The sequence below is a fragment of the Quercus lobata genome, chromosome 2 (genome assembly GCF_001633185.2).
Source record: "Quercus lobata isolate SW786 chromosome 2, ValleyOak3.0 Primary Assembly, whole genome shotgun sequence".
Lineage (NCBI taxonomy): Eukaryota > Viridiplantae > Streptophyta > Magnoliopsida > Fagales > Fagaceae > Quercus > Quercus lobata.
In genome coordinates this window covers 40,249,042-40,321,130 of record NC_044905.1, presented here as the reverse complement: position 1 = coordinate 40,321,130, position 72,089 = coordinate 40,249,042, and the positions used below count along the sequence as shown (strand labels likewise).

Below are 72,089 nucleotides of genomic sequence, written 5' to 3'. Positions count from 1 at the left end.
ATGTAGTTGCCTCTACATGCTACATGTTCAGCCCTGACCTCTATTTTCTCTATATTATTTCACAAACTGACCTAGAGGTTTTTATACAAGAGAAGTCACTTCTAATACAAGTTGGATTAGCCTCTTTTTTATTGCTTTGTTTTGCTCCTTTATAATCCATCACATGCAATTGACCTAAAGGTTTATTATTAAAATCCCAATGTGGCCCAAAAGTAAGAACTCTCAGGTATGTGTTTTAGTGAAGAAATAATGAGGCCCACGTTAAACATGCAATCAAGCCCATTGTACATGTCTTACCAAAGAAAACTTCTATATTATCATCATTTTACGTGTGCGTTTGGGTTATGATTAAAAATGAAAATTATTTCATTATTTAGCTTATTTTTGTTACTATTCATGGGCCCTACTACACTTTTTGGCACTATTCAGGAGCCCCACTGTACTATTTCAACTAACTTTTAGCTTTATCTACAGTACTTTTAGCAATAATTTTTCAGTTTCAACAAAATAAGCGATATCCAAACACACCCATTTTTTTTTTTTTTTTTTTTTTTTATCTTTTACTCTCCCACGCCTCTTAGGTTCCTTCTTGCCTCTTTTATTTTTCTCTTTCTTTTCTTTGCTTTTCATTTCCCTTTTACTTCATGCCTTCCAGGTTTCTTCAAGCTGGCTTAGCAATTGACATAGCCCCATTTTGCATATAAAGCCTTTATTACCTATGACACAAAGATAATATATAATCAATGACAAAATAGCATAAAAGTAAAGTTAAATATGTAGATATGAGAGCACTTTATTGTCTATATTTCATGCACATCACAAAGCATGTTAGTCTACTAACCCTAGACCTAAACATGTGAAACCTAAACTAAGCAGATGTTAAATATGTGATTAAAAACTAAGTAAAATAAATGAAACATAAAGAACCCTAAATCTGGGTTTCTAGACACTAGCATGTGTGCGCATACACAGTAACATGGGGTATGCATGCGCATCCCATGTGTATGCATATGCACACTGTGAGTATTCCTACGCATGCATGAAATATGTGCACGCATACACTCCCAGAAACACAAACCCAGAAATAGTAAACAGATAGCAAACAAAAAAAGACTCTAGTGTTGGGTTAAAATGAATTGACCCCTTATTAATTAATTTATAACCCAAGTTAATTAATTAAGTTCAATTACACGCAATAGCGTGGTAGCACAAACAAATCACCAACTAAACTAAATGCAATGGAAATTAAATTGACATGGTGATTTGTTTATGAATGGGGGTGAAAACCTCCAAGGAAAAAACTCCACTGGGTGATTTTCAGGTCACCACTCTCAAGAATCCACTATTATCAATCACAAGCGGTTACAAGTATAAGAAATCTTACCAAACCCTTTGGCCTATCCCGAAATACCAACTTATAGTTGAACCCTTACCCAATACCCAATTGGACTTGTATTGTAGTGACAATCTTCCAGTTCAATGCACGGATCCCAATATTTGACTAACCAATGATGCATAGATCTAAGTACGTGACTGACACTAGTAACTTGAAGAAGATGTTGGCTGCAAAGTTTTTCAGTTCATCAACGATGAAGATCAGAAAGCTCCTTGGTTACAAAACCCTATGGCGCAAAGACACAGTCGCTTCTTTTTAAGAGAACAAGGCACTAGGTTACTTTTTGCCTGTGCGATGACTTTTAAAATAAGTCTTATATATGTCTAGGGTTGTGAGAACAGAAACCCTATATAAATATACAAGCATGGGCTGAAAATTAGATCTGGAATTTTTGATTTTGTAAGTCTCGATAAAAACAGCTTGTGTCGAGCTTTAACTTGAAATCTCAATAGAAATCTTTTTGTCGAGATTGCTGTCGAGCTTTAATGAACAACTCTTCTTCACTTGTTTCTTAGTTAGATCTTCATGGCTTTAACACTTGACTTGAACAATATGTTTCTTGAAGTCTTAAACCCATCCTAGATCTACCCAATTACAAGTAAAGTGCATTTTGTCAACGGATTAGCCAATTACATAAACTATGTCCCTAACAATCTCCCTCTTTGGCAATCTGTGACAAAACCACAACAAAACAAATAATCATGAGAGAAGTCTTAAATCACTAAACTCATAACCACTTGTTTTATTACAAAATAAATCCTATGCCCACTACAAACTCTTGAAAAACTTTGCAAGAAAAGAGTTCACGGCATGATAGACTTTCACAACTTGTCTTTCTGAAACACTTAAACAAAACTCATCAAGGCATCATGTGTGAAACAAAAATAAGGAACATAAAGAAACATGTGTACAAAGATAGAAAAGAAACAACACATGTAGAGGTAGGTGAAGAAAAACATACATCATCATCATATATGAAAATAAAGCACAATGTATGTAAATAAATGGTCACAAGACCGAGGGTACAGGAGGCTAATGTAACTAAAAGAAGAAAAAGTACACATAAACCTCACTACATCCTTCAATGCTATATACACTCTCCTCTTAAGTACAAGACTACTCTAAAAAACCCAACACTTCCCCTTTTGTTCACAAATGACAAAGGGCCAGTCACTGAGAGGTCGTCATTACCGGAAGAGTCAGCATCATCCTCATCATCAAGAGAGGCCTTTGGAGAAGGAGAGGGAGAAGGAGCAAGACCAGCCATGTAAGTCTGTCAACGAGCAATGTGTCCTACTCTAGTGTTCACTTGACACATCTCATCAGTGAGAGTTTCCAAACGACCACCAAAGTTAGCATGCATCCGCTAAAGTTGCTCCATGATGGCCTCGAGGGTCTCACCACCAACTGCGGAGGAAGAAGGAGCGGAAGAGGATGGAGTAGAAGAGGGTGAAGCTGCAAGAGTCGCAGGAGTCGCAAGATTGGTCATCTCTACTTGTGGCTACTTCGACTGAAGCTGAGCCTTACTTCGCTGGACAGAACCAACGCTGATGGCACCTATAATAGTGAAGAGAGAAGAGAGAGGAATGGGAATGGAGAAGTGCTGAAGGATTTGCGTGATAGCCAAAGGAAAGATGAGCTTATCACTGGTAGTAGTGTCCTGATACACAACTATGATAGATGTGTTGAAGTGAGAAGGAAAGTTGATGGTAAGATCCTCCAACAAAGAAAGAAGAAAACGAGCATAAGGCTCAGTGATGGAGTTATAGTGAGACAGTGGTGTGAGAGTGAATGTCATCACCATGTTAAGGAATCTCGGACCTTTTGCAAAACCCGAGCTTGGAGTGTTTAGCCTACCACCCCATATGGAAGGAGTCCCACAGATGGGAGATGAGTTCGTCTCTAGACACAGTCCGGAGATGGTCACAGGCTCACAGCCAGGGTAGTTAGGATGCACTACACTAGGGACTCGCAGTACCTTGGCAACAAGATCCAGGGAAACTACTATACGTGTACCTTTAAATCGCATAGTGAATTGAGGCACAGAGGTATCAATGCTGCGTATGTTGGAGTAGAACTCCTGTATGGGACAATGCACGAGTCTCTCACATAGAGATTCCCATCCCCGAGTCCGAATGACATCAAGTAGCGTAGTGTTGGAGAAATCCGACAGAATGACCTGGAGTTCCAACGCCAAGGGCCTGGAAGTTCTCAAAGAAGTCCATCTAGGCCTTCACATCATGGAGCTGAATATAAGAGGGTATGGGAGGAATAGAAGAAGAAGATGACTCGAAACCATGAGGATTCCGAGCTAGACTAGATTTGCGCTGTTTGGATGCCATGACATAGTCTATCCGAGAGCGACAAAGAGAAATAACAAAATGTAAATGCACGTTCAGTATAAAGAAAAGAACGTATGCATGAAGGATGCATGTACATGTGACATGTTAAAATAAAGTCATTATGGGGAACACCCAATCCAAACCTAACAGCACTCAACAATAGTATTAAATCACACACATCTAGAAAATGCATGAAACATTGTTATAATGCATTTAGAGTGCAATGCGTGAGCATGTGATAGCAAAACCTTCAACCCAAACCCACAATTTCACAAATAAACTCAAAACCCAAAAAAATTTAACAAAAACCCCAAACCTAGGTCTAAATGCATGTAATGCATGAGAGAGGAAGGATTTGAAGATCATATCACAAGATTGAAGCTTTATTGGGCTGAAAACTTGATTGGAGTGGAGATTTGAGTGAGAGTGAGAAGTTTGGGTTAAGAGAGAAAGACATCTATCGACAGAGATGAGAGCATGATAAAAATAAAATTGTGCCTTAACCTAAAATAGAAAACGCAGCTCGATGGATTGAAGTTTCTATCGAGAATCTATCGAGCTTTAAATCTCAACAGAAATGAATTTGTCGAGGTGCTATCGAGGATCTGTTGACGGCAAAAAGATTGTCTTGATGGATCGAGAATCTGTCGAGAATCTATCGAGTAGACAGAGAGCATAGAAATTTGTCTTGATGGATCAAAGAAGCTGTCGACATTGTGTCGAGCAAGAACCTAGAAATCTCGATGGATCAAGAAGCTGTCAAGGTTTTATCAAGAAGAAACCCAGAAATCTCGATGGATCGAAAAGTTGTCTAGAAGGTGGAGAGCATAGGAAAATTCCTCGATGGATCGAGAATCTGTCGAGGATTTATTGAGAAATAAGAAAGAAAAGCTCGATAGAAAGGAATCTGTTGAGGATTTGTCAAGGAGCTGTCAAGCTTGAAGAAAAAGAGGTTTTTAAGAAACACATAGAGATGAATGCAACAAACAAACTACTCAAACAAACATCCAAGCCACATATTAAGCTCTCAAATCTTATCTCAAACAAGACGCAAAGCATTCATAGATCCAAAAATACACACATTCATTAAACAAGTCTAACCTATTTTATATTTCAAAAACAAGTCAAGATAGTTTAGTGAGCATATATCAACATATGTATTCCTTGTGATGGCCAGATCACATTGTACCTGCACATGTATCAAAAATAGCAAAGAATTTGCTTGTTGTGTGTGAAACATAGCAAGATTGCATAAGTGTCTTAGGTTATGATGATTTGAGACTAGAGAAAAAACAAATACACTCACACACAATCATAACTGCTTGATGGAGACTATCACCTTCAAAGTACATCTTATAACTCCCACATCTCCTGGAAACACGCTTGCAACCATTTCAAAAGCATTTTAATTCTTTTTGCTTTTATTTTCTTTGCATATTCTTCTTTTGAGCATAGCATGCATGGGCATATAAAAGAGAGAAAAGAATATACCCATTTATGTAAGCTTAAACATCCTAATTTTGCTGTGCCTAAGCACACAGATGTGATACATGATTGGTGGGTTTTAGTGGTGAGGTGGTTATTTATGCATTTCTTTTAGAATTTTCTAGTCCTTCTTGTCAAAAAGAGTGATATGAGCATGAGATATAAGAGATCATCTTAATCGTACTCATCACAAACACGAGCCACAAAGCTCACTTGTTTAGTTGTGCATTGAGATGCTCATCTAAGCTACAAGAGATACAAAGTTAAGATATTTTGTTTCAAAGGCCATTCAAGGTACACAAGTACCAATATACACAAACACACACTGTTTTTGTATTTTTTAGATTTTTCAATTTTTTTTTTAAATTTTATATAAAATAAAATAAAACAAAACTGAAAACAAACAAACAAAAACATGTTAAACAAAACACACAAAGCATAAAGACTAGATTGACTCAAAAACAACTAGAAAGCAAAACAAACAAGTTATGCAAGACCATAAAGGGAGAGAGAGAGAAAAAGTGATTGAATCACTTTAAGCCTTTTTCTTTCCAAACTTTGGTTTTGAAGGAAGATCCTTTCCTATAGTTGAACCTTTGTTCTAGAGGTGAGGGAGAAGGATTGAAACCGTTTAAGTTCGAAAGGAACATGAGGGCCTTGAGAAGATCTCCAAGAGGACCTAAAGATGGTGGAATCTGACCTTGACCACCAGATGATAACACACTATTACTCTGTTGAGTGGCTAACCACTTATAGAAATTTGGACAAGTGTGTCCTGAAGCTCCATAGTGATGACAGAAATGCGGCTTCTTTGGTTGAGACTTCTTATTTTTAGCCTTATTGCCCTTAAGGTTTCTAGTCTCTTTCTTCTCTATCTTAAAAGGTGCTCCTAGAATAGATTTGTCTTTGTCTAGATTGTTCTCACTAGCTATCTTAGTTTTAGTTTCATTTTTCTCAAGATTTTCATTATTAGCAGGTGAGATAAAAACAGTCTTACTAGAAGAGGCAATATGAGAAGAGTTAGAGAGTTCATACCCTAAGTCAGTTATGTCAGAAGCTAATTTTTGGAGGTTTAGCATTTCATCTAGCTTTGCATTGGAAGTCCTCTCCAACTGAGCTTGAACTTGGAACAATTCTACTTCAAGCTTCTTGGTTCTTTCAGCCAAGAAGTTGTTCTTGAACCTTAGTGCTCCAATGGTTTGATTGGCTTCATCAACCTTTGTGGATAGCTCCTCTCGTTCTAGCTCCAATTCAGCAAGCTTCTTAGTAGACAGCCTATACAACTTCTCATGCTTTTTAGATACCTTGTATAACTTTGCATAGGCTGTATGGATGTCATCCTATTCATCCATCTTTTTGAACTTGGATATCACCAAGTCCTCTTCTTCATCCATTGCTTCAACAATCCCCTTAGTAGGATCCACTATGGCAGTGAAAGCACTCAAGATTCCCTTGTCATCACTATCATTTGATTCAGTCTAAGGCTCGGTATCACTCAAGGTAGTAGCAAGAGCCTTACTTTTCCCAATCGACTTGAGATATGTTGGACATTCTTGTTTCTTGTGTCCAAAACCTTGACATCCGAAGCACTTTGGTCCAAAGGGAATAGTATACTGACCGCCATCCTTAGCATCTTTCTTCCCTCTATCTTGACTTTTGAATTGAGAAGAACTAGATTGCTTACGGTCCTTGTCAAAACCTTTCACATTGGCATTCTTTATGAACTTCTTGAACCGCCTAGTGATGTAGGACTTCATCTTGGAATCTTCATCATCTAAAGACTTATCAGTCTAATTACTTTTGGCCTTCAGTGCCATATTCTTACTTTTGGTTCCTTTCCGAAGTCTAGTTAAACCCAATTCATAGGTTTGCAAGTTGCCAATCAGCTCTATTAAAGGAATGGTGTCAATGTCCTTTGATTCTTCAATCACTGTTATCTTGGCATGAAATCTCTCAGGGAGAGATCTAAGCACCTTTCTTACAATCTTAGGCATGGGAATATGATCACCAAGATTGAATGCTGAGTTCACTATGTCCTTTAGCTTGGCATAAAATTCATCCTCCTCCATCTTTATCTCTTCAAAGCTATTCATGAGCCTTTGGAGCTTTGAATCCTTGATAGCCTTAGTCCCTTCATAGGTTGTTTAGAGGATGGTCTTTGTTTCCTTTGTAGTTTTAGTTGAGGATATTTTCTTGAACTCCTCATTGGTCACCGCACTGAATAGGGCATTCAATGCTCTGCTGTTGAAGTTTGCCACTTTGATCTTGGCCTCATTTCAATCAGCTGGTGCTTCCTTTGGCTTTACCTAGCCAATTTCCACAGCTTGCCAGACCTTCTTATCTAAAGACTACAAGAAAGCTCTCATGCGTATTTTCTAGTATGCATAGTTAATGCCATCAAATAAAGGAGGTATAATAAGAGACTGTCCTCCATCCACGACAAACAGGGGTTAATGAATCACACAGCAAAGATTAAAACCTAATCAGAGTTTGCCCACTCTAATACCACTTGTTGGGTTAAAATGAATTGACCCCTTATTAATTAATTAATAACCCAAGTTAATTAATTAAGTTCAATTACATGCAATAGCGTGGTAGCACAAAAAAATCACCAAATAAAATAAATGCAGTGGAAATTAAATTAACACAGTGATTTGTTTACGAACGGGGAAAACCTTTGAGGCAAAAACCTCACCGGGTGAGTTTCAAGTTACCATTCCCAAGAATCCACTATTATCAATCACAAGTGGTTAAAGTATAAGGAATCTTACCAAACCCTTTGGCCTATCCCAAAATACCAACCTTCAATTGAACCTTTACCCATTACCTAATTGGACTTATATTGTAGTGGTAATCTTCCAATTCAATGCACGAATCCCAGTACGTGACTAACTAATGATGCATGGATCCAAGTACGTGACTGACACCAACAACTTGAAGAAAATGTTGGCTATAAAGTTATTCAGTTCATCAACGATGAAGATCAAGAAGCTTCTTGGTTACAAAACCTTATGGCACAAAGATGTAGTCGCTTCTTTTCGAAAGAATAAGGCATTATGTCACTTTTTGCGTCTACGACGGCCTTTAAAATAAGCCCTTATATAAGTCTAGGGTTGTAAGAAAAGAAACCCTATACAAATATACAAGCATTGGCTGAAAAATCAGATCTGGAATTTCTAATTTCGTAAGTCTCGACAGAAACAGCTTGTGTCGAGCTTGTGTCAAGCTTCGACTTTAAATCTCGATAGAAATCTTTCTATCGAGATTGTTGTCAAGCTTTACATATGTCTACCAAAGGTAATTAAAGTGTTCATAATAGTTTGGAAGTAATCACAACTCAAAGTGCTCAAATCGCTTTGAAAATGATGTTGAAAAATGATCTTTGCTCACTGTTTTGGCCTTAACTTTTGATTCACAAAGAATATTTGAGTGAAGTTTGTTTCATTTGAAATTAGACATCTTGGGTTTTAATTTGAATATAAATTTTGCATGATTGAGATTTATATTGAGTGAGTTATGATCATTTGAAGTTGGGCCATTAGAGTTGTCAGGAATATGGGTTTGGGAAGCATGTGTATGCATGGGATTAAGGATGCGTATGCACCCTAGGCCCTACATACGCACCTTCATTCCCAAACCTCTAGTACTTCAGTTTTAGGGGCCCAAAAATTCAGTTTCAAAAACAATATTTAAGTATGAGTATCCACCCCAAACCCAAATTAAGGCAAAATCTTGTTTTTATTTAATTTAGTTATTTTTCAGATATTATTTGATTATGTTTGGCCCTGTTTAGGTTAATTATTTGTGTTTAATTTTTTTCCATGTTTATTTTGGTATTTTTGCCATGTTTGGTTTATTTGATATTCTTTCCTTGGATGTTTTAATTAATTGTTATCTTTTTCTTTTTAATATAATTTGTTTGGTTGAGTTTTATTTGTTTACTTTTTATATTTTTATATGATCTTTAACACGTTGTGTGCATCCTTTTTATAACTTCTTTATTAAATATGGCCTAGTAACACATAATGGAGGCTGACCCACAAGTCAGGTGGTCTTGGGTACCTAACACCTTCCCGAGCCATACCTAAACTCCAGACCCATAATTTGGAATGCATACCTATGCATGTAAGTAAGTGGCTCAAAATGCCCAATTTGGTTCTTGGACCTAAACCAGGTGGCGACTCCATTTTCACCCTCTGCCTGGTCCACTCTAGGCCGAGGCGTACTTCCCACGAGGAAACCACTCATTGTAGGTGCTTGCACCCATAATATCAAAGCAATAGAATGTAAAGAAAAAAAAAAAGAACAAACAAGAATGAAAGAAACAAAGTTCAAACATTAACCTTAAACACTAGCTTATCAAAAAAAATCTCAAACACTAGAACTCCTTAGAGTTTTGATTTGACCGTTCCCCTTCGTTATTCTAATCAAGGACAAAACCAAGAAGGTTAGTAAACTTTAAACTCAAAGGTCAAGACCAAAATAGGTCCCAACCAAGTAAACTTTAACTTGTGGATGTTTTAGAATAAAAACTCCCTCTTTGATTCACTATTTTCTAGAGAATTCGGCATTTTTTTTTTTGTAAAAGAGCATTTAAGGTCTTTTATAGTGATCATAGAGGGGTGTAGGGCAGCTCCTAGCCGATGTGGGATTCGCTCTACATGATTTTCTACCAAAAAAAATTTCTTTATAGAATTCTAAAACCCTACATATATGCGCATACACAGAGTATGCTTATGCATGCTTTCAGTATGCGTGTGCATGGACCAAACATGCATGTGCATGGATGAAACATGCATATGCATATTGTAGGTTTTGCTTCACCGAAACATCCTTCAAGCTAAATATTCACAATATTGGGTCCTATATCAATTCTGGGCCTCCGAGTGATGTTGTCATTAGGGAATGAGGGCTCAAGTCATAAAAAGTACAAAATGAGGTGTCTATAGTTGCCCCTCTTTTGATTTGTGAGCTTCACTAATGAAATCAAAAGAAAAAGAGACAAAATATTTTGTTTTGATGTACAACTCAAGCCCAACCCAAGCATATGGCAAACAACATGCATACATGGGGTGGGTTGCAACTCCGAAAAGCTGTGTAGGATTCGTATGTCCAAAGTCCCACAGGTGTTACTCAGGAAACAAGTAATAACAGACTCACTATCCAAGAGCCTGGTTTGCCAAGGTAAGTGACTCATTATCCTAGAGTCACTTAGAAGAAAAACAAACATTGCCAACGGCCTCAAACATCAATTAAGCAAACAAGGTACTCTTTCGAGCTAGAAAGGGAACGTATCTCTAGTGTCCATCTGTGGCTTTTGCCTTAAGCTTCTTTGGGTGGCTTTCTCCTTTTAGTGGCTTCTGCCTTTGTCTCAATCTCCTCTGTTCTCATATTTAAGGTCTTTGAGGACTTGTGCCTGCATGTTCAATTCCCTAAGGATATGTGCACAAAGTTTGATGTCCTGTCATGGTTATGGTAATTTCTCTATAATCTGGGTGAAAAACTCACTCAAGGGATTTCGAAACATTCTAGGGCTTTCTTGTGAATTCTAATCTTCAAGTGGCGTTCCTGTGTAAACCTCAGCTCACTAGGGATTACTTTGTAATTTCTAGCTTTCTTCAGGAGTTCTATGTAAATTCTGTCCTTCTTGACTTACTGGGTTGTTTTTTGAAAGTTCATTGACTCATTAAGGAGTAATCTTGGCATTCCCAATGTTTGGGGGCAATTTTGTAATGCCTTTTGATACATTGGGGAAGGTTCAAGATTTTTCTGATTTTTTTTCTTCACTTGGGGGTCTACTACGGATTCCTTTTGATTTTCTAGACTTCTAGGAGTTTTCTATAAATTCTAAGGTTTTTGGATTTATTTTTGGCGACTAAACTACACATAGTTTAGCCACCGGGTTTCTTTCCCACCTCTTCATTTTTCTAAAGGTAACCAACCTTAAGGTGGCTCGCTCCCTTAAGGCGGCTCAGAGCTTGAGTGCTGTGAAAATAAGGGTGAAGAACCTCTGGTTTATGTGACTGAATGGGGTAAATTTTAATCAAGTTACCAAAAGTAAGTGAAGTCATTACCAATCATTGGGTTTTTCTAAGGTGTGATTGGTCACCTGATTCTATTTGATTTTATTACCAATCCTAGGTTAAGATAAAAAATCATTTTTCCTAATCTAGTATGAATGGATAAAAAATCTTGATTCTTGAGTTCGAAAGTCTGGTTATGTGTAGGGAAAGTGTTAGGAATCCCACAACGCCTATCCATAGATAGTCCTTCATTTTGGTAAAATCTTAATTTTCATACATTGGCAATTAAAAAAGAGCTATTGGCTTTAGCTTATAGGGCATTAACGAAATTGGGCTTTGAGTTTTGGATTCGGAAAGGGTATGGTCTTAATCAATGCTTCACTAGTATATTTTGGAAAAGTCACCAAATTTTCATGAAGAAAATTTGGTAGCATTTCGCCTTATTTTCGTGATGGAAATCTGGCAGCGCTTCACCTTAGGTGCATCATAGCGCACAAAACACTATTCTCACCAAGCTTTCGCTGTGAGAATACGGCAACAAAGGTGCCTAATTTTAATGGCTAAAATCCGGCAAAGTTTCACGTTTAGTATGAAAATTGATGCTCTCCTAACCATGAGAGTCCATCATACAAAGTGCATGATCACCCACAAACAAGCACACACACACGCGCGCGCGCGCGCACACACACACACACATACACACATCATGCATAGTGCTAGCACACAGAGCAGGAAAAGTAAAGCTGAGGTCACCGACATCCCAAAGGTATGGCCTAACAAGGTATAGGAAGCATAAAACAGACATATGCCATACCCTAGGAATGTGGCCCAAGCGAGGTACAAGGAAAAAGCACCCTTAATACATGGTTCTAGAGAGAGAGAGAGAGAGAGAACCACTCAAAGAGGCTAGGCCTTCTAATCTACTGAACATTGCCCTTTTTGAGCTTACGCCTTCTTGCTTGCATCCTTGCCCTTTTTGCTCGTGCCTAGGAAGTCACACCCTCGCTCCAAGCGTGCACATATTATGACAAAGGAAACACAAAATCAGTAGACAAGTAAAAAAACAACTAGAAAGAAAGCAAGTGAAAGGACAAACTAACAAAGAGAGTCAAATGGGGACAAACAAGCATACTATCAAACAAAAGGGATGTCCTTAAAGGACAAAATATAGGTTTGGATTTGGTGTCCATAGTTCCATGAGATCGGAGTATGGACGACACATGTACCATCAAGCAAATTTCCTAAAAGGAACTCAGGGTCTCATGTAACAAGGACGGGTGTAAACCCGCACAAGATCATAGGAACCAGGCTTGATGATGCAAACAAAGCACACACAACGATACATGCATGAACATATAGGCAAACGTGAAAAGATACAAAGAAACAAAGAGAGCCAAATGGAATGACACAAAGCAAGCAAGGCAAGAATATCATCACACGGAGTGGATAAGGTTATGCATTGAGCAAACCAAAATCATGGAGATGTGTTCTCACAAATGGTTACATCCAAACAAGACACAAGAGAGACGGATGCAACCAAACAAGCAGGTGGCCCTAAAGACCAACAAGCACAAACCCACAGAGGGAACAAAGCATGCAAGAGCCTAGATCTAGTCAAACAAATATGGATCTAAAGTATAAAAGCAAGCAAGCATACACATGCATAAAGGAAAGGATCCAAACCCTTTGTTGTAGGCCTAGGTTTATGGATGTAGGCCTAGACCCCAAGATCTAGATCTATACCTTACCTAAGAGCCAAAGCACAAGAAAGCGGTGTAACAAGAGACATAGAAACAAAGCCAAACACCAGACATAGCATCCAACATGTACATCTAAACACATAAACATGGCAAGGAGCACATAAACATATAGATCCAAACACAAGCATGAACAAAAGCATGGAAACAAGGTATAAAGTACCTAAACATGTAGATCTAAGCACAAATAAGGTATTTGGACATATCCTAGCCTAAGAGGGCTAGGCCAACATCATCAAAGTGATAAAACATGTTAGAAAGTAAGGAGACATGCTAGAATAGCTATAAGGCATGCTAGGAAGCAAGATAAAAGAAGAGATATACTATGGAAAGCAATAAAGCATGTTATAAAGTAAAATAAATAGGTGTAGATAGTAGTTAAAGAACTACATCTACACCCCTAAAACCTCAAATCTAAGGTGCAAAGACCAAGGAGAGGAAAAAGAGTGCAAGAACACTACCTCTTGATTGTTGGGAAAAGGGAGAAATTAAAGGTTTATTGATGTGTTTGGGAGAGAATTTAGAAAGGAAAAGAGAGAGAATTTTCCCAAAAAAATGCTCCAAATTCCAAATTTTCATTTTTTTTTTTCTTTTCTTGGGGGTTTGGGGGTATTTATAGTAAAAAAATGACTCTTTAACTTCCAATGCCCCTTTAAGGTGCATCGGGTTGGGTATGGTGACATCAGCAATTCATTTTTTCCCACCCGACTTCAATTGCATATTTGAAGGTCTTCCCGGACTTCAATTGAGCTAATTTTGGTGTTCTTGGAAAGTTATTGATGTCTAGTTTCCAAAACACTCGACAAAACGAGAATGAGACGGTTGGATCAAAAGTTATGGCCTCGGGAAGCATGTTGATGTGCCCTGCGCGGTTTTCAAGATATCTTAACCATTTTAACTCCGATTTCGACCTATGAATAGTCATTGGAAAGGGAATCCAATAATCTTTGCAATAACGCTAGCCTCAACCCATTTTGATGGTTAGATCAAATTAGGATTTTTGGTACCCTCGGGAGTCAACCTTAGGTCAAACTTGATGAAATTCTATGTTTTTTGCATTCATATCATATGTTTTTCCTCCTTGAAAAACCATTTTCTATTTTCCCGATAATAGTTCGATAGAAGCTTAACACCTTTTTGACATCTCTTCACACAAGCCTTTTCTATTGAAGTTTTCTGGGTTTTCCTCGATACCTCTTAATACATAGCCCGATCCATCAAGCCATATTTCTGAAATCTCTATTTGCTTAATAGAAGCTCGATACCTTCCTCGATACATCAAAGTTTTTGGCTGTCAACACCTCCTTGATGCCTCTCAATCTATCGAGATTTTGTTCTCAACACCTCTTGATACCTTTTTGATCTATTAAGATGCTTGGATCTATATATACTTAAGGTTTGACCCGGTTCATTACTTACTCAAATATTTTGATCTCTCTCTCTTTTCTCTCGATCCAATCCCTTGTTCTTCACTAAAATCCTTCTTCTATCTTTTTTTTCGACCTCTTGCAAGCTTAAATCCTTTGGTAAGTGGTCTCTATCTCTTCTTTTCTTCTTCTTTCATGCATTTAGACCTAGGTTTTCTAATTTCTTTGGGAAAATTGTCATTTTTGTGAAAATTTTTGGGTCGGGTTTTGTTGTTATGTAATCATATGATCATGCATTGCATTCTCTAGCATTTTATTCACATGTTCATGCATTCTAGGATTGTGTGACTATTTATAAATTGTGAGTTCTGTAGTTTGGATTGGGTTTTGCCCATGATGCTTTTATTTTTGCATGTTACATGCTCATGCATTACCATGCATTGTTATTTTCTTCTTTATCTTTGTTGAGCATTGTTTCCTGCTATATCTTCTATTTGCTCTTTCCCTTAGTTTTCGACTATGGCACCTAAGAAATCCATTCCTTCGAAGAACCCGATATCTCGTTGTGGTTCTTTATCTTCTTCTTCTCTTCCTTCTAGAGATAGGTTCCGTGATTCGAAATCCCAAAATGATTTTGAGGAGAACTTTTGTGACCAAGCGATTCTTTTGGAACTCTGAGTCATTCTATCTGATTTTCCAGACACACCTCTTCCCGGTGCATTTAGCTCTTGGGGTTGGGAATTTCTTTGCAAGAAACCCTTTAGGTGTCCTAGTGTGTTTATACAGGAGTTCTTCTCCAACATACATGCTATCGATACTTCTATTCCTAGTTTACTATGGTATTTCAAGGAACATGTATTGTAGTTACTTTGGAGCTCATTTTTGAGGTACTACAGGTCCCTAGGGTAGCTCATCCGGACTATCCTAGTCATACTCGTCTCCATTTCATCTCTCGAGACTAGTTGGCCTCATTCTGTGAGAAAGCCATAGTATGGGGTGATCTTCTTAATTTCACCACACATGACTTTGCTAAGGGTCCAAGGATCCTTAATATGGTGAGACCTTTATTCTCACTCTACGGTCTCATTTTAACACTATCACTAAGCCTCGTGCTCATTTTCTTTCCTCTTTTTTGGAAGGTCTTTCTATAGACTTTCCTTCTCACATGATAGTATTTATGATAGATATCTATCAAGACACTACTACACTTGATAAGCTTATCTTCCCTTTAGCTATCACACGCATTCTCACACACATACACGTTCCTATTCCTTCTGGCCCTCTCTTCTCTATCATGGGTGCCATTAGTTAGAAATCTATGCGAAGAAGTGCTACTCAGCTGGCTTCTAAGGCCAAGCGGCCTTGTGAGGAGTCTACTCTCGCTTAGCAGGAGGAGGCTAGCATTCGAGTTGCCGAGGATTCTACCTATACCTCTCAACCTTCTTTTACATCTGTTCCATCTTCTTCTTCCGAGTAGCAACATCTCTCGTTGCCATTATGGATTAGATTCAAATCATGTGTGCTAATTTTGGTAGTTGTCTTGACCATCTTTCGATGAGATGTGTTAGATGAACACTAGGATTGGTTGTGTCACTCGTTGATAGTCCCGTCTTGGTGGTTTTGCTCCTTCTCCCTCGTCTGATCCTCTGATAGTGGAGATAATGATAATTATGATGCTTCTAGCTCTGCATATGATGATGAGATGACTGTCTCTTAGTGATTCAACCTTTGTCACTCGTGATAAAAAATGGGGAGTAGTTTTGGTTATGAGAGAGTAGTCTTGTTGTTAGGGGGAGAGTTAGACTAGTGATAGGAGGAGAATGCTTTTGAGATATGTTGTGAGGTTTTTGATATACAGTTCTCATTACATGCACCTTGGTCTTTTGACCACTTTACATACATTTTATTCTTTTGATATATATGATAATGTATGTTTCTCACCTTTATCTCATATGTGTTATTTCTTTTCTATCTTTATACACATATTTCTTAGTTTATATAACTTGTCTATATTTCACATTTGATGCCTTGATGGATCTTGTTTGAGTGTTTCAGCTAAGATAGGTTGCAAGTCTTTCATGCCATGATCTCTCTTCTTGCAAAGTTCTTTAAGAGTTTATTGTATTAGTTAGACTTATGTACTTTTTATGTGATAGTTATGGAGATTGTTGTTTTATACTTCTCTCATAATTATGCTTGTGGTTTTGTCATAGATTGCCAAAGGGGGAGATTGTTAGGGTCATATTTTCTATGTAATTGGCCAATCCTTTGACAAAACACACTTTAATTGTAAGTGGGTAGATCTAAGTTGGGTTTATTGTATCAAGGAGTATGTTGTTCAAACATAGCAAGTGATATCATTAAAGACATGAAGGTTCATCCAAGAAACAAGTGAAGAAAGACTGTTTCATTAAGCCTCGACACAAGCTTGACAAATGCTGCTATCGAAGTTTAATAGAGAAGCTCAACACAAGCTCAAATATGAAGATCTATGATTTTAGAAATCTCAAATCTGAAATTCGGCCTATGATGACTTGAATGATTAGGGTTTCTCTTCTTACAACCCTAGTCATATATAAGCTTATTTTAAAAGACATTATACATGAAAACAAAGACCTAGAACTCATACACTCAGCGAGAAGCCACCGCATTTGTGCGCCTTAGGGTTTTGTAACCAAGTGCTTCCTAATCTTCATCGTTTATGAAATGAAGAACTTTGCAGCCAACAACAATTAATCAAATTACTGGAGTTAGTCATATACTGGGATTCGTGCAAAGGAGTTAGTCACAAATTAGAGATTTGTGCAACAAAGGAAAGAAGTTTGCTACAGGATCAAGTCCAAGTGGGTATTGGAGCAAAGGTTCAATTGTAGGTTGGTATATTGGGATAGGCCAGGATAATGGTAAGATTCCTCACACTTGTAACCGCTTGATTATTGATTAGTGCATTCTTGGGAGTGGTGACCTTAAATTCACCCGGTGGAGGTTTTTGCCTTGGGAGAGATTTTCCCCATTTGTCAACAAATCACCGTGTCAATTTAATTTCTACTGCATTTAATTTATTTGTTGATTTTGGTGCCTCTACGATTTGCATGTAATTTGACATAATTAATCAATCTCGGTAATTGAATTAATTAACTAGGGTTAATCTATCTTAACCCAACAAGGTAGTTTTAGGATTGGGCTAGGGCCTAACCAAAGGAACTCTTTAGTTGAAAGATGTTTTTGGAAGAGAAAAACCTTATAGAAACCCTAAGCATGCGTACATAGCCTTGTTCATTCATACGCATACTTAAACCATGCGTACGCAACCACGAGCATGCATACCCTCTAGGGTTTTAGAAAAGCTATGTAAGGCGAGTTTTTAATGGAAAATGCAGTAGAGCTAATCCCACATAGCATAAGAAGAGCCTTGCCCTTTCTCTTTGAACACTATAAAAAGGCCACATGGCCATTTTCCCAAAAACATACAGAATTAATTCCAAAAATGTGATTCAAGAGAAGTTTTTTTTTTTTTTTTTTTTTTTTTTTTTTTTTTTGTTTACTTTGAAAAGAATCCTAAAAATAAATTTTCATGGCTAAGACCTATTCTGGTCTATAGCCTTTTAGTTAAACTTGCTAACCCTCTAGGTTTTTTGTTTTGTAGATTGACTTAGGGGAAAGATAAAAATCAAGCTCTAGAAGATTTTGTGTGAGGTATTTGTTCTTATCTTTTATTTCATTTTCTTTTGTTTTTATTATTGTTTTATTGCTTTGATAATATCTTGTGTATTTTAGGTTTATTGCTTTGATAGTTAGAAAGCATGCTATGTTGATTAGAAGTAGTTTTATTCAAGTGTTGCCTACTTTATTTTTGGGTAGGGATGCATACACAGGCTTGTGCATGCATATGCATCTCCATGACCCTGCGTACACATGCTTATGCATGCATACACATAGTTAACCCAAAAACCTAGATTTGTTTACTTTTAGATTTAATCCTACTTTTCTAGTTTGAATGCATGTTTTAACTTCTATTTGAGTTAGATTTTATATGAATAGGCCTTAGGTCAGTAGAATAACTTGTTTTATATTCTTGGTTTAATAGATTGATAATTAAGGTTTAAGGTTTGTGCAAATAACATGAATATGCATAGGTGTTGTGGTGTAGTAAAGCAAGTAAGATGAGTTCATGCATATGAATGTGAACATGCATCTCTTGACATAATGATTGTTTCCTTTGAACCTTGAATGCCATAACACAAGCTTGGAATGGTTGAACATGCTTGATTATTACCATGATTGTGATTTGTTGCCTTCTTAATGCTACTGCCTTATGTGTGTTGTTGCCCTCAGTTATGAAAAGCATGAATTGATTAGATGGGTGATAGGGATATGTCATGTTGTGTGTTAGATGCATGTTAGGATCGGCTTAGTGTGTGTGTGTAGAATAACCTATTAGAAGCCCTTTGATGGGATTAGAATTTGGAACACAATAAGTAGGAGCCGACCTATAGGTTGGGTGGGGTTGGGTGCCTAACACCTTTCCTTCACCATACCTAAACTCTGGATACGTGCTTTGGTAAGATCAGTCCTTCATATAAGGGCGCTATATATATATTTCCTATACCTAATCTAGTTGGCAATTCCATTTTTACCCTTCGCCCAGTCCACTCGGCCAAGGCGTACTTCCCAAACAGATGTGAGAAGCAAATCGTTACAGGCGCTTGCACCCATAAAGGGGAAGAAGTAATAGTCTCCATGTCTAAGCCAACCTTGAAAGTAGTCCTAAATGGGCATACATTCCGTTTGGACCTATTGTCAACAAGCACAATCGAGACCTTAGCACCCATGCACTCAATAGTAATCTACAAAGACCTTGTATGAGTGATTCCTTCTGGAGTGAGCTCTTCATTGGAAAAAGTGAGAGAAAGGTGAGATACGGCCTCCACTCCGATTATGGCCAAACTTCTTGAGGCGTTGTCTCTATATGTACCCTTTTTCCAAACAATGCATCTAGTATTGCAGCTCAGTCTTTTTAAGAGGCCATTAGCAATACCTAAATGGACACGTGAGCTTGAATCCTCTTCATTTGGGCTAAAACCCTGTCTTCCTTTTTTTCTTCATTCCCATTGTGTCCAATGGGTTTCATTCCTTCTCCTAAGTTCCTATCGGGATGGTCCTTCTCTAAGGAAAATTGGCTTGTAGTGCCTCAACTCCTAGTAACATTTTCTACTCTCTCTTCTTGAATCTTCTTCTTCAAGTAAGACATCCCTTTGGGATGATTCCCCACATGGCTATAGCACTCAAAAGTTTCTCATCATCTTCATCCCAAATCCCTTAGACTTCAACCATGTTTACCTCCATAACTTCTATCAACTTAAAACAGTCCCAATCAACTTCTCCAACCTCAATGAAATTCTAGTACAGGGAAGGAACTTGGTGATAATCAGGCAAATGATTCTTTCTAATGTTAGGCTTCGTAATGATGTTTAGGTTTGGGAGAGTTCCATTTTCTATCAAGTCTTGTATCTCATGTAAGGTGGAAGCAATTGTTGATCTTATGGCCAGATATCTGATGGATGTGACAATATTCATTAAGGTTCCAAGTAGGAGGCATGAGATTAGGCATAGGTGTAGGATCTAGAGCCTTAAGGTATTCTTTGGAGGTCAAATTCTCATATGCTTAGGCAAGGGTCAGCCCTAGGTCGAAAAATTCTAGGCTGGCCTTCTTTGTGAAACTTTGGTAGGCCATGGGTTGTTGGGGTATGATGGCACTCATACTCACAGGGTTAGGTGTTTTGGCATTGGATGATCCTCCCTCATATGTCTTCTCAATAGGAGGCTTGCTCTCTCCTTTCTCCAATTGTCCAGTGTTGATAACATCTTCAATTTTAGTCCCACAATCACATAATTCTCCAAAAGAACCAATAGGCGATGATAGAAGCCTAGCGTTCTATGTCGAAAGCAAGTTCTTGATAATCATTTTGATTTTGTCCTTCTCATTTGGCCTATTAACCATCTTGGAAGCCTTCCCCTTCCATATTATCATGTACTTGGAAAAAGTCTTTCCAACCCCTTGCTTGGTAGTCTCTAAAACTCTCAAAGTCACATTGATCATAGTGTTGAAGATGAATTGATCCACAAATTTATCTACCAACTCATTCCACACTTTAGTCTTGCTTGGGTCCAAATTGTAGTACCATATTGAGGCACCTCCTGTTAGTGATAAGAGCATACAATGTTTACTTATCATCTAAACCTTTCATCTCAATTATACTTATGTACCTCCTAATGTGTTGTTTTGGATCCCCAGTTTTGTCAAAATTTTCCGCATTAGAGATTTTGAACTTAAAAGGTAATGGAATAGGAGCTTTGGAACCCAAGCTACCCACATTGTAAAGACAATCGTCCATTCCTTGGGCCATGCGAAAAGCCAATTGCATCTTCTCCATTTTCTCTTACATGGCAAGGGTATTTGTGGTAAGCTTCTCAAACTTCTTATTTGTCTCATATTCAGTTCTATTCTTTTCATCCCAACCTTCAATCTCTTCTTTCTCTTCCTCTCCTATTTGTCTGTTGAACCTACTTTCCTCTATTTGAGTGAGGTGAGCCCCCATTTTCTCTAGCATCTTATTTTGATCATCCATCTTTTGGGCTATGTTCTCAACGAGTGCAATATCGGTTGATGTGGACATTTCTTCTTAAGGTGTGATGTCAACCTTGGTTAAGCGTCTTCCTTTACTACCAACTTGTTGGACCCAAATTGAAGTAGGGATGTGCTTACTTTGTCTTAGTGGTGCAATTGTGCCTATTTATGCATGCCATGAGTATGCATACACATGCGTGAAGCATGCGTACACATACATGCCTAGAAACACAGTTTTAAAATAGCAAGAAAAATAGCAATCAAACGCAACCTAGCATGCTTCTAAATATAAAAGCCATAAAACCTAACTAAAGGTAGAGATATTAAGCAATAAACAAAGAAATAAACAACCAAAAATGAAAGAGACAAGGATAGACCCTTACCTTAAACACAAGAATTCCTTTGAGCTTTAATTTTATTGTTCCCCCCAGTCAATCTAATCTAGACAAAACTAGAAAGATAGTAGGCTTAAAACTCGAAGGTTAAGACTATATGTCCTAACCAAGTAAACTTTAACTTGAGCATGTTTTAGAATAAAAACTCCCTCTTTGATTCACTATTTTTAGTGAATTTGGCTTGTTTTGGGAAAAGAGCCTTTGGGGCCTTTTATAGTGATTAGAGAGGGGTGCAAGGAGGCCCCTAGCCAACGTGGGATTAGCTCCACACGATTTTACATCAAAAACTTTTTATAAAGGTGTTCTAAAACCTTGCATGTGCGCTCATACTCAAAGTATGCGTATGCATGCTTAAAGCATGCGCGCTCATACTCAAAGTATGCGTATGCATGCTTAAAACATACGCACACATACTTAGGGTTTCTGTATGCTTTTCTTTTACCAAAACATCGTCCAAGCTAAAGACTTACAAGATTGGGCCCTAAACTAGCCCTAGGCCTCCGAATGATATTGTCATTGGGGAATGAAAGTTCTAGTTGTAAGGGATACAAAATGAGGTTTCTAACACACTGGCAAATGATATTTTTATGAATAAGATGTAATTTAAAGACTAAAATGTAAATTCCACCCTCATGGACTAAAATTCATTTCGTTCCTTTACCTTTACTTTCATTCAATTGAGTTCTTTAAGTTTTAACTTTATTCAATTTAAACCTTCTATCCCATTTCATTAAAAAAATTACCATTAATTTTTTTTTTTCACACATAGAAAAAACATCAATAAAATTAATAGAAATATTTTATAGATTTTTTATCTTAGAAGTTTTTTTTAAGAAAAAAAAAATCATTACTTAATTTCATACGAAACAACTTTTTTTTAAAACCTAATTGGACAAAAGACCTAAATTAAAATAAATATTTAATTTAGAGGACTCAATTGAATGAAAGTAAAGTTAGAGGACTGAAATTTATTTCGGTCAAACTTAGAGTCTAGAGAGTGTAATTTGATTTTTAGCCTAATTTAAAAAGAGATGCAAAGCGCATTATTTCATAGGTGCAATAATTCATATTGACTATGAAAGCAACCAAAATTTCCGAGATTAAGATGTATTGTTACATTAATGTGATAATACATTGACGTATGGATGCTGATAACAAATAGAAGGGAATCTGTATCTCCTATGAACCATTACGAAGATGATATTCTAAAAACAATTATACACGCGCACACGAGAGAGAGAGAGAGAGTCATATAAGGGTTTTGTCATGACGGAGATTCTTCAACTCTGGATTGGCTAGGCCAATGCAACTTTCGTGACCACTGACCAGTCAGAAGAAAACAAATTTTGCTGACTACAGCTTTCACATTCATGAACATTTCACCAAAGAAATAAAAAAGCAACTTTAGGATTACAAAATTTCTTGATGTAATAGAGTGTGAGTGGTGGAAAAGAAAAATGTATATATAAAAGTGAGAGGCAATTAATCACAATTTAACTTGTAAGATTGTTGTGGTAAAAGTTATACCTTTTTATGATGTACAAGAATTACTCAAATACAACAATCTCTCTTAATACAACAAATAACTAGGAGCCGGTGACCATGTTTTCGAAAACAATGTGGGAAACGGTAAACCCACATGGCTTATCCTTTATGTACTAATTGCATAATCCCATGTTCATTACTTTAAAATTTCACTTACATTGACCATTTCCACAAAATACTACCCTACAAATTAAAGCATCCAATAGCTACTTTCCCATCTTACTTTTTTGGATTTTCTATAATGGTCGGTTTGTAACATTGTGATAGGTTAATGTTCAGGACTTTTAGCTAGCCATCAAGTAATCTAGGGAGAGTCAACTAAACAAGAATGGGGTAACTTCTCTAGTATATCTTCCTGAAACACAAAGCCATCTAACAAATCATCATCATGGCACTCAAACTGAAAATCCATGAGAAGTCCATCATCGTTAACGCCTCCATTGCAGGACAACAAGCTGTAATTGTTCTCCAAAGCCAAAGTAGAAGAAGGTGAAAGACCTGCAACGTCCTGAGATGATGTTGTTATAGTGCTGTAACTCTCACTTCCACTTGTGCGAAAATCTGGAACTTGCATAGGCTTTGAAACATGAAACTGACTTGGGTCCAAAATTATACAATCTGGATCACAATTTTCCATGTTATTGGCTTCCGCTAGTGGAGTCCGCATTAGTGTATTGGAATTTGTATAGAAACAAGATGAACTCCCATAATCATAGGTTTCAGCTTTTGAAATTGAAGCTGAAATCTGTGCCAAGTTCAGATGACTAATACTGTTGCTAGTCTCATGGGGGCTTCTGTTAGTTGTACTCTTGGGACAAGCATTTCCAGCTGCCAATAGCTTTTTCTTCAACTTGGTGTTCCAATAGTTCTTGATATCATTATCTGTTCTCCCTGGCAGTTGGGAAGCTATTACAGACCACCTAATTCCAATTACATAAATAATTTAAAATATTAAATTTAAAATATACATAAAGATGATTAAAAAAAAGAAAAATAGAACCTAAGTTCACAAAACCAAAAAAGAACACAATTACACAAAGAAGTACGTCTATAAATTAGTTGACTTGCCTACTTCCAAGTCTACCATAGAGAGTGCAAATAATGCTGTCTTCCTTCTCTGTGAAACCTCCACGCTTGATATCCGGCCTGAGATAATTCAGCCATCTCAGCCTACAACTCTTGCCGCAACGTTTAAGGCCTAAAACATAGAAGAATCATTGACAAGGCCAAAAGGGATTTTGAGAAAACGTGCAAAGAACAAGAAATGGGGTATAACAGTTTTTCAAAAGCAAGAAACAATATAATGTTGGGAAAGAGACCTGCTTTGTGAGGTAAGGCAATCCAATTCCCACCAGTGCCATGTTGCTCAAGGTATCTCTTTAGAGTGGCATCTTCTTCAGGTGACCATGGCCCTTTTTTCACGTTAGCTTTGTCACAACATGGAGCTCTTCCCATGGCCAACTGAAATATTTTAACAACAGCAAAAGCAAAAGCTTGATCAGCGGCTAGAGAGAGAGAAAGAGAGCTTATTATAGCATAATAACAAAGTGAGCATACGGTATGGTTTTAGAGATGGATAAAAAGAACATGGCTTTTGAAAGCTTGACTTAGTCTGACTGACTATTTTTTATAATATTTGTTCTTTAAAATTTCTCCAACCAATTTGTTAGCTTTCTTGTGGGTTAAGAGAGATCTGGGCCCAGTCAATGCCGGTACTAGAGGAAGCACGCAGATTTCATGTTTTTACTGTCAAATAGGAGCCTCCTGCCAATGCTGACTTATATGCGATTCAATTCAACAAATGTAAATGTACTTTTACATCTGTAATTTAAACGCATTTACCGTGATTGCAATGAAACTTATTGCATTCTTTCGTGACATGAATTGACTACTCAAATATATATGTCAATACAAGAAAAAAAAATCTCTTTTGATACAAAGCTATTGCAACAAAAAGATACTAATTGCTAATTTGTGCGATGCACAGGAAAATTATTACATATGAAGATTTAAACAATTCCTTGTTTCTTACTCTTTGATTATACATTAGGATTCTAGTCTCATAAATTCCTATGCTTGATATGATTTTAAATTACCAAATGAAAAATATAAATCAAACTTAAATTAAAATTAAAATTAAGATTTCAATCCTTAACATCCTCAATTATCCAATAAATGTATGAAAGACAAATTTAAAGAACAAATTAATTAATATTTCTAGTAAATTGAAAGAAAAATTTAAAGTATTCTCTATATCTTCTTCATTTGCTGCTTTGTAGTAGTCAGTGAATAACTCCATTTGTTTTCTTTGATTGCATATGTTAGTGTAAGTTGTACTTTGCTTTCAACGTCAATTTTTTGAAACTTTGTAGAATCGCCATCTTGTTCACTTGATAAGTTGCTCTTCCGTTCATTTAAAGTATCACTGATGTAAGTGTGGGCGCAAGCGCTCATGACGAGTTAGAAGAGTTTTTCCAATCATGGGAAGTATGCCTTGGCCTAGGGTGGATCGTGGCAGAGGGTGTGAATGGAGTCGCCACCTAGATTAGGTCTAGGAACCATAAATATAGCGCCTTTGTGGAAGGACTGGTCTTTACTAGAGCACATGTCTGGGGTTTAGGTATAGGACTAGGAAGGTGTTAGGCACCCAACCCCACCCGACCTATGAGTCGACCTCTACTAATTATGTTCCAAATCCTAATCTCATTAAAAGGTTTTCTAACATGTTATTCTAGACTCACACGCACTCTAACATGCATCTAAAGCAATCAACATGACATATCATCTCCAAACCTAGCATTCATTTATCATAGCATTAAACACAAATCACCTAAGGTAGCAACATCACAAGGTAGATTAAACGAGCACACCTAAGCATTCAAGCATTAAACCAAAACTCATGGCATTCAACCAAGCATATTAAGCAACTTATGCTCAAACACTTAAATACAAGTTCATGTGATTTATGTATGACTTACCTCACTTACCTCATTGCATCACATCACCTATGCATCAATGCATGTTCATGACATTTAACCAACAAAACCCTAATCATATTCCTAAATTAAAAAAAAAAAAAAAAAATGCTAAAGCATTAACTCAGAACTTAAACATATGAGAAATAGGATAAGCAGAGACTAAACATGAAAGTGAATCTGGGTTTCTGGGCACGATTGTACATGTGCATCCCAGTTTTATGCGTATGCACACTTCAAGAATACGTTTCATGCATACTCACGCATATACGCCTAGAAACTCAAAACCAGCAACCAGAATAGAAAACAAAGCAAAACAAGAAGTTTAACAACCTATCATGCTTCTAATATGAACACAACACAAACCTAAACTAACATAAACATATCAAAGCAATAAAGCATATAAATAAAAAAAAAATCAAAGAAAGTGAAGAGCCAAAATTTGAACCTTTACCTTAACACAAGAACTCTCTAGAGCTTGATTTGATCGTTCCCCTCAATCAATCTAATCAACAACAAAACCAGAAGGTTAGTAAGCTTTAGAACTCAAAGGCTAAGACCAAAATAGATCCCAACCAAGTAAAACTTGACTTGAGGGTGTTTTGTGTGAAAAAATCCTTCTTTGATTCACAATTTTCTAGTGAATCTTGTATATTTCGTCCTTTTTTTGAAAAGTTCCTTTTATGACTTTTTATAGTGGTAAAATAGGGGTGTGGGACAGCTCCCAGACTATGTGGAATTTGCTCTACATGAATTTATGTCCAAAAAGCTTTTCTTTCATAGTTTCTGGAACCTTAAATGCATGTGCATACCCTAAGTATGCATATGCACGCTTCAAGTGTGCGTGCGCATACAAGTGTATACGTATGCACATTTAGACTCATATGCACATGCACACTTAGGGTTTTTTGAGGCTTTTCTTTTCCAAAAATAAGTTTATTCTTCCATAAATAATTCCTCAAATCAAGATTTCACGAGATTAGGCACTAAATCAACCCTAAGCCTCAAAGTAATGTTGTCATTGGGAAATGGGGTTCAAGTCGTAAGGGGTACAAAATGAGGTGTCAAAGTTACCCCTCTGTTGATTTGTGAGATTTGCTAATGAAATCAAAAGAAAAAGACACAAAATATTTTTTCAATGTAAGTCTTGGGCCCAATCCATGCACACAGCAAACAACATGCATACATGGGGCGGGGTGCAACTCTAAAGAGTTGTGTGGGATTTGTATGTTCAAAGTCCCACGGGTGTTACTTAGGAAACGAGTGATGATAGGTTCACTATCCAAGAACCTAGTTTGCCAATTGTCAAGCAAAAGGCAAGTGACTTACTATCCTAGAGTCACTAAAAAAGAAAAACAAACATGGCCAACGGCCTTAACCATCAACCAAACAAATAAGGTTCTCTTACGAGCTAAAAGGATACATCTCTATGGTGTCCATTTGCGGCCTTGCCTCAAACTTCTCTTGGTGGCTCTTGCCTCTGGGTGACTTCCATCTCTATCTTGATCTCTTCAGTTCTAAATGGCTCATGCCTTTGACTCAATCTCTTCTCTTCTAAGTGGCTTATGTCTCTGTCTAAATCTCTTCTGTTCTAACTGGCTCAAGCCTCTGTCTAGATGTACATGTTCAATTCCAAGGAGGATATGTACTCAAGTTTTGTAGTCTTCATTTTTAGTATAAACTTTTTTTGAGGGCTTGTGCTTGCATATTCAACTCTTGAAGGATATGTGCACAACAAATGATGATGGTAGGATACTCATGATCTTTGGTGGAAAACTCACTCGAGGGGCTTTCCAAGCATCTTGGATTTCTTTTAGTGGTTTCTGGCTCTAGGGAGTTTTCTTAATGATTCTGACTCATTGGGGAGTTTTCTTGATGATTCTTGGGTGTTTTGAATCCTTTGCGTCACTTTGGCCTTTCTCGACCCGCTGAGGGGTATCTTTGTCATTTGAGGGCAATTTGGTAATTTCTGATGTTCCTTGGTTCACTAGGGGTAATCTTGAAACTTCTTCCATTTTCTTGTCTTCTGAGAGTCCACTGGGGAAGCCCTTGAAATTTCTCTAAAAGAAATTTTCTTCCTTTTTTTTTTACTAAACTACACGTAGTTTAGCCACTAGGTTCCTTTCTCGCCTCTTCATTTTCCTAATGGTTACCAACCGTTTCTTTTTTCCTTCTTATTCTCTTCATCTTCCTCAACTCTTCATTTTTGTTCTAACTCTCTAACTTCCTTTCCTCCCCTACAAAACCTCTACCTCTCTCTCATTCCTTCATCCTCTCATTAGAATTAGAAATCTCTCTCTCTCTCTCTCTCTCTCTCAAATTCTCTCATCCTCTCCAGTGGCACCTGTAGACACCTCATTTTCTACCCGATTATTAAAATTTAGTCCCCAGTCCCAATGATGAGCTTGACATATGTAAAAAATGTTATTGAAGTTATTTTGATAGTTTGGAAGTAATCACAATTCAAAAGTGCTCAAATCGCTTTGAAAACAATGCCGAAAAATGACATTTCCACACTGTCTTGACCATAACTTTTGATTCACAAAGAATGTTTGAGTGAAATTTGTTTTATTGGAAAGTAGACATCCTGAGCTTTAATTTGAACACAAATTTTTCCTAATTTGGATTTATATTGAATGAGTTATAGACATTTGAAGTTGGGCCATCTAAGCAATCAAAATTAGGGTTTTAGGGATGCATGCGTACACATGAATCATGCATGCGTATGCATGAATGTACCTGCGTACATAGGGCCTTTTCCAGAATCCCATAACTTCAATTTTTTAGGGCCCAAAGCCTCCCTCTTTGATGGGGCTTGGCCCTTAAACCCTTTGGAACATCCAAAACCCTCTAAATGAGCCTAAAAACTCTAGTTTAAAAATATAAATATAACCTTATGCCTCCAAATGCAAACCTTAGCTAGAGAGAATGGATTTTTTGATCTAAACTCTTCCAAAAACTCTTTTTTTTTTCTCTGCATCTTCTACACACAGCCACCGAGCACCTTTTTTGACTTTTCAAAACCTCTCTCTATTACTCATTAAGGAAAAATCTATTTTCTAATCTCTTTTTAAAACCTTTTTCAAAAAATATTTCAAGAACATCTTTTTTATTTTTGAATTGTGATTACTAATGGACTATTGATATATTTGATTCCCTTGATTATCATTCGATCTTGTTGTGTAGGCACTAAAGGGCTGGTTAAAATATCCACCAAGTTGTGTTCTATAAATAAGGCGAGTCTCTCTTCATGGCTGTTCCTTGATTTGGATCTTTTATAACTTGTGTTCTTGTTGTTATTAATTGAATAATATGTTATATGTGTTTAGAAATATGTTTTGTTTTGTTTGGTTTTGATTTGTTGCGTCTCACCATATTTTGATTGGAGAGTTGAATGGTTGGAAATATTGATGAACATGCTTTAATGTGTTAAGTGTTGCTCTTGTTTGTTGTTAGATCCAATGCATAGGAATAGATTTTGTTTTGTTTATCTTTGATACCTTTGTTGTTAGTTTAGGTTGTTTAGTTTTGTATTAGAAGTATGATAGGGTTTGTTAAATTATTGTTTTATTTATTGTTCTGAAATTTTGTTTCTAGGCATGTATGCGTTTGCATACTATATGCATGAATATGCATACTCGAGGTATGCGTACGCATACAGTAGGTGTTGTGAATCACATGAACATGCATTGATGCATAGGTGTTGTGATGTAATGAGGTATGTGAGGTAAGTCATGCATAATTACATGAACATGCATTTGAATTGGATAATAAGCATGATATGGTTAATGAACATGAATATGATTGGTTGATTCCATGATGCTATGTTTGGATGTTTGGGATATGCTTGATATTAATTCATTGTTGATGTTGCTGCCTTGGATGTGCTTGCTGCCCTTGGAATATTTTGCTAGATGAATGGTAGGGTTTTTATGCTATGGATGAGTGTGAGACAATTGTCATGTTTTGCATGTTAGTGTGTGTGAGTTTAGAATAACATGTTAGAGGACCCTTTAATGGGATTAGGATTTGAAATACAAGGAGTGGAGGCCGACCTACGGCTTGGTGGGGTTAGGTGCCTAACACCTTCCTATCCCCATACCTAAATTGCGGACACATAATCTGGTAAAGATGAGTCCTTTCACAAGGGCACTACATTTATGGTTCCTAGAACTAATCTAGGTGGAGACTCCATTTTTTCTCTGCCACAGTCCACTCGGCTGAGGTGTACTCCCCCCGTTGCACCCATAGCACCCAAGACCAAAAAGGCCTCCTACTTGATTTTCTAGTGATATCTTCAACCTTACTCGCTAGATTGGTGCCACAAGGTTGAATGAGTCTCCTCCATTGCTCTACAGATCTCAAGAACATCTCTTGGACAATGCAGGGCTTGGATTGGTAAGTTTTCCAAGCTTTTCTCATTTTCAAGTTTTACTTTGATCTTTTATTTCAATCCGTTCTGAGACTTGTAAATTCTTGGCTTTTGCTGTGGGATGGGTTTAGATGAAAGTCTGATGTCTTAAAGAGGGTAGGAACATGTTAAGATGAATTTTGATCCAAGGAAGGTCGAAAAATGGCAATGAACCACGTTTTGGTTACATCTATGCATGCGCATACCAGGAGCATGCGTACATGCATACTTAGTGTGCATACGCATATATGTTCATAAAAATACATGGACATATGCTTCAGCATGCGCACGCATACTTGGGGTATGTGTACGCATACTCCTAGTATGCACATGCATACTTAAGCTTGCAGACACAGTTTTATACCTAGAATGTGTAGTTTCGCTTTTCTTTCACTTATTTCTGTCCAATATGATCCTTATGCTCTTGTTCTTGTCCTTTGTAGGGCTTGCAGTCCTACTCGAGTAGAAGTAGCTCTAGCCACCTATTCAATTGGTATCAGTCCATGACAGACGAGGCAAGGGCTCTAGTGGATATGGTCGACTTCAGGCCACTTATGCACCTTCTTCATAAGGGTTCGGCTAGCGGTGTGTTGGTCTACGCTTTGGCTGAGAGATGGTGGAATACTACCCACACTTTCTATATTACTGAGCAGGAGATAACCGTGACTCCCTACGACTTTCATCGGATGTCTGATTTGAGATCCCATGGGCCCATCATTAACTTGGAGGATGAGCCAGGTATACAGTTTGGCATAGACCTGCTGGGGCATGCCCACTTTAGTGAGCACATCCACTACATTTTTTTTTTCTCTTTTCCTTGTAAACATCATATCTTTCTATATATAAAATGCTTCATTTACTTACTTGTCCATCTACATTCATGCACTTTATTTTCTTGCCCTATCTTTATATTGCTTACTCTATTTATCTATTGCTCTTTACATATTGTCCTTGTTAAATGTTAGGACATATGTGATTTAATGTTAGGAACATATCAATATAGAATTGGCTAATTCTTTGACAAAACACACTTTACTTGTAATTGGGTAGATCTAGGATGTGTTTAATGCTTCAAGGAACAAGGTTTCAAAATTAAATGTTAAAGCCATGCAAGTTTGTCCAAGAAACAAGTGAAGAAGTGCTAGATTTTAAATCTCGACAGCTAGTATCTATCGAGGTTTAAAAAGCTACTGAAGCCCGATGCTCAACAGCTAGCTCGACAGATAAGCTATCTATCGAGGTTTATGAAGTTTAGTTTTTCAAAGCTGATTTCAATCTAATCTGTGAATACATGTTTGGGCTTTATTTTCTCATAGCTCTAAACATATATAAGGATTGTTTTAAGGGCCGTCAAAGGTTGAGTGAATGTGAAGCAAGGTTATGTTCATGAAAATTGTGACCAGAGACAGAATTTTCCCTAGTTCATCTTTCTCTTAAAAAAGCTGCTGTATTTGTACACCGTAGGGTTTTGTAACCAAGGAGCTTCATGATCTTCATCGTGTGATGAACTAAAGAACTTTGCAGCCAACATCTTTCTCAAGTTGGTGAGTAAGCCACGTACTAGGATCCATGCATTGAATTGGTTAGTCACGTATTGGGACCCGTGCATTACAAGGAGAGATTGTCATTACAGAACAAGTCCAATTGGGTATTAGGATAAGGGTTCAACTGTAGGTTAGTATAAGGTACTAGGATTCCTTTACTTGTAACCGCTTGTTGTGATAATAGTGAATTCTCGAGAGTGGTGATCTTAAAATTACCCGGTGGGGTTTTTGTTGTGTAGGTTTTCCCCATTTATAAACAAATCACCGTGTCAATTTAATTTTCGTTGCATTTAGTTAATTGGTGATTTGTTTGTGCTACCAAGCGTATTACATGCTAATTGAATTAATTAATTAACTTGGCTAATTAATTTGTTAATTTATCACAAGGGGTCAATACATTTTTGGCCTATCAAGTGATATCAGAGCAGACACACTCTAATTAGGTTTTAATCTTTACTGTATGATCCATTGACCCTTGTTGTCATTACTGCAACTAGCTTGAAGAGATCTTTGTTTTCAAATACATCTTGTTTTTCTAATCTCTACTTGTTTGAGTGTATCAAAAAATGCAAGCCTAATAGTTATTTGAATTCTATTACGATGACTATTGGAAAGAATCTCAGTGTGACAAAGAAGAAACTAAACTGTCTCAAAATGAAAATGTGCAAAGGAGTTCAACTGAGAAGAGTGAAAATCAAAGACTTTGTTCATAAAAGGCAAATGAGAGAAAACAACATTCCCACTGATCTGTTATCTAAGCATGAAGTATGCTTCATCTAAGCATTTAAGGTTATGGACACGTGTTTGTGGTACCTTGACAGCGGCTGTTCAAGACATATGACTGGAGACTGATCTCTCTTCAAGGTTTTTGAGTCTAAGAAAGGTGGTAATGTCACTTTTGGTGATGAGAGCAAATCATAGATTAAAGGAAAGAGAATTATCTCTCTACCTGGATTGCCAGACATTGCAAATGTTCTATATGTAGAAGGTCTGAGAGTGAACCTGTTGAGCATAAGTTAGATATATGATCAAGACTTCATGGTACTATTCTTAAAAGGGAAATGTCTTGTAATGGATGAGGCTGGGAAGAAACTTATAAGTGGTGTTCGCACTCTAGACAATTGTTATGGATTGGTTCCTGATGCTGATATTGTGTGTAATAGAATTCATTTACCTAATGAAGATATATGGCACCAAAGGATGGGACATGCAAGTTACAAACATCTTTCAATTGTACCTAAGCATGATTCAGTTTTGGGGATACCAAGGCTCAGTAGAGTGAGCAATGTGGTGTGTGGACCATGTTAGCTTGGAAAACACGCGAAAACTAAACCTCTAGGCACTCAGACATCCACTACATCCAGGCCATTGGAGCTACTATATCTAGATCTCATGGGTCCAACCAAAACTGAGTCTCTTGGTGGAAAGAGATACATCATGGTTGTGGTAGATGACTTCACTAGGTACACTTGGGTCATACTTCTATGATCCAAGTCTGATGCTCCTAAGCACATTGAAGCCTTGTGAACAAGATTGCATAATGAGAAGAGCCTGAAGATTGATCGAATTCGAAGTGATCATGGTAAAGAATTCGAGAACTCATATATGGAGTCCTTTTGCACGAGATCAGGTATATCTCAAGAATTCTTTGCTCCTATTACTCCTCAGCAGAATGGTGTAGTAGAAAGAAAGAATAAGGTTATTCAAGAGATGGCTAGAGCCATGTTGCACAACAAGGATATGGCTAGAAACTTGTGGGGAGAAGCCGTTAACACTGCATGTCATACGGTTAATAGGGTGTATTTTAGACCCGGTACCAAGAAGACTCCATATAAGTTATGGAAGGGAAGGAAGCCAAATGTGAAGTATTTTAGAATTTTTGGAAGTGCTTGTTTCATTCTCAAGGATAGAGAGAATATGGGAAAATTTGGCTCTCGAAGCGATAAAGGAATATTTCTGGGATACTCCTCTATAAGCAAGGCTTATCGGGTATACAACAAAAGAACCATGAAGGTAATCGAAGCGGTAAATGTTGTTATCGATGAATCTTCAGAGTTTGGTTTTGAGAAATTTAGTGAGGAAATCCCCAAAGAGATTCTTCCTCCCGAGCCCAAGGAAGTTCAAGAAATTGTTGAATAAGAGCCCACATCTCCAAGTATTCCCGGTACTCCAAGTGTTGTAGAAGATTCAGCAGACATATCTATTTCACCTGATTCTGAATCCCATGAAGAGAAAGGACCGTCCTTTAGGATCAAATTGAATCATCCTCCTGAAGTTATTGTGGGAAACATGAATGAACTTACACAAAGGAAGCGTATAGTTGATAAATGTGTTGCTAACTTTGTGTTTTATTCTTGTTACTTGTCACAGGTTGAACCCATTAAAGTTGAGGAAGCTCTTCAAGATGAAAGCTAGGTTGAAGCTATGCATGATGAACTGCTTCAGTTTCAAAGGAATGAAGTCTGGACTTTAGTACCAAGATCAGAGGGTGAGCACATCATCGGTACAAAGTGGATATTCCGCAATAAGATTGATGATGAGGGTAATGTGATCCACAGTAAGGCTCGTCTTGTAGCTCAAGGATACTCTCAAATGGAAGGAGTAGACTATGATGAGACATTTGCTCCAGTAGCCCGTATGGAGTCCATCGGAATTCTTCTTGCCCTAGCATGTCACTTGAAGTTCAAGTTTTACTAAATGGATGTAAAGACTGCTTTCTTGAATGGGTTCCTTAAAGAAGATGTCTATATGGCTTAACCAAAAGGATTCATTGATCCACACTTTTCAGATCATGTGTTGTACCTTAAGAATGCACTTTATGGTTTAAAGCAAGCCCCTAGAGCTTGGTATGATCGGCTTTCACAATACTTGGTGTCACATGGGTTCACAAGAGGAAAAGCAGATCAAACTCTCTTCATCAAAAGGGAAGACGGTGAGTGGATAGTTGCTCAAGTCTATGTTGATGATATCATCTTTGGGTCGACTAAGGATGAACTTGCTCATAGTTTCTCAAAATTCATGCAGGCCGAGTTCAAGATAAGCATGATTGGAAAGCTGACTCACTTCCTTTGCTTGCAGATTCGTCAACAAGATTCAAGTATATTCCTATCTCAATCAAAATATGCAAGAAATCTTATGAAATTGGAATCTGCTAGTTCTGTTAGAACCTCTATGAGCCCAAATGTTAAATTCATTGTTGACTTGTTAGGTAAAAGTGTAGATTTATCTCTTTATAGAAGCATGATAGGTAGTCTTCTTTACTTTACTACTAGTAGACCTGACATTAGTTGCAGTGCGGGAGTGTGTGCTAGATATCAGGCAAATCCCAAAGAATCTCAAATGATTGCTTTGAAAAGGATCATAAAGTATGTTAAAACCACTGTCGACTTTGGTGTGTGGTACAACAAGGACACAAATGATGTCCAGGTATTCAGACGCAGATTAGGCTGGGAATACTGATGATGGAAAGAGTACATCGAGAGGTTATTTCTATATGGGTGATAATCTTGTCTCCTAGATGAGAAAAAAGCAAAATTCCATCTCATTATCCACTGTAGAAGCTGAGTACATCGCTGCCGGTAGCTGATGCACCCAACTTCTATGGATGCAAAAACTCCTCCATGATTATAGTATTTGTCAAGAACATCTTTCCATCTACTGTGACAATACTAGTGCCATCAATATCTCTAAGAATTCAGTTCAACATTCTCGAACTAAACACATAGAGATTCGACATCACTTCATTTGGGAGCTTGTTGAAGATGGTACTCTGACTCTTGAGTTCATTCACACTGATGATCAGAAGGCTAATTTGTTTACCAAACCTCATGATAGCAAACGGTTTAAATTCCTTTGCCAAAACATTGGTGTCATCTCCATGGATTGATCTCTCATTCTTCTCCTTCTTCCTCATGCATTTGCATCTAGTTTTGTGCATTGTTTTTGTTTAACATGTTTTTGTTTGTTTATTTTTCAGTTTTTTTTTATTTTGTTTTTCATAAAAAAAAAAAATCAGAAAAATACAAAAATAGTATGTGTTTGTGTACACTGGTACTTGTGTACCTTGGATGGCCATTGAAACAAAATTTTTTAAACTTTGTATCTTTTGTAACTTAGATGAGCATTTCTATGCACAACTAAGCAAGTGAGCTTTGTGGCTCGTGTTTGTGATGAGTAAGATTAAGTAATCTCTTGTACTTAACACTAGTAGCACTCTTTTTGATGGGAAGGACTAGAAAATCCTAAGAGAAAGGCATATATAACCATCTTACCACTGTTGTCTGCCAATCATTAAATGACATTTGTATACTTCGGCATAGCAAAAGAGAAATGTCAAATGCTTTACATCATTGGGTATTTCTTTTCTATCTCTTATATGCTTATGCATGGTTTGATTAAAAGAAAATTATGCAAAGAAAAAAATAAAAAATAAAAAGCAAAAAGAATCAAAACACTTTATATATGATTGCAAGCGTGTATTCTAGGAGATGTGAGAGTTATAAGATGTACCTCGAAGGTGATAGTCCCCATTAAATAGTTATGATTGTGTGTGAGTCAAAGTGATTTTCTCATATCTCAAATTGTCATAACATGTAGACACTTATGCAATCTTGCAATGTTTTTCACACACAACATGCAATATTCTTTGCTACTTTTGATACATGTGCAGGTATAATGTGATTTGGCCATCACAAGGAATACATGTGTTAATGTATGCTCACTAAACTGTCTTAACTTGTTTTTGAAATATAAAATTGGTTACACTTGTTTAGTGTGCGTGTGTTTTGGATCTATGAGCTTGACATTTTTTTTGTTGAGAAATGATTTTGAGAGCTTAGAATATTGTTTGGATCTTTGGTTGTATAGCATGTTTGATTGCATTCATATCTGTGTTTTTTTCTTCTTGAAAAACTGTTTTTAAGCAATCTCAACAGCTGCTGGAAACCTCTCGACAGCTAGGCTATCTATCGAGCCCCTTCAGCTACTTTTTATCGCATTCTCGATAGCTTCTTGATTTATCGAGATCCTTTAGCTGTGGACAGCTCTTGATAGATCTTGGACAGCTCTTCGACAAATAATTCACACGTTTTAAAGCTTGACACCTCTCGACACCTCTCGATCTATCAAGCTTTATGACTTTTCTATATATAGGGTCTGCATGATTTTTCTTCATTTCTCCTCGATCTCTCTCAATAGTTTTCGTCTTCTCATCTTCCCAAACCTCTCTCTCACACTCCAAACCTCAAACCTAAGTGTTCTTTAGTCTTAAAGAGAATTTTTTGCTTCTGGTATGTCTCTTTTTCATTCATTCATCATGAATTTCACGTTTTTGACCTAACTTTTGGGTTTTTGTTGAAAATTTGGGGTTTTTCAAAATTATTGGGTTTTTCACAAAATTTTTGGGTTGGTTTTTGTGAAAATGATTTTAAATCATCATGCATTGCATCACATTTGCATTTTAACTATATTTTCATGCATTTTAGGTGTGTGATTACTATGTTAAATTGTTGTGTGCTGGTAAGTTTGGATTGGGCTGAGCCCATGATGTATTTAAGTTTGCATGTCATATGTTCATGCATTTTTCATGCATACGTACCTTCAATTCTTTATGTTCTTATATATTGATGTTGTTTGGTGCTTTTCTACATCTCTCTCTCTCTCTCTCTCTCTCTCTCTCTCTCCCTTTCTCTTTCCTTCTTATGTTAGTCTATCCTATGGCACCCAAATGCAAATCCACTCCATCACAGAACCTTCTTCATTTTGGGGCGTCCACTTCTTCTTCTGACCCTACTCCTTCTCACGTATGGTTCCATGATGATAAAGCCCGAAAGGACTTTTCGGAGAACTTTTGTCAACAAGGCATTCATTCGGAACACCAAGTCATTCTATCGAATTTTTTCGATACTAAACTTCCCACTATCATCTATAGTTGGGGTTGGGGGTCACTGTGTGACATCCCGGTCACTTGTCCCTCCATGATCATATAGGAGTTTTATTCCAATATGCACGGATTTGATACTTTTATACCTCATTTTTTTCTCTCGCCTTCGAGGTACACGCATCGCAGTTACTCCAGATATTGTATTCAAGGTACTACACATTCCTAGGGTAGCACATCCTGACTACCCTGGCTGCGATCATCTAAGGACTATGTCCAATGACAAACTCTCGTCTCTATTTTGTGAGACACCTTCGTCTTGGGGTGACCGTTAAAACACCCCTTGCTTGGGCTTTGTAAAAGGTCCGAGATTCCTTAACATGGTGATGACATTCATTCTTCATCCTTTGTCTCACTATAACTTTTTTATAGAGCCTCGTGCTTGATTTTTGTTATCCCTCTCAGAGGATATTTCTATTGACTTCCCTTCTCATTTTATTCTATCCCTTATAGATGTCTATAGGGATACGGCGACTTGTGATAAACTCATTTTTCCTTCCACTATCACGAGGCTTCTTCGCCATTTTTCTATCTCCTTTCCCGAGTCTCTTTATTTCACTATTATGAGTGCCATAGATGCTGCTACCGTTCGACGAAGTGAGGCACAACTTAGATCGAGGCAGCCCTGGACAGAGACGGCGACTCCCCCAGCTTCTACCACTCCATCCACCTCTGCTCCTTCATCTTCTGCAGGTGGAGTGACTCTCGAGGCCATCATGGCACAACTTATGCGTAAGGATGCTTGCCTTGACACACTTAATGATGAGTTGTGTCAGGTGAACACCCATGTTGGTCGTATCGCACAACAACAGGCTGTCATAGGTGGTTTCACTGTTGCTACCTCTCCATCTCCACTAGCTTTAAAGAATGAGAGTGATGATGGCTCCGACAGTGATGATGTTGATGAGGATGAGGATGCTAGCTCACCCAGTGATGATGAGATATCTACTTGATGTACTTACCCTTTATCACTTATGACAAAAAAGGGGAGTAGTTTTGATATGAGAGTAATCACATACATAGGGGTAGAGTTAGTGTAGGAGATTTTTGTGATAAATGGAGTGTCTATGAGGGATGTAGTGAGGTTTTTATGTATTTTTCTTTTCTTTCTTTTACATTTACCTCATGTATATTGGTCTTGTGACCATTTGACATACATTGTACTTATATTTGGTTTATATCTACTGATGTTTGCTATTCACCTATCTTTACATGTGTTGTTTCTTTTCTCTCTTTATGCACATGATTCTTATATATTGTATGCAATCTATTATTTTTGTTTCACATTAAGATGCCATGATGAGTTTTGTTTAAAGTGTTTCAGAAATACAGGTTGTCAAAGTCTTCTTGCCATAAACTCTCTTCTTGCAAAGTTTTTCATGAGTTGAGTGATTTATGACTTTCTCATATGTTCATTTGTTTGTTGTGGTTTTGTCATGGATTGCCAAAGGGGGAGATTGTTAGGATATATGTGATTTAATGTTAGGAACATATGTCAATATAGAATTGGCTAATCCTTTGACAAACACACTTTACTTGTAATTGAGTAGATCTAGGATGTGTTTAATACTTCAAGGAACAAGGTTTCAAGATTAAGTGTTAAAGTCATGCAAGTCTGTCCAAGAAACAAGTGAAGAAGTGCTGGATTTTAAATCTTGATAGCTAGTATCTAACGAGGTTTAAAAAGCTGCTGAAGCCTGATGCTCAATAGCTAGCTCAACAGATAAGCTATCTATCGAGGTTTATGAAGTTCAGCCTTTCAGAGTTGATTTCAATCCAATCCGTGAATACATGTTTGGGCTTTCTTTTCTCACAACCCTAAACATATATAAGGATTGTTTTAAGGGCTGTCAAAGGTTGCGTGAGTGTGAAGAAAAGTTATGTTCATGAAAATTATGACCAGAGACAGAATTTTCCCTAATTCATCGTGTGATGAACTGAAGAACTTTGCAACCAACATCTTTCTCAAGTTGATAAGTAAGTCGCATATTGGGATCTATGCATCAAATTGGTTAATCACGTATTGGGAGCCGTGCATTACTAGGAGAGATTGTCATTACAAAACAAGTCCAATTGGATATTGGGGTAAGGGTTCAACTCTAGGTTGGTATAATGTACTAGGATTCCTTTAATTGTAACCGCTTGTTGTGATAATAATGAATTCTCGGGAGTGGTGACCTTAAAATCACTCAATGGAGTTTTTGCCATATAGGTTTTCCCCATTCGTAAACAAATCACCGTATCAATTTAATTTCCGTTGCATTTAGTTAATTGGTAATTTGTTTGTGCTACCACGCGTATTGTATGCTAATTGAATTAATTAATTAATTAACTTAGCTAATTAATTTGTTAATTCATCACAAGGGGTCCATAAATTCTTGGCCTATCATTAAATAATGCTCTATTTTATATGGTGCTTCATTTACTTGTTGTTTATCTATATGCTTATGGGTTACTCCTAAATGGATTTCATGCCTTTTTCCTTAGAGAATATGTGAGATGTACCTCTAGGAGGGTGGTTGAAGGCTTTAAGCCTCCCATTCCTTAATAGGGAGAACTCATAAAGTCAAGGCATTTAGGGAAAAAAATCTTGTTTCTTTTATTTACTTGTTCATCTATTTATTTGTTGTTCTTAATATTGCTTCATTTATTGATTTATACATGTTGTGCTATATTATTGTGTTCTTCTGTCTCTCTAAACCTAAAAAAAATGTTTTCTATCCTTTTTCTTTTGGTTGCCTTCTCACTTGAGAAATCAACCACAACATCTATGAAAAATCTTTATATTCCTAACTAGATGGTATGCGATGGCTTAGGCCGTGTGCATGACCATTCTTAATTAGAAAATAAAGCCTTATGATAGGTGAGTTTTTCTTAAATAGTTTCTAAATCTTGTTCCTAAGCACAATATGTGTATGTTACCTAGAGAATGGTGATTGCTTGCCTCCCATTTCTCATTATGCTAAAGAACCCATAAGGCTTGGATGTGGCAAGATTAGAACTTATTTAGGAGAAATTTCCTAAAAAATGGTTTTCTAATAAAATTTACATTATTTGAAGTGTGATTCCTCCACCAAGACCCCTCCCATGATTACTATGGCCTAAGGGACTAATCAAGGCACAATCGAGCTCAAATTTTCAAGCATCAAAGATCAAGAAAAGCAAAATTGCATAGAATTGTGCAATTATTCCCATGAGTTGTAAATTAAGTACATGTCCTAAATAAAAGCAGAAATGTAAAAGATGTTCTTAAATACAACCCAATGTCTCAAATAAAATCTAAAGTGCAGAAATACATGCTAATAAAAAGAAAAGAGAAATAAAAATCGGAAATATACTATGTGTCTGTGCCTGTCTGTTTGTCTCCAAGATCATTGGAAGTGCCTTTTCCTTGGCTGGTAACTAGGAGTAGTCTCTGAATCACCACCACCATCACCATCATCATCACCCGAGTAGGCAAATCCTCCAAGACCATAGATCTACTTGGAATACTTGGTCATCTCCAACTTGAGGTTCCCCACAAGCCAAACCAGCTCATCATGCTCCTGTATGGTGGGCTAAATTTTGAAAGAAAGAAAAAGGTGTTAGAATAAGTGTTGGGGGATGTAAGAATAGAAAGGAAAGAGACAAGAATGAAGGAGAACTCACCACTCATGTACCCTTAGGAAAAGGGTAGCCCATGAAATTTTGTATGTTTTTAGACCCCTTAAAACACAACCAGATTAACCTAGGTAATTAGCCAAGTGATTACTTAGTCAAATTATCAAGTCTAGGTTAACACAAATATATCATATCATTGTAAAGTGCAGAAAATAAATAACATAACGATATGATAACCCATTATAAAAGAATTGAAGTTTACACAATAGCAACTTAGACCACTAACATTGTTAAGACATATGTGATTCACTTGTTAGGAACATATGTCACTATTTTATGTAATTGACTTATCCTTTGACAAAACACACTTTACTTGTATTTGGGTAGAACTAGGATGTGTTTAATACTTCAAGAAACTATGTTTCAAGATCAAGTGTTGAAGACATGCAAGTCTGTCCAAGATTCAAGCTGAAGAAGTGCTGTTCATTAAAGCTCGACAGCTAGCTATCCATCGAGCTTAAGAAGCTGTTCTAGCCCTGAGGCTTGACAGCACCTCGACAAACAGCTATCTGTCAAGCTTTATGAAAAACAGAATTCCAGTTCTATTTTGAATCTAATCCATGATTATGTGTTTGGGCCTTCTTTTCTTCTAACCCTAGGCATATAAAAGGATTATTTTAAGGGCCGTCAAAGGGTATGCAAGTTGCACAAGTGTTGAGCAAAGTTTGCTCAAGCAATTTGTAACTGGAGACAAAGTTTTGCCCTAATTTATCATTCTTGTGAAAAAGTTGCTTTGTATGTGCACCGTAGGGTTTTATGACCAAGCATCTTCTTGATCTTCATCATTGGGATGAACTGAAGAACTTTGCAACCAACAACCTTCTCTAGTTGGTGATTGAAGTCGCGTACTGGAATCCATGCATTGGTTAGTCACATACTTGGGAGCCTTGCATCGCAAAGGGAAATTGTCACTACAAAACAAGTCCAATTGGGTATTGGGGTAAGGGTTCAATTGTAGGTTGGTATAAGGTACTAGGATTCCTTTATTTGTAACCACTTGTTGTAATAATAGTGGAATTTTGGGAGTGGTGACCTAAAAATCAACCGGTGGGGTTTTTGCTGTTAGGTTTTCCCCATTCGTAAACAAATCACCGTGTCATTTATTTTCCATTGCATATTTAGTTATTTGGTGATTTGTTTGTGCTACCATTAATTAACTTAATTAATTCACTTGGCTAAATTAATTGGTTAATTTATCACAAGGGGTCAATTTGTTTATGACCTATTAAGTGGTATCAGAGTAGGTACACTCTGATTAAGGTTTAATCTTTGCCGTATTAATCCATTGACCCCTGTTGTCATGGCTGCAACTGGCTTGAAGAGATCTTTTATTTCAAATACATCTTGTTTTTCTAATCTTTGCTTGTTTAAGTGTTTCAAAAAATACAAGTCTAAAAGTTATTTGAATTCACTTATGATGACCATTGTAAAATATCTCAGTTTGCCTAATAAAAACTAGACTGTCTCAGAATGAAAATGTGCAAAGGAGTTCATCTAAGAAGAGTGAAAATAAAGGGTTTAGCTTGTAAAAGGCACATGAGAGAAAGCACCGTTCCTACTGATCTGTCATCTAAGCATGAAGTGTGCTTTATGATGAAATCCACATTTAAAGTGATGGACACTTGTTTGTGGTACCTTGACAGCGGTTGCTCAAGACACATGACTGGAGATCGATCTCTCTTCAAGGTTTTCGAGTCTAAGAAAGGTGGCAATGTCACTTTTGGTGATGGGAGCAAGTCACAGATTAAAGGAAAGGGAATCATCTTTCTACCTGGACTGCTAGACATTGCAAATGATCTATATGTGGAAGGTCTGAGGGTAAACCTGTTGAGCATAAGTCAAATATGTGATCAAGATTTTGTGGTGCTATTCTTAAAAGGAAAGTGTCTTGTCATGGATGAGTCTAGAAAGAAACTTATAAGTGGTGTTCGCACTCTAGACAACTGTTATGGATTGGTTCCTGATGTTGATATTGTGTGCAATAACATTCATATGCGAAACGAAGATCTATGGCATCAATGGATAGGACATTCTAGTTACAAACATCTCTCTATTGTATCTAAGCATGAATCAGTCTTGGGAATACCAAAGCTTAGTAGAATAAGCAATGTAATGTGTGGACCATGTCAGCTTGGGAAACAGACAAAAGCTAAGCATTTAGGCACTCAGACATCAGCTACATCTAGACAATTGGAGCTTCTACATTTGGATTTGATGGGTCCAACTAGAACTGAATCTCTTGGTGGTAAGAGATACATCATGGTTGTGGTAGACGACTTCACTAGGTATACTTGGGTCATTCTCCTATGATCCAAGTCTGATGCTCCCGAGTACATTGAAACTTTGTGCACAAGATTGCAGAATGAAAAGAGTTTGAAGATTGATCGAATTCGAAGTGACCATGGTAAAGAATTTGAGAACTTGTATATGGAGTCCTTTTGCACAAGATCAAGTATATCTCAAGAATTCTCTGCTCCTATTACTCCTCAGCAAAATGGTGTAGTAGAAAGGAAGAACAAGTTTATTCAGGAGATGTCCAGAGCCAAGTTACACAACAAGGATGTGGCTAGAAACTTGTGGGGAGAAGCTATTAACACTACCTGTCATACGATTAATAGAGTGTACTTCAGACCTGGTACCAAGAAGACTCCATATGAGTTATGGAAAGGAAGGAAGCCTAATGTGAAGTATTTCAGAATCTTTGGAAGTACTTGTTTCATCCTCAAGGATAGAGAGAATGTGGGAAAGTCTGAATCCCGGAGTGATAAAGGTATATTTCTGGGCTACTCCTCCACAAGCAAGGTTTATCGGGTATACAACAAAAGAACCATGAAAGTAATGGAGACAGTGAATGTTGTTATTGATGAGTCTTCAGATTCCGGTTTTGAGAAAGGTATTGAGGAATTCTCCAAAGAAATCCTTCCTCCTGAGCCTAAGGAAGTTGAACAAATTGTTGAACAAGAACCTGCATCTCCGAGTGCTCCCAGTACTCCTAGTGTTGTGGAAGATTCTGCAGATATACCTACTTCACCAAATTTTGAATCTCATGAAGAGAAAGGACCTTCATCCAGGATTAAATTAAATCATCCTCTAGAAGTTATTGTGGGAAATATGAATGAACTCACATTAAGGAAATGGACAGTTGATAAATGTGTTGCTAACTTTGTGTTTTATTCTTGTTATATGTCACAAGTTGAACCCACAAAAGTTGAGGAAGCTCTTCAGGATGAAAATTGGGTTAAAGCAATGCATGATGAACTCCTTCAGTTTCAGAGGAATGATGTTTGGACCTTAGTACCTAGATTGGAGGGCGAGCACATCATCGGCACAAAATGGATATTCCGCAATAAGACTAATGAGGAGGAGCAATGTGATTCACAACAAGGCTTAGCTTGTAGCCCAAGGATACTCACAAATGGAAGGAGTAGATTATGATGAGACATTTGCCCCAGTTGCACATATGGAGTCCATCAGAATTCTCCTTGCACTAGCATGTCAATTGAAGTTCAAACTTTACTAGAGGGATGTAAAGACTGCTTTCTTGAATGGGCTACTTAAAGAGATGTCTATGTGACTCAACCAAAAGGATTTATTGATCCACACTTTCCGGATCATGTGTTGTAACTCAAGAAGGCACTTTATGGCTTAAAGCAAGCCCCTAGAGCTTGGTATGATTGACTTACTCAATACTTGGTATCACATGGGTTCACAAGAGGAAAAGCGGATCAGACTCTCTTCATCAAAAGGAAGATGATGAGTTGAAAGTTGCTCAAGTCTATGTAGATGATATCATCTTTGGGTCAACTAAGGATGAATTTGCTCATGGCTTCTCAAAACTCATGCCAGCAGAGTTCGAGATGAGCATGATTGGAGAGCTGACTCATTTTCTTGGATTGCAGATTCGTCAACAAGATTCAGGTATATTCCTATCTCAATCTAAATATGCTAAGAATCTTGTGAAAAAATTTGGTTTGGAATCTGCTAGTTCTGTTAGAACCCCTATGAGCCTAAATGTTAAACTCACTGTGGACTTGTTAGGCAAAAGTGTTGATCCTTCTCTTTATAGAAGCATGATAGGTAGTCTTCTCTACCTTATTGCTGGTAGACCTGACATTAGTTACAGTGTTGGAGTGTGTGCTAGATATCAGGCTAATCCCAAAGAATCCCATATGACTGCTTTAAAAAGAATTATAAAGTATGTCAAAACCACTGCTAAGTTCGGAGTGTGGTACAGCAAGGACACAAATGATGTCCTAGCTAGATATTCTGATGCTGATTGGGCTAGGAATGTTGATGATAGAAAGAGTACATTGGGGGGTTGTTTTTATGTGGGTAACAATCTTATCTCTTGGATGAGTAAAAAGTAGAACTCCATCTCATTATCCACCGCAGAAGCTGAGTACATTGTTGCAGGTAGTTGTTGCACCCAACTCTTATGGATGCAAAAACTCCTCTATGATTACGATATTTGTCAACTGCATCTCACCATCTATTGTGACAATACCAGTGCCATCAACATCTCTAAGAATCCAGTTCAACATTCTCAAACGAAACACATAGAGATTCGACATCACTTTATTAGAGAGCTTGTCGAAGATGGTATTCTCACTCTAGAGTTTATTCACACCGATGATCAGAAGGCTGACTTGTTCACCAAACCTCTTGACAACAAACGTTTTGAATTCCTTCGTCAAAACATTGGTGTTATGTCCATGGATTGATCTCTTTCTCTCCTCCTTCTTCCTCTTGCATTTACATCTAGTTTTTATACTTTGCATTGATTAAATTGTTTTTGCTTGTTTTCAGTTTTGTTTATTTCGTTTTTAATATAAAAATAAAAAAATTGAAAAATACAAAAATACAAAAACAGTGTGTGTTATGTGTACATTGGTACTTGTGTACCTTGGATGGCCATTGAAACAAAGTTTTCTAAACTTTGTATCTCTTGTAGCTTAGATGAGTATCTCTATGTACAACTAAGCAAGTGAGCTTTGTGGCTCTTGTTTGTGATGAGTAAGATTAAGTTATCTCTTGTACTTAACACTCGTATCACTCTTTTTGATAGGAAGGACTAGAAAATCCTAAGAGAAAAGCATAAATAACCATCTCACCACTGTTGCCTGCCAATCATAATATGACACCTATATGTTTCGGCATAGCAAAAGTGCAGTGTCAATGACATTTGTGTGCCTTGGCATAGCAAAATTGGAATGTCAAATGCTTACCATCATTGGGTATTTCTTTTCTCTTCTTATATGCCCATGCATGATTTGCTTAAATAAAATATGCAAAGAAAATGAAAAGCAAAAAGATCAAAATGCTTTAAATATGATTGCAAGTGTGTATTCTAGGAGATGTGGGTGTTATAGGATGTATCTCGAAGGTGATAGTCCCTATCAAAAATTTATAATTGTGTGTGAGTTAAAGTGATTTTCTCATATCTCAAATCGTCATAACATGTATACACTTATGCAATCTTGCGATGCTTTTCACATACAACACGCAATATTCTTTGCTACTTTTGATACATGTGCAGGTACAATGTGATTTGACCATCACAAGATTTTATATGTGTTAATGTATGCTCACTAAACTGTCTTGACTTGTTTTTAAAATATAAAATTGGTTAGACTTGTTTAGTGTGTGTGTGTGTGCGTGTGTGTTTTTGGGATCATTGTGCTTAAAATTTTTGTTGAGAGATGATTTTGAGAGTTTAAAATGTTAATTGGATCCTTGGTTGAGTTACATGCTTGATTGCATTCATATCTGTGTTTTTCCCTTCTTGAAAAACGATTTTTTAAGAAATCTCGACACCTCCTCGATACCTTCTCGACACCTCCTCGATACCTTCTCGACACCTGGCTATCTGTCGAGCTCTTAAGGTCTTTTCTTATCACAATCTCTATAGATCCTCGACAGCTGGTGGATTGAACGAGAAAGTTCCTGGATCCTCGATAGCTTTTCGACACCTGGTGGATCGATTGAGTCTCATCTCTTGTGTTTGATGTTTTTGTACCTCGACACTTGCTCGACACCTATATCTATCTACGGCAAAATCCTCGACACCTCTCGACACCTCATTTGTCAAGCTTTACTGAGGTTTTATTTATACTTCCTTGTGCGATCTGAACCTCATTTCTCTCGATCTCTCACTCGATACTTCTATCTTTTCACCTCCCAAACCTTTCTCACTCACTCTTAACCTCTTTCCCAAGGGATTCTCGAGCTTAATCAAGTTTTTCCTCACTTGGTATGTCTCTAATCCCTCATTTTCATGCCTTTCATTATCTAAAACCTAAGTTTTTGGGGATTTTGAAAAATTTTGGGGTTTTTCAAAATTGATGAGTGTTTGTTGAAATTTTAGGTTAGGTTTTGCTTAAATGAGTTTAAAATCTCATGCATTGCATCACATTAGCATAATAGCAGTATTATCATGCATATTAGATGTGTGCAATTGATTGTGTCCTGGTAGGATTGGATTGGGCTGAGCCCATGATGCAATTTCTTTTGCATATCACATGTTCATGCATTTCCCATGCATACGTACTTTCTTTTCAATATACTTGTTATATTTGAACTGCTTTGGAACTTTTCTGATTGTCTTTCTTTCTCTCCCCCCCTCCTTCTGTTTACGTTAGTCTTGTCTATGGCACCTAAGCGTAAGTCAGCTCCATCCTAGAACCCTTTGCGTTCTAGGACATTATCTTTGTCTGATCCCACTCCTTCTTATATTCGATTCTTTGGTGAGGATGCCCGAAAGGACTTCTCAGAGAATTTTTCTCGACGAGGTGTTCATTTGGAACGCCGAGTCATTTTGGCAGACTTCGCTGACACTGACCTTCCCGCTATCATTCACAGTCGGGGATGGAAGTCACTGTGTGACATTTCGATCACTTGTCCAACCGTGCTGATTCAGGAGTTTTACGCCAACATGCATGGTTTCGATTTTTCAGTACCTCTCTTTTCTACTCGTGTTAGAGGTATGTGCATTATAGTCACACCGTAGCTTGTTGCGGATGTGCTACATGTTCTAAGGGTAGAACATCCTGACTACCTCGATTGTGAGCATCTGCGGACTGTGTTCAAAGACGAGATGATATCCACTTTCTATGAGCGTCCCGCAGATTGGGGTGATCGTCAGTTCACACAATGTCGGCCTTTTGCTAAAGGTCCTAGATTCATGAACATGGTAATGACTTTTGTTTTGCACCCACTATCTCACTATAACTCTATCACAGAGCCTCGTGCTCAATTTTTGCTTTCTTTATTAGAGCACCTCACTATCGATTTTCCTTCACATTTCATTCTTTCTATCTTAGATGTGTATAGGGATACGGCTACCCATGATAAGCTCATTTTCCCTTCCGCTATCACGAGGATTCTATGCCATTTTTCTATTCCTTTTTCCTCTTCCGACCATTTTCTTGTCATGTATGCCATAGACTACACTATCGTTAAACGTAGCGAGGTGCAGTTTCGGTCTCGACAGTCAGATTCAGCAGCTCTTCCCTCTCGTTCTGCTCCATCCACATCCGTTCCCTCTTCTTCTTCGGGTGATGTGACTCTAGGAGACATCATGGCGCAGTTGCAGTGCATAGATGCTCGCCTTGATACATTTTCTACAGAGTTGTATCAGGTGAACGTTCGTGTCGATCATATTGCACGATGACAGGCGACCATGGGTGGTTATGCTCCTGAGGCTTCTCCTCCACCACTTCCTCCAGTGGATTCTAATTTTGAGGATGAGGATGATGATGATAGTGATGACGATGATGCTTCGGATGATGATAATGGAAATGCTAGCTCTACCGATGAGATGTCTACCTGATACTCTTACCCTTTGTCACTCGTGACAAAAAGGGGGAGTAGTTTTTGGATATGAGACTAGTCATTCTTAGGGGGAGAGTTAGTATAGGACATTTTGTTAGGGGGAGTGTTGATATCTGAGGAATGTAGTGAGGATTACATGTATCTTTTTCTTTTCTCTATTTTAGATACATTTGTTCTTGTACATGGGTTTTATGACCATTTTGACATACATTGTACTTATCTTCTTTATATATGTTGATGTATGTTTCTTTCATCTACCTTTACATGTGTTGTTTCTTTTCTCTCTTTATGCACATGCTTCTTATTACGTGTATGCAATCTATTATTTATGTTTCACACAAAGATGCCTTGATGAGTTTTATTTAAAGTATTTCAGAAATACAGGTTGTCAAAGTCTATTTGCCATAAACTCTCTCTTTGCAAATTTTTTAAGAGTTTGTGTTAGGATAGATTTTATTGTATTCAACAAATGAATATGAGTTGAGTGATTTATGACTTCTCTCATATGTTCATTTGTTTGTTGTGGTTTTGTCACGGATTGCCAAAGCGGGAGATTGTCAGGACATATGTGATTCACTTGTTAGGAACATATGTCACTATTTTATGTAATTGGTTTATCCTTTGACAAAACACACTTTACTTGTATTTAGGTATATCTAGGATGTATTTAATACTTCAAGAAACTGTGTTTCAGGATCAAGTGTTGAAGACATGCAAGTTTGTCCAAGATTCAAGCTGAAAAAGTGCTATTCATTAAAGCTCAACAGCTAGCTATCCATCGAGCTTAAGAAGCTGTTCCAGCCCCGAGACTCGACAGCACCTCGACAGACAGCTATCTGTCGAGCTTTATGAAAAATAGAATTCCAATACTGTTTTGACTCTAATCCATGATTATGTGTTTAGGCCTTCTTTTCTTCTAACACTAGACATATAAAATGATTATTTTAAGGGCCGTCAAAGGGTATGCAAGTTGCGCAAGTGTTGAGCAAAGTTTGTTCAAGCAATTTGTAACCGGAGACAAAGTTTTGTCCTAGTTCATCATTCTTGTGAAGAAGTTGCTGTGTATGTGCACCGTAGGGTTTTGTGACAAAGCATCTTCTTGATCTTCATCGTTAGGATGAATTGAAAAACTTTGTAGCCAACAACCTTCTCTAGTTGGTGATTGAAGTCGCGTACTAGGATTCGCGCATTGGTTAGTCACATACTTGGGAGCCGTGCATCGAAAAGGGAAATTGTCACTACAGAATAAGTCTAATTGGGTATTGGGATAAGGGTTCAACTGTAGGTTGGTATAAGGTACTGGGATTCCTTTACTTGTAACCGCTTGTTGTGATAATAGTGGAATTTCAAGAGTGGTGACCTGAAAATCACCCGGTGGGGTTTTTGCCGTTAGGTTTTCCCTATTGTTAAACAAATCACCGTATCATTTATTTTCCACTACATATTTAGTTATTTGGTAATTTGTTTGTGCTACCATGCGTTTGCATGTTAATTAACTTAACTAATTCACTTGACTAAATTAATTGGTTAATTTATCACAAGGGGTCAATTTTTTTTTGGCCTATCAAACATCCTATTGCTACCTCGAGTAGGAAACTTACTACCACAACCATGTGACAGCTCCAAGTCCACGGACTACTTCTTTCTTGGATTCCCAACAATCACAAGTACTCCCACTTGTGTATCTTTAAGCTCTTGAATCTGCAATTGAATTGATCACCAAGCTCTCGACATCAATCTTGAGATTGGAAACCCTAAGCGTATGTAAAGGCAAACATCTCTAGATCTCACAGAAGATTCACACACACAGCATAAAGAGCAACAAAGTCCTTAGAAAGCTTTTGGGTACAAAACCCTAAATACAAAAGAGGCACAAGAGGCACTCTAATCTCTCTCTAAAAAACTTATAAAAACGTTTTAGGGTTTCCTTTATATATAGGAGTGTTTTACTTGAAACCCAATACGTTTAAGTAGAGTTTAGGCTTAATTGGAACTCTGTAGAAAAATAAACTTACACGTGGTTTGATTGATCGAGTCTAATTTTCGATTGATCAAGCCTTGTAGATTTAGTCCAATAAATTCAACAATCACTTGATTCCAATTTTACAAATAAACATACTTTGAGCAAGCCTAAACCTAGACTCTATGTTTTGATCATGGTTTGCCAACATGATACAAATTGAAGTTCTAATACATTAGTCCCTAAAGTCTTAGAACCTAACAAATTTGTATTGCTGCCTATCGCATGCTTACAAGCAAAACCATCAGGACCATAGACATAGACCAACCAAGGAAGATGAGGAGGGTCAATAGGAGCACCAGCAACAGGGCCAACCTGATGTGGGTATCCCATTCCTCCATAACTGATACTTAGCATCCATCATGGAAAATGGGGCAAGCATAAACACCAGAGGATCCATCAGAACTTGTGAGGCATCCTTACCCACCAACTAGCATCGTATCCTTTTCGCCAAGTAGGGTGCCCTCAAGCTATCACCCTCGAAGGGCTGGGTGATCTTGGAAGTGACAAGAGTAGTCGCCTTCAAGTCTGGGGCCATAACGAGAGAGAGGCCGGTTGATGGGCTCCAAATAATCTATAACAACACATAAAGTTGGAGGAAAAAACCCTAAGAGACACGCAAGAGAAATAATGCGAAGCATTGAATTCCTAAGCACCTCATCGGAAGATAGCCCATTGAAATGAGCACTAACCGATGGGAAAATCTTCAGATCTACATTCACACCACGAGCAATGAGATCGTATTGAATGGCCCAACATTGGAAAGGAAAAAGTAAGATGACAATTTGCAAAATGACAGTTTGCAAAAGGACAGTTTGTAGTGCAAGATGAGAGTTTGCAAGAAAAAGAGTTGCAGTTTACAAGAAAAGCAGTTGCAAGATATAAATGTAAACAGTTAGCAAGATGAAGACATAGATACAATTTGCAAAAACATGATGTACAGTTTAGGCTAAATGACATGTGGATGAAAATAATTGCAAGAATGGGGAGTACATAAGCTACAAAAGAGAAGAAAAGAGAACTAACCTTAAAGAGCTTCCAAGGCCCCACAAGTTAGTGCAAAGTCCCCTGACTGAGCGTGTCCAAGGAAGAGTACAAGTAGGCAAGACACGCTTGCCCCCAGTTGGCCTCTCGAGCCTTACCAAAGTCATGGAAGAGGGTAAACCACCTCAGAGATACCGTCTACCCTCTATTGGCAAAAAGATATGCCCCTAGAAGGTACAGCAAAAAGGCCTTAGCCATCCGTGCGCTGTCATCAGCCATCACCATTGGGAGAAGCTTGTAATCCGTCTCAATGTCAAAATAGTGGATCATCTCAGTGGTGTACCTCCTCCTGAGCAAGTATATACCCACCTGAGTGCCTGACTCACCCTTCAAGTTTGTGAGAGCCCTATCACACCTAAGGCCGGTCATGCGATGGAAGCCATAGGGAGTCACAATCATCTCCCTATTAGCAATATGGAAGGTATGGATAGTGTCCCACCACTTCTCAACCAAAGACTACACTAGAATAGCACTAGTAGATCTCTCCGGTAGTAAGCAAATGATCAACTTGAAGCCCGCTGCACGAATGTGGGCCCTTGTTTCCGCAGTAAGGACCCTATACCATACTTGTACACTGTTAGTGCTTCCCCTACCTGAAAATGGGGACAAAGTTTGCAAAAGGATAAAAAGAGGCTATTATATTTGCATTTGGATAAGAAACAGATGAAACAGGAGTTAAAATATGGTTTCTATTTGGTGTCATGCGTATGCAGGCTCGTGTCTACATACGCAGGCACTAGGTACGTATACGCTGGTTGGAAATCACGTGCGTATGAACTCAAGAACAGTACACATATAATGACTGCGTATGCATGAACATAAGCCATGTACGCGGCTCTAATCCGCACTCATAAACATAGACAGAGGGTCATTCTGTAACATTTTCAAGCATGCTTCAATCAAAACTCATCCTAAACATGTTCTTACCCCTCCTAAGGTGTCAGGTTTTCATCTAAACCCATCCCACAGCAAAACCCAAGCATTTACATGTCCAAAAACATATTAAAATTGAGGATAAAAGGAAAAAGAGAAAATGAGAAAAGTTTGAAAAACTTATTGATCCAACCCTTGCACCCTCTGAAAGATGATCTTGTGGCTTGTATGTCAACGGAGGGGACTCATTCAGCCTCACTACTTCATTCCAACACGTGAGATTGAAGGCATCACTAGAGAACATGTAAGAGGTTTTCTTGGTTTTGGACTTGGGTGCCATGAAGAAGATGAGAGAGTTTGGGAGAGGAAGAGAGTTTTGAATGAGAAATTTTGAGAGAGAAGAATCAGTTTGTGAGAAGAAATGAGAAAGGAGCAAAGAGTATTTGTAGAAAGAAAAGATGGAAGTTGGAGAGTTAGAGAGAATGTGAAGAGATGTGGAAGATGAAGAGAAATAAGAAGGGGAAAAAAAAAGAAACGGTTAGTAATCGTTGAAGAAAATAAAGAGGCGGGATTACACCTGGTGGCTAAACTACATGTCGTTTAGGCCTCCCCACTAAACTAAGTGTAGTTTAGTAAAAAAAAAAAAAAGTTTTTAAATATCCCCAGTGGGTTCCTGAAGGGTAGGAAGTGCAAAAGAAAATTCAAGAATGTATCAAAAATGGCAAAAATACCCTCAGTTGGGTAAAGGACACAAAGACCCTTAAAGCATCCCCAGTGGATTGAAAGCATTAAAAACATCCCCCAATGGATCAGAATTTGCTAAGGAAACTCCCCCGTGAGTTCAGATCATCAACCAAATCCCTAGTAAAGTACAGTGTCATGGAAGGACTCCCCTACAAGCCCAAGGTACAAAGGCCACCCCCTCGTGAGTTATGAAGAAAAGTCTCTCATGGAGTTGATAAAACCCCTTCGTGGGTAGAATTAACACAAGTTCCCTATGAAGAAGAAGAAAATTTTTCCCCAGTGGATCACACATTATCAAAGACTTCCTCGTGGGGTCAAAATCACCACCAAACTTCTCAGCAAGTTATCTTCCCTAGTGAACTACATACCAAGAAAACTCCCTCATTAGTCACCAACACACCTCTCACAGACCATACTTCCCAATAAGTTTTTCATCATCCCCAATGGATCTTTCACCCGCTACTTCCTTATGAATCAGAACACCAAAGCCACTTATGCACATATCCTATGGGAATTGAATATGTAGGCACAAGCCACATACTAGTCAAGCAAGTTAGTATACGTAATTTGTTCACATATCCTCCAGGAATTGAACATGCAGGCACAAACCCTACATAATATAGAATTTGTGCACATATCCCAAGGGAATTGAACATGCAAGCACAGTAGAAAAGGTAGAGATAGAGATAAAGACAGAGACCAAGGTCACCCCGATGTAAGAGCCTCACTAGAACAGGTAGAGATAGAGATGGAGAAGACATTATCTAGAAACACAAGCCACCCAAAGAAGTTTGAGGCAAGAGCCCCAGATGAACACCACAAATATGTATCCTTTTGAGCTCGTAAGAGCACCTTGTTTATTTGGTTGATGGTTGAGGCCATTGGCCTTGTTTGTTTTTCCTTTTTAAGTGACTCTAGGATAATAAGTCACTTACCTTTTGCTTGCAATTGGCAAAATAGGTTCTAGGATAGTGAACTTGTCGTTGCTCATTTCCTGAGCAACAAAGGTGGGAATTCAGACATACGAATCCCATGTGACTCTATGGAGTTGTGTGCCATCTGCATGGGTTGGGCATGAGCTGTAGTTAAAACAAAATCTTTTATCTCTTATTCTTTTGATTTCGTTAGCGGAGCTCACAAATCAAAAGAGAGGCATCTGTAGACACCGCACTTTGTACCCCTTACAACTTGAGGTCCCGTTCCCTAATGATTTACTAGGAGCCAATGTTTAGTAGAGATGGCCAGTGCTTCATCTCAATATCATATTGGTTCAGGCGAAGGCTTTTCACAGTTTCTTTGGATTGAGGAGGGAGGAGGCCTAGGGGGGTGATGAGTTAGGGATGAGCTCATGTTTGACTTGGATGTTGATTTAGAGGCTGAATGATGTAGCTGGGCTAGGCCCTGGCACCTTTAGGCACAGCAGTCGTAGACCGAGGTTTCCATCACGTTAGGCTGAATCGGAGGCCTATAATGGAGAGATTGATGATAGTATCGAGGACACTCATCTACAGTATGATTTGAAGAAGCATCCTTCCACTCAAGCATGGAAGGGTCAAGGATGCTCCTTTTTCCCTTCCATTTGTCAATTTGGTATATAGAAATATGTGTGCTGACAGATTGCTCTTCTTGATCTTGAACACAGGGTGCTGAGAGGGTTCGTGGCCGAGGGGCATAGTTTTCGTTTTCCCTCTGGTTGCTCCATGCATCTACTAATGCACACTATCATGCCTTCCTAATGGAGTAGGGGTTCTAGGCCTTCCTTAGTATTTAGCCTTGTTCCATGAGGCATGGGCTAGCTGAGGTTTTGGTGCAACAGTTTCATGTTGAGATGGGCACTTTCCACCTGAGTCGCAGGGAGTATGCATTCCTACCCCATGACTAGATGGCCATCTTGGGCCCTAGATTTGGAGGGGAGCTGGTCTTAATTGAGTTTGTGAGCTTTGCAGTGGCAAGGGAGCTTTTGGGCATCCCCTACTCCCTTACTAGGGCAACTAAGAGGTATTTTTAACCTACTGAGGAGCCCCAAATCTGCATGTGATGGTTGGAGGAGAACATACGTTGGGAGGCGGAGCCGGATGACATGGCTCTCAGGAGATTCTTTTTCTACTTCATTGGTAGATATTTGTTGGGCAACAACAGATTGATGCTGACTTACAAGCTGCTAGTGACCACGAGAGTGGTTTCCATCATAGGAGCTTATAATTGAGGGTCCTTTTTCCTATGGATTCTTCATCGCCTACTTGAGGCAGGCATCACGCCAGGGCTTTCGAAGCCTCGAGGGTTGTTGGCAGATTTTGACATGGTGGGCATATAAGTACATTCAGCCCTGCGTCCACAATATACTAGCCTTTCCATGATGATATCTCCTAGGGCATACGTCTGGTCTCTCTGCAATATTTCCAAAGTCGTTCTGACACAACGGACTACTATCAATGTTGCACTTGATTGCGTCACCCGGGGTGAGATATGCAACAACCCATAGGATGAAAGGTTGTTGGCTAGACGCAATGTCACTCTTGCTATGGCTCAATCATGTGCATGGCACTGGTTTTGGGCTTTGACGAGCTGGGAGTTCTTTTTGGCTAAGAGGACCTTCCATCAAGTCATGCCGATTTTCATAGTGCCGAGAGATCCACCTCTTAAGATATCTTGCCCTGAGATAGTCGTGGATGACCTTGTCTATGCGATAGGCTCCTTTGAGCACTTCTTTACAGCAGGGGCAAAGTACATAGGGGTATTATATACGCCCAATAGGCTCGAGTGAAAGGTCTTGAGAGTGCTACTGTTACTAGGGAGGGGTACACGGAGGAGGAGATTGCCAGAGTATTAGCATGGGAGAGAGAGTGATGGCAAAGTGAGCAGAAGAGCCAGACCATTGCCATGGAGAGAGAGAAGAGCCAGCTTATTGCCGAGATAGGCCTACTTTAGGATTATTTGGCATCCTGATCGGTGAGATGAGGGGGCAGGGGATGCACATGCCCTTAACGCCTTATATTCCATGCAGGGATCCTCTTATTTGGAGACATAAGACCAAGTACATGCCAGTTCCTTCAAATCCTGTTGGTGGATGGGGATTTGTCCCTATTTCTGATTGGGCTTGAGGCCCTGCACCGAGGCAGGTGTGAGCGTAACGCACGGTTGGGCCTTTGGGGGAGCACGCCTCAGCTGAGTGGATTGGGGTGGAGAAAGAAAAGTAGCCTTCACCTAGTTTTACGCTCTATGAACCATGTATATAGTGCCCTTACATGGAAGGACTGTTCTTACTACCAGAGTATGGGTTTGGAGTTTAGGTACAAATTTGGGAAGGTGTTAGGCACCCAAAACTGCCCAACTTGGGGTCAGCTTCCACTCATTGTGTCTTATGTCTTAATCTCATTAAAGGCATGTTCAATATTGCATCTTAAACTCACACTAGCATACATATAAGCATACAACATGGCATCAATCATCCTAAAAAAACCAAATTATACATCTATTATGGCATCTCATATCATCACAAATCCTAACATACATCTATCATGGCATATTACATCAAATCTTAACATACATCTATCACACATAGCATCCATTACATCCAAGGCAGAAACATGTGTCGATGCTGGCCTTGATCGGAGCAGAAAACGGCCATCGTCGTGGGCCTTCATTCGACCACTTGCCGTGGCGACGCTCCCCCGCACTTAAGGCTCATTGGAGGCCCCTCTCGATTGATTGGTGCATGGTGTTTGTGCGGAGCTTCGAGTGCGATCTCTCTCTCTCGGTGGAGGAAGGTATTTGTCTACCTTTGGAGGTGTGGCAGGAATCTTGGCCAAATTTTAAGGGAATTACCAAAGGTAAGTTAAGTCGCCACCAATCATTGGGTTTTTCTAAGGTGTAATTGGTCACCTGTTTCTAGTTGATTTTATTACCAATCCTAAGCTAAGAAAAATGGCATTTTTCCTAATCTAATGTGGATGGTAAAAAAATCTTTATTCTTGAGTCCAGAAGTTTGGTTATGTTGGAGAAGGTGTTAGGCACCCCACAATGCCTATCCAAGGACAATCCTTTGTTTTGATAAAACCTTAATTTTTGGAGATTATCAGTAAAAACATGATTTTGGCATTGGCTTTTGAGGCTTTGCATGCATGGGGGCTTTGAGGTTTTACTTTTGAATGGGTGTGGTCCTAATCTATGCTTTCCTAAGGCATTCGGGCAAAGTACCAAATTTCCACGTCGAAAATCCAGCAACATGTCACCTTACTTTTGTGGCAGAAATTAGGCATTGCTTTTCCTTAGGTGACATGGACTATGACAATCACATAGGGAGGGGCGAGCAGGTATAAATATACATACATCATACACAATGCAAGCACATAAAGTAGGAAAGTAAATGCCTACATTCCTAGAGCATGGCCCAAAATATAGGTGCAAGAAAGTAAACAGGGGTCGCCATACTCTAGAGATTAGGACGAATGGTACATGACATGATATACCTAACACAAACCATCTAAGAGATAAGGGAAGGAGGAAGGAAGGGGTTTTTAAAGAGTACATAACCAAATGGGAGAGGCTAGACCCCTAAGCCTACTAAACATAACCGCTTGGCTTATATCCACATGCTTGCATCCTCACTCTTTTTGCTTGTGCCTAGGAGACCATGCCCTAGCTCCAAGCGTCCTCGCTCCATGTGTGTACATGCAAAGGCAAAGACAAGAAACCAACAAACAAGAAATGGAAGGAAAAAGACACAGAGAGCATGTGGAAGAGGCATAAAGTAGATAAGCATGATAGACATGGCAAGCAAAGAAACAAGAAAGCAAGCAAACAAATAAGAAGACAAACAAACAAGAAAGAAAACAAAAGGTGGTGTCCACGAGGGACAAATGTAGGTTTGGATCAAATGTCCATAACTTCATTGTGTTGAAGCGTGGATGACACACTAGCAAGCAAGACTCATGTATGGACATGTAAGCAAAAGTGTAAAGATGCATAGAAAGCCAATAGGTGGCACAAACAAGCTTGGCAAGCATATCATCACACGGAGTGAAAAAGGGGAAAAGGTATGCACGAAGCAACCGGCATCACAGCGATGCATCCTAAGTGGTTATATCCGAATAAGGCCTCATGGGCATCGAGTGTAACCACACAAGGTCAAACCCACAGAGGGCGTCAAGCATAGAAAAGCCTAGAACAAGAAAGGCTAGCACAAGCATAAAGCCTAGAAGCAAGCAAGCATAGACATGCGAATAGGAATGATCCAGACCCTTTTGATGTAGGCCTTGGTGTACAGATGATTATCAAGACCATAAAGGGGTCAAGATCTAAATCCTACCAAATGGCCAAAACAAAAGAAAGAGAGACAAAAGTGACAAAAGGGCTAGAATAGCACATGGCATGACAAACAAGGTCTAGGCCGAAGCACATAAACATGGCATGAAGCTCACAAGCACATGGAAGATATAGAGAGCACAAACCTAAGCATGTAAACACATTGATCTACACATATAAGCATGGAAATATGCATGTAGGCATGTAAATGTACATCTAAGCATGTGGATATAAGCATAAAAGCATGGAAGAACATAAATCCAAGCATACAAGCATGTGAAGGCATAGACATAGGCATGGGAGCATAGAACATGCATACAAACATGTAGATCTAAGCAAGGCATAGCCAACAACATCATACAAGCATGTGAGCATGTAACCCTAACATCAACATAAACTAAAAAGAGGGACAAAGTGTAACACCCGCCTCACTTAAAGTTAATTTTATTGCTTCTAAAGTGAAATTGATAAATTATTTAATTTATTTTCAAGGTGATATTATTTTATATTATGATATCTACAAAGAAAATAAATAAAAGATTTAATGTGAGAGTTATTTTGTGGATTATTCATATTAAACTTCTAGTCTCCTTATCAGTTAAGGAAAAGGATAAGAGACTAAAACCTATTTGGATTAGGAGTTTAAGTATTAATGGAATTCTTTAGAGTTTTAGCCCAAGTAGGAGTGTTATTTAAGAGTACTAATTGGAGTCAGATTGATCTTCCTAGACTAAATTGGAGTGTTATTTTAGAGGTTTATATACTGGGTCTTTTAAGTCAATCACGTGAAAGGGAGAGTGGTTAGCGTATAAAAGATTAAGAGAAGAGAATTAGGGTTTCTCAAAATTGAAGGGATAGAAGGCCGTGGAACTGCTAGGGGCAGCCAGCAAATTCGTTATACTGAGGTAAACATCAATATATGCACGCCTTAATGATAACATATTTGATTAAGGAACCTTCATCTCTAGGCTGCTTGAAAATATTGGAATGATACTAACAGTTGCTTAGGAATTGAAGTTATCATGGAAGTGTATTTTAGAATTGGATTATTTTATTTGATTTTGAAATATATCCTCATATATGTACGTGGAGTAGCATCACATCCTATATAGGTTAAGATAGTAGATGTTTTGTTGTTGGGATTTACGTAGATGGGTAGTGGTGCTAGCTTCATAACTTTTGTAATCTATATAATTGTTTCAAGTTTCTAAATTATTGTCATTGCATGATATAGGTTACTAGGTCCTACGGGTAGAAATAAATTTGTAAACCTATAGCATCCTTTCTATGTCTTACAGGTAGGAATCTTATTGGATGCCATGTATATGTAAGGTGGGATAATATGATCTATAAGCATAAAATTATTAGGAGGTGTCCCTTACATCCTTATGGTATACGTCAAGGTGGATTAGTTATATAATTATGTTACTCCTTTACATTTAGGTGTGGAGGAAAAGCTCATTTGATTTTGGATCTAGACTATGAGTATTAGCAACTAGAGGTAAGTGGACTTCAGAACATGATGTCTCTCAAGACATGTATATATATATATAAATGCGAAAGTGAAGTTTTCAAAAACTTATACTATTATCAATGCTTTGTACGCATACTTGAGTTTTATTATTTCTTAAGTGTTACCTTGAAATTGTATATGTTAAGAATGATTCAAAACTATATTTTTGAGAAAGTATTTGTTATATGATATATGATTGGTATTGACAATATTGTAATAAAGTAAGAATGTTTTCAAATAGTCAGCTAGACAGTCTGCAACCTTTGCCAACACAGGGTTAAGTGTTGGTCTTCGGCCAATGTAGTGTTATTGTGGTGTGGTGCACTGTTATTGTTTGCTCTTTAGAGCCAGTGTTGCCTCTCTAAGGTTAGTGTTATTGATCCCCATGGGAATCACCCACCGAGTGTTTAGCAGCTTATGTCTTTGTCTGGCTAATGTTTAATGTTTTCCACATCAAACTATTATTTTATTGATATTGGCTGTTATAAGTGGAAATTTTGTTTATTACTATATTAAATTGTTTCTACCTATCTAGTGTATTTTGGCCAATTAAAGTGGTTACTATTTTATTTATTGATTACAATATTATAGTAAAGGTTTTGTAAAGACTATATTTTGTTAATGATACTAATGTTTTGTTTTGAAAGACATCCTCATGTTATGTAGTCTCTTATTGGGCTTCTAGCTCACCCCCCTTTCTCCACCCTTTCATATTAGAGCAGTGGAATATCTTTTGGTGGTAGATCATTGGAGACATAGATTGAAGACTTCTTTTGGAGCTATGTTAGTTGAGGGATTGTTTTAGTATATTTTCTTAGGATAGTAAGTTTGGCATGTGTGGAACACTTTGAGATTGTATTTGAAGACTTTATTGTTAAAGTTTTTGTTTTATGGATTTCGTAGGAAAGATTTTGATTATTGGAAGTTTATTTGTGGATATTTAATTACGCTCTATTCCATTATATTATTGTTGAGTATTTCTAAGACAGGTTGTGCATCTAAATCCTTGGTATGGGTTTGGGGTGTTACACAAAGTATAGAGAAACATTGCAATAAGCATAAACCATGTAGATCAAAACAAATAACACATAAACAAGCATGGAAGAACATGGATCTAAATTAAAAACATGCTAGGAGCAATATAAAGCAAGAAACATGCTAAGTAAAGCAATAAATCATGTTATTAAGGCATAAAAAGCAAGATAAATGCTAGAAAAAGATTTAGAAAGTTAGGGGTGTGGATAGTAGCTAAAAAGCTACATCCACATCCTTAAACCTCAAATCCAAAGTGTAGAACCAAGGAGAAGGAGATTGAGTATAAGAACAATACCTTGTATTTTTGGTGAAGAGAAGAATCAAGAGGCTTTGATGTGTTTTTTGTGTGTTTTGTCTTTGGAAAAGAGGAGAAGGGTGTAGAAAATGTCCAGGCAGAGAGCAGGACCCAAGGAGTCTTTTTTTTTTTTTTTTTTGTCTGGAGGGTGACTGGTGCCTTTTATAGCCCCGGCACGCTTGAAGGGCTGCCATCTTCAAATGGCCTCAGATCGGGTTGATCTTGACACCCCTGGAAAGATCTTGACTTCCTGTTTCTGAAAAGGAATGGAACTAGAAAATCCAACAGTCGGATAAAAAGTTATGGCTCTCGAAAGTTAGTGGTGCATCGATCGTTGCGTTATCCCGGTTTTTGTGATATCTCAGCCGTTCTAACTCCAATTTTGACCCATGAATAGTCATTGAACTGAGAATTTGATAACCTTCATAATGACTTCAGTTTCAACCTGTTTTGACGGCCGGATCAAAATTATGGTTTTTAGGGCTCATCGAGAGTCAACTTTAGGTAAACTTGGTCAAACTTGCCAAAAATCTCCGAAAAGCTTGAGTTTGATGTAAAACTATGAAAAAGTATTGTTTTGTGAGGGTTTTAACCTCGTTTGACCTTTAGTCAACCATAGGTTAACCAGGGGCATTTTGGTCATTTTAGCTGAAAAGACACTTCGGGTGCTTTGGCATCCGAACGGGTTGCAACACATCATTCTGGATGCCCTTTTGGCCCCATGAAGCGAAAATAATATTTTTTGAATTTTTCGAGGTCCGACACGCAAATCGATGGCAGACAAAATACGATATCAACAACATGTATATATCAAATCAAGGTAGAAATATAGGCATAAGAAGAATGAATAGCATGTGATATCATCAAAACATCCAAAGCATATCAACCAACAAAACATATTCATATTCACCATCAAACATATACTCAATGCATGTTCATGTAAATGCCTGACTTACCTCACTTACCTTACTGCACCTCAGCACCTATGCATCATGGATGGCCATAGAATGCATTTTCATGGCATTAAAGCAAGAAACAAAATGAAACCCTAATCTAGCATGCTAAAGGAAAACAAGTAATTAAACAGAGGAACAGAGACTAAAAAAAGGATAAAAAGGAATTAAACAGAGGCATGTCTTGTAAAAGAAATATTTAAAAAAAAAAAAATAGAAGCAGAAGAACTCAAATTAGGGTTTCTGGGCATGAGTATACGTGTGCATATATAGACCTGCGTATGCAAGCTAGTTATATGCGTACGCATACTTCAAGCCTACGTATGTATGTAGGAAGCATGCATATGTAGACACACCTTGAAGAAACCTAACCCAAAAAACAAGAACACAAATCAAAGCAGAACTTTGAAACTATAAAATTAACAACCTAGCATGCTTTAAAACAGAAAGCTACTAAACCCTAGTCTTCCTAAACATGTTAAAACGTATTCTAACCAAGGAAACAAGAAGAAAACAGAATTAAAACTAAGAAATGAAAGAAAGAAAAGTTAGAACTCAATACCTCAAAGAAAAAGATTTTCAAGCTTTATTTTGATCGTTCCCTTCAGTCAATCTATTCACAATCAAATACAAAAGTGATTAGTAATCTTAAACTTGAAAGATGAAGACCAAAACGGTCCCAATTAAAAGAAAATTGACTTGAGGATGTTTTGTGAAAAATTCACTTTTTGATTCACTATTCTAGTGGATCTCAGGTTTTCCCTTAAGATTTTCTATGTGTTTTTGAAATATATAATGTAAGGCTTTATATAGTTGAAAAATGGGAGTTTAGAATGCTCCCAGATGATCTGGGATTCATTCCAAACCTCAGTCTTTAATGCAGAAAACTTGTCTTTCATAGGTTTTTGGAACCCTAGCTGCATCCGTAGGTCCATGCCTGCGTACGCATACATCAGACCTAGGTATGCAAGTCGAGGGTTTCCTTGGCCTTTATTTTCCAAAAATTGATTTATTTGCTCATAAGAAGTAATATTTTCCATTTAAACATTTCTCAAGTCAATTTGTAATTTGATTGTGCCCTAAACCAACCTTGGGCATTAGAATTTCATATGTGCATGCCCCTAGAGGGCACAATATTATCACCTCCTTGATCAAAGCGCCTCTGAAGGGTTTGTGCCACCTGCTTACTGGTCGAAATGGTATCATCAGTACTACTAGATGAATACCCTCAAGATGAAGCAATAACTGGAGCTTTCCTGCCATCCCCACTAGATCTCGGCTATCAAGACATAATTAGTATAAACAAATTCAAATTTAATCAGTAAGCGAAAATCAAATGGCAATGCAAGCAAAAAGGTAAGTATGTCTAACCCTACTACCTAACACATTTCATGCATGATCATTCCAAAATGTCATGTTTTCTCAAAATAGAAAAAAAGTTTTCAAAATACCTCTCTCGGGATTCAAATTCGACACTGACCATTTAATCCTATCCACCTTTTTGAGATTCATATTCAGTAGTGATCGTTATTGGAATTCAGATTCGGCAGCGACCGTTTAATCCTATCCATCTTTTCGAGATTCAGATTTGGTAGCGATTGTTTAATCTCATCAAGATTCAGATTCAGCAGTGATCATTTAATCCTATCCAGCTTTTAGAGATTCAAATTTGGCAGTGGTCATTTAATCTCATCGGGATTTAGATTCAACAACGGCCGTTTAATCCTATTCACCTTTTCGAGATTTAGATTCAGCAGCGATCATTTAATCTCATTGGGATTCAGATTCGGTAGTAACCATTTAATCCTATCCACCTTTTCGGGATTCAGATTCAACAGCGACCGTTTAATCCTATCCACCTTTTCGAGATTCAGATTCGGCAATGACCGTTTAATCTCATTGGGATTCAAATTCGACAATGATCATTTAATCCTATCCATCTTTTCGAGATTCAGATTCAATAGTGACCATTTAATCTCATCGACATTCAAATTCAGCAATAATCGTTTAATCCTATCCACCTTTTCAATATTCAAATTCAACAGCGATCATTTAATCTCATCAGGATTCAGATTTGACAGTGACCCCTATCCATCTTTTCGAGATTCAAATTTAGCAGCAATTGTTTTATATCATCAGGATTCAGATTCGGCAATGACCGTTTAATCCTGTCCACCTTTTCGGGATTCAAATTTGGTAGCGGCTATTTAATCCTATCCACCTTTTCGAGATTCAGATTCAGCAGCAATCATTTAATCTCATTGGGATTTAGATTCGGTAATGACCGTTTAATCCTATCCACCTTTTTGAGATTCAAATTCGATGGCGACCATTTAATCTCATTGGGATTTAGATTTGGCAACCACCGTTTAATCCTATCCACCTTTTCGAGATTAAGATTCAGTAGCAATTGTTTAATCTCATCGGGATTCAAATTCAGCAGCAACCATTTAATCCTATTCACCTTTTTTGGATTCAAATTCAGCAGCGACCGTTTAATCCTATCCATCTTTTCGAGATTCAAATTCGGCAGTGACCATTTAATCCTCTCCACCTTTTTGGGATTCAGATTCGACACTGACCATTTAATCCTATCCATTTTTTCGAGATTCAAATTCGATAGCGATCATTAAATCTCATCGGGATTCAGATTCGGCAGTGACTGTTTCATCCTATCAATCTCATTGGGATTCAGATTCGACAGTGACCATTTAATCCTATCCATCTTTTCGAGATTCAGATTTGGCAGTAATAGTTTAATCTCATCGGGATTCAAATTCAGCAACGACCGTTTAATCCTACCCACCTTTTTAGGATTTAGATTCAACAGCAACCGTTTAATCCTACCCATCTTTTCAAGATTCAAATTTGGCAACGATTGTTTAATCTCATCGAGATTCAGATTACTGTTTAGTCCTATCCACCTTTTCGAGATTTAGATTCAGCAATGACTGTTTAATCCTATACGGGTCATCAGGATTCAGATTCGATAGTGATCGTTTAATCCTACGCATTTCAAAACTACTTTCATTCAAAATTGCATTGCCCTCATGTTTTCAATATCCCAAAATATTCTATCATCCTGCATAACCTCTCATGTTTTCCTAGCTTCTTCTCCTCAATTTTTGTTGTTTTAGGTTTCATGGCATCCAGCATTTGCATGTTCGTTTATGTTGCCTAAAATTATGTTTTCCTTGCATGGACAGATGTGTGTAAACGTAATTATACATGTACGCAATTCACACACACACACACATATATATGAATGTGCACCTTCGTGCCTGCATGTATGTACATGTGAAAGCATGCAAGTATGCTCATGTCCAGGTAACTGCCTAAACATGTGAACAAAAAATATTTTCCAACATCATCATGGCATAAATGATAAAAACGAAAAGGAAAAAAAAAAAATATATATATATATATATATGCAAAAATACCAAAAAAAAAAAAAATGCTAGCATGCTTTCCTAGTTGCATTACAACTATCATATTTGCAGAAAAGCAAAGAGAAAGAGAAAATAGACATTGACATCAAGTGCAAAGCAAAAGGCTAAAGCAACAAACTAAAGATGAAAGCTAAACCCACTAGACTGTGACTTGCTCCAAAGCATTTTTTAGAAGTGACATTTCGAAGAAATGAAGACAAAATGGTCAAAATGAGGCTTCGGGGCCCATTTATAGGCCATTGTACGACCCGGGTAGCCCAGCGCACCTTATAGCCACCGGGTTAGACCGGCGCAGATAGAGTGGCCATTGGTCAGCATTGACCGATTGACCATTGACCAAGGAAAAAATGAAAAGAAAAAAAAATAAAAAGATGTTTTTGCCCTATACCAAGGAGCCAAACCAAAAGAAATTTTTTCTCAAACCATCCACAATAGCTCAACCTTACCAGGGTAAGACCGGTCTTGGCCCATGAATAGTTATTGCATGCAATTTTAGGGCAACAAAATGCAGAATTACATTCTTTATCCAACACCTTTCTTTGTAATCGAGATGTTAAATAAAGAAGGGGCTACTATAGATACCGTATTTTGTCCACCCTCGATTTGCGTGCCGAATCCTGAAAATCCCAAAAACATTAAATTTCTTCCATAGGGCCGCAAAAACATCTAGATTGACGTAGCGCAACCCATTTGGGCATCGAAGCACTTAAAGTGTCGTTTCAAGTCAATTTGACCAAAATGCCCCTAGTCAACCCTAGGTTGACCAAAAGTTAAAGCTAGTCAAAATCATCCCAAAACCCCTTTTTTCATGTTTCTACAACAAACCTGAGCTACTCAATGATTTTCGTCAACTTTGACCAAGTTTGACCCGAGGTTGACTCCTAGGGCCCAAAAACCCTTTATTTTGATCTAATCGCCTGAACGGGTTGAAACTAGATTCATTACAAAGAGCATCAAATTCCCTTTCCAATGACTGTCCATGGGTCGAAGTTAGAGTTAAAACAATGGAGATATCTTGAAAACCAAGTTGGGCGCGCCATCTTGTTTTCTGAGGCCATAACTTTCGCCCCAAACGTTTGATTTTTAATTTATTTAGTGTTCTGGAAACTAGACATCCAGACATTTCCAGGGACACCAATTTCAGCTCAATCAGAGTTTGGAAAGGCCTTCACATATGTGACCGAAGTCAGAACCGAAAAGCTAGAGGAAAAATACAAAATTACTAATGTCATCATACTTGACCCGACAGCCACTCAAGGGCCGCCGACCTCGAAACACATGCCAAATAGTTATAAATACCCCCCTAGACCCCCAAATTTCAAAAAAAAAAAGAAAGGGCATTTTGGAGCACTTTTCTAAGCAGATTCTCTCTTTTTTCCTCTCCAAATTCTCTCCCAAACACATCCAAAAACTTTTTATTTCTCTCTTTTCTCAACAATCAAGAGGTAGTGTTCTTGCGCTCTTTTTCCTCTCCTTGGTCTTAAGATCTTGGATTTGAGGTTCTAATGGTGTAGATGTAGCTTTTTAGCTACAATCTACACCCTTTGCTTTATCTTGCTTCTTAACATGTTTTATTGCTTTCCATAGTATATCTTTGCTTTGTCTTGTTTCTTAGCATGTTTTATCACTTTTCAAGCATGTCTCCTTGCTCTATCATGTTTTATCGCTTTGATGATGTGGGCATAGCCTTCTTGGGCTAGGATATGTCTAAATATTGTGTTTGTGCTAAGATCCATATGCCTAGGTGCTTTTTGCTTTGTTTATACTTAGATATATGTGTTTATGTGCTCCTTGCCATGCTTATACCTAGATCTATGTGTTTATGTGCTCCTTGCCATGTTTAAGTGTCTAGATCTACATGTTGTTTGCTATGTCATGTGCTTCTAAAGACTTTTTATCTCTTGTTGTATCTTTTACTTGTGTTTTGGCCCCTTTAGGTAGTGTGTAGATCTAGATCTTGTGGTCTAGACCTACATCCATACACCTAGGTGTACATCAAAGGATTTGGATTATTTTCTTTATGCATGTGTATGTTTACTAGCTTCTATGCTTTATATCCATGTTTGTCTGTCTAGATCTAGGTTTTGCCATTCTTTTTGCCCTCCGTGGGCTTGTGCTTGTCGGTCTTTAGGGCCACTTGCTTGTTTAGATGTGACTGCTTGTGAAACACATCTCTGTGATGTTGGTGTGCTTGATGCACACATTTCTCCACTTTGTGCAATGATGTTATGCTTGCCTTGCTTGCTTTGTGCCACCCGTTTGGCTTTCTTTGCTTCTTTGCATCTTTGCATGCTTGCCTACATGTTCATGCGTGAGTCCTTGCTTGCTTGTGTCATCAATCCTAATTCCTACTATTTCGTGCGAGTTCACACCCATCTTTGATACACGAGACCCTGAGTCCCTTATAGGAATTTTGTTTGATGGCACGTGTGTAGTTTATACTCCAATCTCATGGAACTATGGACACCTGATCCAAACCTACATTTGTCCTTCTAAGAAACCCCATTTTGTTTGATAACATGTTTGTTTGCTCCCGTTTGGCTCTCTTTGTTAGTGTGTCTCTTTGCATGCTCTCTTTACCTCTTTGTTATCTCTTTTGCTTGTCTGCTGGCTGTTTTCTTTGTTATTGCATGTACACACATAGAGCAAGGACACTTGGAGTGAGGGCATGACTTCCTAGACACAAGAAAAAAGGGCAAGGATGCAAGCAAGAAGACGCAAGCCCAAAAAGGGTAATGTTCAATAGATTAGGAGGCCTAGCCTTCCCAAGTGGTTACATCATTCTCCTACTCTCTTAGCCTCTTCTCTAAATTATTGTATTAGGGTTTCCTCTCCATGTACCCTTTTATCTTTCCTGCGCTTCGCTCAGGCCACTTTCCCTGGGTATAGCAATGTTTGTTTTACATTTCCTGTACCTTGCTAGGCCATACCCTAGGGATGTTGGCAATGTTTGTTCTACTTTCCTAGTCTATGTGATAGCATTGCGCATGATGTATGTATATCTATATATGCTTGTGTGTGTGGGTGATCGTGTGCTTTGTATGATGGACCTTTATGGCTACGTGAGTGACTCTCTCTAGCCATGAGTGCTCTTAACCTTGTAATGTGGGTATATGCCCAAGGCAATTACTGTAGGTGCATAATTACACTAGATTGTGTGCATGATCATCACGGTGTGATCGTCTTGATCCATGTCACCAAGTGACATTGGTTTCCCAGTGTATGCAATACGCATCAATATGTTTGATACTTTGAGGGGCTTCGACTCGTCCTAGCATGAGCATGTTGGCGCGCGCTATATACGCAGGCATGAAACCCTAACGGTGTGCCATAGCGCACCAAACGCAAAACTCTACTGGATTTTTGCCGTGAAAATGGGGCACCTCCGTTGTTGTATTCTCACAGTGAAAGCTTGGTGAGAATAGTATTTTGTGTACTATGACACACCTAAGGTGAAGCATTGCCAAATTTTCACCATAAAAATAAGGCAAAATGCTGTCAGATTTTTGTCGTGGAAATTCAGCAACGATTCCAAACACACTAGGGAAGCATCGATCAAGACCACACCCTTTTCAAAACCAAACCTCAAAGCCCAATTTGATTAAAGCCCCGAAAGCTAATTCCAATAGCTTGATTTTTAATTGCCAATGTCCAAAAATTAAGATTTTACCAGAACAAAAGACTGACCTTGGACAGGTGTTTTGGGGTGCCTAACACCTTCCCCACACGTAACCAGACTTCCGAACTCAAGAATCAAGATTTTTTATTCATCCAAATTAGATTAGGAAAAATGACCTTTTTTCTTAGCCTAGGATTGATAATAAAATCAAATAAAGTCAGGTGACCAATCATACCTTAGAAAAACCCAATGATTGGTGGCGACTTCACTTACCTATGGTAAATCCATTAAAATTGACTCATTTTCCAATCACACCCCAGGGGTATAACCCTCCTCCACGACAACTAAGCTCCCGAGCCTATACGTCTTCAGGCGTGTGCCGAGCGTCGCTACGATGGGTGGTCGAACCGCCACGAGGCATAGACAACCTTCTACTTGGAAACTTGTTTTTTGTATAATAAATGAACAAGAGATGGGACTTTTAGATTTTCTAAGAGAAAGATGTTTATTCATATGAGGAAACTTGTCCCTTATTCATTCTTGCTTACAAAACAACTGGATAAAGGTAAACTGAAAAAAATCACCTTGCTAACAATAGTACCTCTTGAGATGGTCTACATTCCACGGACAATGTAATTGTTTCCCTTCGAGTGACTTAAGGTAATAAGTTCCTCTTCAAGAATACTTGATAATCTTGTATGGGCCTTCCTAGGTTAGGTTCAATATTCCTTGTGCTAGATCTTTTGTGGCTTCTATCACTCTACAAAGTACTAAGTCCCCAAGATTGAACCTCCTGAGCTTAACCCTCTGGTCATGATACTTCTTCATCTTCTATTTGTACTTCGTCATTCTCTATAGTGCTTCTTCTTTGACTTTGTCCAAATAGTTGAGGTCTAAGCAGCGACTCTCTTCATTGGTCTTCTCATTAAAGGTTTCTCTTCTAAGGCTAGATAAACTAACCTCCACAGGGATAACTGCTTCTGTTCCAAAATTTAACTTAAATGAGGTTTCCCCTGTAAAAGTTCTTGCTGTTGTATAGTATGCCCAAAACACACCAAGCAGCTCCTCCAACCATGCCTCCTTTGTCCCCTTAAGTTGAACCTTGATGATCTTTAGCATGGTCTAATTTGTTACCTCCATTTATTTGTTGGCCTAGGGGTGCCTAGGGGAGGAGAAATAGTCCTTGATTCCTAACTCACTGCAAAAAATGTTGAACTTGGAATTGTCAAATTGCCATCCATTTTTTGAGATGATGATTCTCAGAATGCCAAACCTGCAAATAATGTTCCTTAACATGAAGTCTTGGATTTTTGATTTTGTAATCTTGGCAAGGGGTTCTACTTAAACCCATTTGCTAAAATAGTCGATTGCAACAAGTAAAATTTGAGTTTGCTTCTTACCTTGTATTAGTGGTCAAACAATGTCAATTCCCAATGTGGAGAACAGCCAAGAGTAAGCAATGCTTGTCATATTCTCTATTGGGACACTCTGAATGCTTCCAAAATGTTGGAATTTATTACATTTCTGGACTAGGGAGTGTGTATCCTTCTACATTGTCAGCCGAAAATATCCAGCCCTAATGACCTTATTTACCAATAACCTTGGACTTGAATGGTTTCCACAGATCCCTTCTTGGATCTCCCTAAGCACATAATCTGCTTCTAACGGGTTCAAGCATTTGAGGTATGACAATGTGTATCCTTGTTTATACAATTGACCGTTAAGGTTGGTAAATCATGCTAAACAAACATTGGTCCTTCTAGCCTCGTCTGGGTCTTCTGGCAATTTTCCTTCCTGAATGTATGAGAGAATTTGAGTCATCCAGGTGCTTTTGAACACAACTAGAAGGACCTGAATGTTTGAACGAGGCTAGCCTTACCATCTCATCAGTTTCTGAATTCTCTCCCTTGGTGTGGGCGCAAGCAACCCCATTGCGTTAGGCAG

At 38.0% G+C, this 72,089-nt stretch overlaps 1 protein-coding gene across 1 annotated transcript; it reads right to left on the bottom strand.

The window, feature by feature from the left end:
- Positions 1-22,917: 22,917 nt before the first annotated feature.
- Positions 22,918-24,532, bottom strand: LOC115977894 (transcription factor RAX2-like). Its single transcript, XM_031099922.1, has 3 exons — positions 24,258-24,532; positions 24,007-24,136; positions 22,918-23,858 (listed from the first exon to the last, which is right to left on the bottom strand). Exons 1-3 carry the CDS (start codon positions 24,391-24,393, stop codon positions 23,243-23,245), a joined length of 882 nt encoding a protein of 293 aa, XP_030955782.1. The 5' UTR covers positions 24,394-24,532; the 3' UTR covers positions 22,918-23,242.
- Positions 24,533-72,089: the final 47,557 nt, after the last annotated feature.

Bases quoted from the DNA above. Each gene is read 5' to 3' on its own strand.
- LOC115977894 (XM_031099922.1), bottom strand. From the start codon at position 24,393: ATGGGAAGAGCTCCATGTTGTGACAAAGCTAACGTGAAAAAAGGGCCA. The intron at 24,137-24,257 runs GTCTCTTTCCCA...TCTATGTTTTAG, and splicing joins TGCCTTACCTCACAAAGCAG to GCCTTAAACGTTGCGGCAAG. The intron at 23,859-24,006 runs GCAAGTCAACTA...AATTGGAATTAG, and splicing joins TATGGTAGACTTGGAAGTAG to GTGGTCTGTAATAGCTTCCC.